Source organism: Gordionus sp. m RMFG-2023, chromosome 1, assembly GCF_954871325.1.
Source record: "Gordionus sp. m RMFG-2023 chromosome 1, tfGorSpeb1-WG-v2, whole genome shotgun sequence".
Lineage (NCBI taxonomy): Eukaryota > Metazoa > Nematomorpha > Gordioida > Chordodea > Parachordodidae > Gordionus > Gordionus sp. m RMFG-2023.
In genome coordinates, this window is record NC_088775.1 from 82034839 (window position 1) to 82106927 (window position 72089).

Consider the following 72089-nt stretch of genomic DNA (forward strand, 5'->3'; position numbering starts at 1 on the left):
GGTTCAACTTTCTGTCACAAATTACGGTATTTCAAAAAAAATTTAGCAACGTATTTGAATAATATATAAACCCTTTTCTATTTAGCCAATGTTTTGCCGAAAGTTGAAACGATTGGGACAACAAGTTCAAATCCCCCAAAGAATGGTTTAAATGCTTAATTTTTTGAGAGTTTTTTTCCTCTTTAAATGAGCTTTTCAAACATTAAGGATCTATTGATCCCCAAAACATTATATATATAATATATATATGTTATTTTTAAAACATTATTGAATTTTTTTTAGTCTGTGGTCTAAATATCAAAAATTGTATTTCGAAACTTTCGTAATTTTAATATTTTTAATATAAAAATAAAAATATGTCCTAAACATTATTGAAAATTTTATAAATTTCAAATTTTAATATTCGATTTGTTTAAAATTTCAAAAGTTCTGAAAGTTATTTTTATTGTTGCCAATTTTTAAACCAGATTTAAGATATGACCTTAATTATCGACAGCTTACTGGTAGTCATTTTCTTTAACAATGCATTTGAAACTATTAATTTTAAAAGATAAGAGAGCAATTTTCACTTTGTAGCTTTTAACCAAACCCTGGTAAAGAGGTAGACCATGGGTTAAATTAAAAGAAGTTTTTTAAATTAAAAAAAATAGTTCTTACTTCAGTTTTGAATATTTTAAGTATCTTTGATTTGACACTGATCAAAGGGTTCTGAGGGTTTTAGATTCTGGTTCTCCGAGGCTTATACATTTTATTTTTATTTATTTGTGTCCAAAACTCTAAACCCAAATTCTAATAATATTCATGAGTGGTTTGTGTTTCTTTGTGTAGTAATAATTTTAAAAAAAACATAAAAATACCTAATTTACTTCCCAGAAAATTGAAATGTAGCGTGTAAGTGATTATAAACCAAATTGATTCTGCATCGCGCTAAATCTTATGATAAAGAAATGTTTATGGCAGATTTATCTTTAATTATATTTTTAAAATACTAGTCCTATAATATTTAGCCACTATGACTTATATTATAGAGAAAATAAGTCATAGACTGACTTCAAAATTTATAGATCCACGGTTAGATATATTAATTAAAGATTCAAATGTCATAATTATACATGATTTAGGTAAGAGAGCATTTAGCCTAAATATTGATTTCTCTCAAAACATTTTTAAATAAATCTGTCACTAAGGGTATTGCTTGGAACCTTTCTAAAAATTATTTACATTTGATTTTCCCTAGTGCATGGCTTTAGGGATACATAAAATAGAAAGGAGGAACTGGGGGGAGAATTTTAGAACCAGAACTAAAACCCTCCTCTCAAAATTTTAACAATCAGCCACTTTGTTTAAAATCTAAACCATTACCAGAACTTATTTTAGTCCAGGTTCCAAATTCTAATATAAATAACTTAGTACGTATTCTGTTTCGTCTTATTCTTTTTTTAAACTTATTTCTGTTTAGACCAGTTTATTTAGATTTTGATGTAGGACACCCTATTCTGTTTAGTTTTTAAATGTACGTTAAATCTAAATAGTCTCTATCATTTATTTTGTTTTCGAGAAAGCTATATAGAGGGCTAAAAATATTTCTGTTTATATTACGAGTCAGAACATTGCCTTAGGGGTGCATCTTAGATTATATATTTTTTTAAAAATACAGAGCTCTTTGAATAGTGAATTTCAAACTTAAAAAAAATAAGAAATAACATCATTGTTCAGAACTCGACTTTATTATTTTTTAAAAAAACCTTTTAATTTGAGCTCAAAATAATATATTATATACCTTATTTTTTTATAAAAAAACTTAAAATAATTAGCATCTAATGTTAAAAGATATTTTAAAAAAGTATATCTTTTAAGTCAAGTTGCTACTTAAAGCTTAATGTCATATAGTATAGATTTATTTTTCACCCTAATATTATCAGTTATCGCACATTTTTATAATATGCATATTAATTACAAAAAAATATAATATAAAAGATGTTGATATAGTGTACATTGGGGAACGAACTACTACATGTCGTTATTACCATAGGGGTATTTGTCAAACAGGATTCACAATAACAAGAGCTCCTTAGAACAAATCATTTTTTATTATAAAAATTAAATTTCAATTTTTTTCTTCTATTTCTTTCCTATTAATAACAATTAAATATATTTGTAAGTTTAATAAACCCTTTATATCCATGAATTTATGTCAACATCATCTTAAATTATGATCAAATAAAAATCGTTGTTATTACCAAAAAACATTTGAATTTGACACCAAATTTTTATATATAATATAAAAACTATAATAATTATTTCAACAAACTTTTAGTCTATAAAAGCTTATAGAACATAATTTAAACATTCTAATATATCAAATTTTAAAATAAGATTAAGTGGTTTGACGTGTCCAAGGTTTTGTCTAGCTCCAGTCTCCTCTACCTTTCACTTGGGCCTATGCCTAATTCCGATTTTATTTTGAATAAGAAATTATGTTAAAAAGCGCTCAAACCGACTATACTTAGACGCACTATTATCACGACTAAAAAGTGATATGATATCATATTACTTTATTATTAATTAATCATTTAAAAATTATATTACTGCATTTATACACTTGAATAAAAAAAAAATTATATGTTTTCTACTAAAAAATGAATATAGATAGTTTACGTTGGAGGAAGTAGTATACCCAGAAACACAACTAAGTGCTTTGGTAACTACAGAAGGTTTTAACATCAAATCATATAAAATATCCTTTTCTTTTTACAAAACATCATCAATGTTTTCCTTACACTAATCTTTTGAGAGCAATTTTTAAATGATTCCTTCTTTTTCTTCTCTTTATAAAATTATAGATATAAGCAAATTAGAAAATAAATTTATAAATCCAAATTATACGAACATGATTTTAAATTGTGATCAAATAAGTCAATTTAATAAAAAATATGCAATTCATCATTTAATGTGAAAAAAATTATTTCGTTTATCACTTAAAATTGAAACCTACAGAAAATTGGTTAATTTCAAAAATATATAAATTATAATAAAAAAATTAAACACCCTAATAATTTTGTTTTTAGTTTTTAGTTTTTAACCATACTTCCGAAGCTGTTACCTTGCTCATATTGCCTTAGATTAATTAGTATTTATATATGCGAAATATTTCCATTTTAAATTGTAATAGTTGGTATTTTAGTTGAACATTTTTTTTGAAGAAAAGTAAAAATATAATTTTTTAATCTATAATATTTCACTTTTTCATATCATTTATATAACATTTTTACAAACTAAAATTAGAATATATATATATAAAGGTTAACTTTAAAATAAAAGTAAAACTAAAATAAAAATACATTTTGAATAATACACGTTAAAAAATACAATTCATATTATTCAACATTTTTAAAATTTAATTTCCAAATCATTTAGAATTTAATTATCTATTTTTAAAACTTTTATCAATTGTAAAATTTGGGCAATCATTAAACTTTATTCATTTCATAAGACAAATTTATTTACAAAATAAAAACAATCAAAAGTATATATATATATAAATATATAAAAAGTTAACTTCTTTCTATCTATATATATATATACTATAAAATTTGAATGACTTTAAATATAAAATACACGATGGTTATTTCAAAATAAAAATACAAAAATAAGTTAAACCAAAAATAAGAATAAGAAAATATAAAAATTAAAAAATATAAATTTGAATCTCTTAATATTCTCCCTCTTCTAAAATGCTGTCTTGAGAGCTTGTTATCCAAGTTGTTTATCGTTGTTGCTATTCTTGTACGTAGGTTTGTCCATATCCTTTTGAGTTTGTATGTTGGGTTATCCAAATCGTTAGCTTGTTATCCTTATCGTAAGTTGTTTTCATCAATCCTTGCTTGTCGTACTCGCTGCTATTAATACCAATTTTCAAAATTGTTATCATCATATCAGTTATGAATAATTAGGAATATTTGCGATACTATAAAATTTAATTAATTTGCGAAAGTATATATTTACATAAAAATTAACTTCAATATTCATAAAAAGATAGCCTTTTAGATACCAGAATTTTTACTGGCCCATCTTGATGAGAGACAATACATATTGGAGAATATAGGATTTAATTAAGAAAGTAAACTCATATAAAAATTCAATAATTATGAAAAGATAAAACATTTCAAATTTTTTCTGAAACCCGTTGATTTTCCAATTACCTTGAAAAAAATAAAAAAAACATATCCGGGTCTTTCACTGCCCTTATCTCTGTCTCCCACTTCCGCACCTCAACCGCCCTGGTTCGATCCCCCTCTCAGCTGAGCATGCCTAACCCCCCTTTCTCCCATACAGAAATTTTATAGGGCAAAGCATTCTACCCATTTTTATAATCACCACTCTCGATTCCCATTTCTTTTCACTTCCATACAACCTTGCCCAAACTCTGTGACCTACCTCAAACCTTTTACTATTTTTCTATTCAATTTTTTGCCCTTCCTTCTCATTTTCTGGCCTCAACGCATTCAACCCAATCCGAGTTCTAAGATCCAAAAGCTTTTCTGATGGCGGCAACTCCGCCCCTTTACGGCTATTATTATTTAAACCACCTACACATATCTCACCTTCTCCAAACTTTGTCTTCCTCAACCAACTCTTTACCACACCCACCATCCTCTCATCCTGTTCATTCGACTCGGATTATAAAGTGGTGATAGCACATGTTTCGCCCCTTCTTTCCACCCAAACTTCCGGAACCCTTTACTACTAAAGGCAGGACCTTCATCGGACACGATTACCTTGGCCACGCCAAATTTCGCCCATAAATTTTTCAATTTTCTCACCGCAATCATTGATGTCAATCCACCGACAATCTCAAACTCCACCCCTTTGGAGTATGCATCTACTACGAGGAAATACTCTTTACTCAAAGTAGTCCACATGTATTCTTTCGTCCCAAACGCTTTCGAGTATTCTTTTTATCCCTCGATGGCATACTGTCACAGGTATTGCACGCTACACATTGCCTAGCCAGCCTCTTAATTTCTTCATTCATTCCCGGACCACACATATTCGTGGTCCCATTGTTTCATCCCTCCCTGATGCCCAGCATGCAACATTATCATCACAGCTTCCCTCAGTCTATTAGTTACCATATTTTCCGCACTACACAATTATCCAATACTGTTAATTCTTTTCTCACACTCTTGTACCATTATTTTCGCCATGGTCTGCGCCCCATTAGGCATTCCTTTACTCGACTCAAGTCTCTATCTTTCATCGTCGCCGCACGAATTTCTTCCTTGCTCACCGGGTCACCTTTTAAAATTCTTGACATCGCCCCCCCCCCCCCCCCCCATAGCCATCCCCATTTCTTCTCCACATCTTTATCCTTAACATCATCACCTGCCCCACATCTCGACATAATGTCCAGCAAATAATTCTCTCGCCCCCTTCGATGTTTCAACATCAAATCAAAACTTCTTATCAATAACAACCACCTCCGTAACCTCGGAGACATCATCAACTCTTCCTTTTTAAACAAATGTATCAAAGGCTTGTGATACGTGTATACCATAAATTGCCGCCCAATCAAATATTCTCTGCATTTGGTCGGCCTAAAAATCACTACCAAGGCCTCTTGTATTACCGAATATCTAATTTCTGCATCCCGAAATACTCTCGAGAAGAACAACACCGGTCTCTATATTCCATCCATCTTATGCAACAATACCCCTTCTACTCCTTTACTCGACGCATCCACCTCCAAGACCACTTCCAACTCATTTTTAAAACATATCAAAATTGGTCCTTGCCCTATTTATCTCTTCAGACATTCAAACCATCTCCACACTCAAATCTTACTTTTTCAACAATTTGTAAAACGGCGCTGCCACTTCAGCAAAATTCTCAACAAACTGATGAGTAATTTACCATCCTTACAAAGGATTATATCTCCGTTTTACACTGCGGCTTCACCATATTTTCAATTCCAGCCATATTCTTATCCAGTGGCCATACTTTCATTCCATTATTCTAATGTTCTAAATACACAATCTCCATTACTCCCATTAAACTTTTCTCTCTTCTCGCTCGCAATCGAAATCAGCCTTCGGTTATGATGCTCTTGTGTGACCTCCATTATCTGCTCTTGTGTGACCTCCATTATCAACATATCATCCATATAATAAAATAAATCCCTAAAACACTGCCATCTTCGTTTAATATTGGCGCAGAAACACTACCCTTTGGCGTGGTTATCGTCACGTCAACAATTTCCGCATCCTTCCTCACCCGCAATTGCAAATATGCATTCGAAAAATTCACTTTCGAAAAATATCTGCCTCTTTTTAAATGCCAAAATTTTCTCGATCCTAGGTAACGGATATTTCACTTCAACCACCCATGGATTCAACGTTATCCAGAAATCTGCACACAACCGCAACCTACCCTTGGCCTTATTCATTGGTGCCAAAGGCGTCGCCCACTCGCTGTATTCAATCGGGCCCACTATGTCCTCCTTTACCGAGCGATCTAACTCCCACTTCACCTCCTGCCTCCAATCAAAAGGCACTCTAGCTCAATATTTCGGTACGCATCCATCCTTCATCGGTATTTTCACTTCATAATCTCTCAAGCAACCCAACTCCTAACTAAAAATTTACCTGTACTACTTTGCCAATCGCTCTACTTCCTTTTGCACTCATTCCAATTCCACCTCCAACCCTTAGTCTCCTCACTTCCTGTCCTTATTTTTGCATCTTCTGGCACTTTAATTCTCCATTTCACCTCGGTGATCCCACTACTTCCTTTATCACAACCTACCTTATCCAGCATTTGACTTTCTCTCATCGCATCTACACGATCTTTTATTGTAATTCACCCACACTCTCCTCAATAAAGAGACTCATCTTCATTCTTCTCTATATTATCCCTTCCTTCCATCTATTCCGCTGTATCTCTCGGCTCTATTTCCTCCCATTAATCCATCACTGTTTTCATGATACCATCTCTACTATCACTCTCTATGAAAAACAAACCCTATCTCGCAAATACCCCCAAAAATCATAAGCCGAACCCACTCTCGTGATCCAATCTCACCCCAGCACTGTTTCTACCCTCCGATCTATTATTCACAAGACAAGTACATATAGCTTACTCGTATACAAATTTCCATTTTTACTCTGCCCATGGCCGTTATTTCCGATCCATCAAACTGCCTCACACAAATCTCTTCTCTGTTTATAACTCTCCTGGGCCATAATTTACGATATTCCTCATATCACATCCCCGATATCGCCGCTCCAGTATTAAACAACATTGATACTACCTTTCCATTTATATTAAACAATACCCTCAGATAGGGATCAAACACAAAACCCTCTTCTCTCTCTCCTTGCAACATCCGTATCTCACTTTTCCATTTCCTTACCTTCATGCTCTTGAATTCAATAAATTTTCTGCTTGTAGTCTCTGGCTGCAATCCAGAGAGATAAGAACAGTGCGGTATACATTAAAAAAAACGGATTCTCTTGCGTCGTCGATCATTGACAAAAAACTCTTATCTCCATGTTTAATATTCATTTGTAAAAATAAAAACTCAAATTTGTGAATAAATGCAAAATATAATAACACGATGTTAGCCATTAAATTTAATATTTTTATTTTGTAATAGATAATGTGTAAAAATATAAATAAGTTAATCATTTTATAATTGATTTTTAACAGAGAGACGCAGAGATCAAAATTTGTCAATCCCGCATTTCAAAGAGATTTTTAAAAAAAGTTATCTTTGCTCGAATTTTTATTTTTTATTATTTTATAACTCGGTCGGAAATTTTAAAAATTTTATTTAGATAACTTTAATCATATTTTACAAATTTTTTTCAGAGGTGCTGGAATATGAAGTGTTAGGCCAATGGTATAATAGATTTATAAAAATTTGTGATATATTATAAGAATGTCAGATATTAATTATAATGATATTCATATATTTGATATTGGTATTTAATAAATAAGTACTAAAAATAATATTTTTCAGTAAAGTCTAATTATATATATATATATATATTTACTACATTTTCGATATATTAAGTAAATTTATAAGGAAAATTAAAAATATGAGCAGTATATAAAGTAAAGATTGGCACCTAGACCACGAGCTTATAGGAAAAATAATTTCGGACCTGACCAGGCTGAACAAATATCATTTATTTTTTGAAGTAAATTTTTTCAGTAAAAAAATAAGCTAGTGAAGCCGATGATTTCTACAAATATAGTATGAAATGCAAATGCATATTTTAAGGTTAATAATAGCATCTATGGTTTAAATTAAACAGATGAGTATTTTATTGTTATTAATTAGGTAATTGGAAATCTGTTAAAAAAGGATAAATCAAATGTAATTTTTTCGTGAAGTATAAAATAATTGATTTGGCTAAAGAACAACTGATTCTAAATTTTTTAATCGAGTATTTATAATTTTCAAGAATGATGTGACAAATCCATATAATTACAAACTGGGAAATTATTCAACATGTAAAAATAATCAAATCTTCAGTTAATATAAAAATGTGTGATAATATTACATCTTCCCTACAATATTCTCAAATTCCTTCTACTTCAATAACTATTGAAGATAAGGAAGAAATTAATAAAATTAAATCTTTACCAATCAATTCATCCTCAAATTTTAGAAAAATGATGGAGAGAATATTTGATTTTAATAGTAATTCTAATTGTAATATCAAATCAGATAAACTAAGTAAAAGGACTATATCTAACAAAGATCTTAATATTCCTAATCGAACCAGAATTTTACGATGTGTTCCCAATTTAAATTTTATAAGTTGCAAAAATGATAAAAATATTTACAATTCAAAAATTACAACAAATCCTGATATTATATGTCCTTTAAAAAATGATAATCATAATAGCACAACCAGCATTCATGAACCATCTAATCAATTGAAACCAGATACAAATATGAAACAGATATCAACTGATACATATATACCTTGGACAATGCCATTTAAATTAAGAAAAAATAACTTAGACACAATACAATGCTCCTCAAATAATCCAAAAAATATAAGTAGGAAACGAAAGAAAAATTTTAGTTACTTTAAACTTGACAATTTACTTAATATTGATGGACACCATTCTGTTAATACAACTGGTTCTTTTAGAAAAATTCACCCTAGAATGAGAAATACTGAAAAATATTCAAACCCTTTAGAACATATGAATGATGATAATCCTAATAACATTAAATTACCTGAATTTATAATTAATGGAAAAGTTATTAAGAATTCAGCTCCAGTACATCATGATCCTACGATGACAATATACCCATTTAATTTATACAAAATGGTATTATTAATTAATAATAATAATTTGAGATCATTTAATGCATTTATTTTAATAAATATAAATTATACTAATTAGATTTCAACATATAAATATTAAAATAATAATTAAATCAAGATTTTTTTAGTAAGTATAGGTATTAATTTATCTGATTTTTATATAACAATATATATAGATAAAAATATAATGTAAAAATAATATTAAGATGATTTGCAGGCCCAGCTCTTCTCAGCCTAGTTACATTGACTTAGTCGTTTTTTTAATATACCTCTGCTAGGCTTAAAAAAAATTTTTTTAAAAAAAATATCTACCACCAAGCTGAGTATTTTAAATCATCATTATTATCTAAAAATAAATAAAAATATATTTAAAAATTGTGTATCATAGAACAATATAATCAATTACTCACTTATCATATTTCCTAATTTTATTTTTTGATCCTAAGGAAATATATCTTGTAAAAAATTAATTAAACAACTAATCATTATTTTAAGTGTATTCAATTAAAAGAAACAAAAATACACTCAATATCCAAAATATAATACACTTTTTTAAGGAAAAAATTTATTTTTGATAAGTATCATTATCTCTTTTTCCCTCTGTCATATTCAGGCAATTGCATATGTTGCCAGGGAGAGAGCACAAAATGACTGATAGTTACTTATATAAAAGACTATATTAAATTAAAAGAGAAAGAATAAGGAAATTACCATCGATCATTTGAAGTGAAAGTGAGTTGATTCAAACTCACTTCATTTACAACAAATGGGGTGATAACATAATTTGAAAAGTTATTATATATGGATTTCATATTGGAAAAACTCTGTAAAATGCTGAATAGGTGTATTTTAATTTTTTAAAAAACAAAGCCATAGAAAAAATTTATACATGGAAATTTTATTGAAAAAAATCCTGGCCTGGCCAAATTTTTTTTTTCAAATCCAAGCTTGACTAAGCAAATAGTACCTCTTCAGGTCTTTGAGTCTGAATGTATATAATCATTAGCGATATATATAAATTTATATATTATTTTATAAAATAAATTAGATGGTGGAGATTTTTTTAATATTTTCATTTGGAAATGTTTATTAAGAAAGTCGAAGAAATTATATTTTATAGCATTTTTTTTTAAAAACTCAATTTAAATATAGATATTACTTTTCCTAGCATCTATCAATATTATTTTCTAGAATATAAAAGCCATATTTCTAGTTTTTCGCCTTTTTGAACAGGAACAGCTCCTTGATATGACTGGACACCAGAAACGTTATTCAGCAGATTTTGGAAAGTCGCAATTTATTGACTGACGATATTGATGTGTTGGACCTTTTGAAGAACTAAAATTAATTTGCAGACTTGTTGAACCAGATAGTGAACCATACACTATATTTATGCTCCAAAAATATTATAAATTTACCCAAATACAATAATATATTTACTTCTACTAATAATACCACTAAACTTTGCAATCATCGAAAGAAATTTTTAGATGTTAAAACTCCATTTTGACCAAGCATGGCATTAAAAATTTGTGCTTTCACTGTTATCTATTGAATCCTAAATTATGTACGCCTCAAATTTATAGGAAATTATCCAAGACTTTACAAAATAAAATCTTGGAAATTCAATAAATCTATATCTTCTTATGATTGTATCAATGACATATATAATACCTAGACTGACAGTTCATTCATTAAAATGCATTTTTAAGCGTTAAAAGCAAATCAGCGGGATCCGCCATTTTGGTAACACATATAGTAATTATTCTCATTTTAAAAACTATTATTAAATTGATAACTTGCTTCCTTATTGTCTCGATGATCCGGTAATTCTTTAATAAAGTTTGCATCAGATATAGGAATAAATTAGGCTCTCGTTTAAAATTTTAATAATGATTAGTGTAACCAAGATGGCGTCTCCAGCTGATTTGCATTGATGTACACTTTTAATGAATGAATTGTCAGTCTAGGTATTATATATGTCATTGGATTGTATATAATAATACAGCACAATATTTACGTTGTTTTTGAATATCAAATTTTAATTTTTTTAAAAAATGCATACATAAATTCGTGACTAATTGCGGCAGAGAGCGTAGACCAGCTGATTATGATCCAAGTATCAAAATACTATTACCAAATTATGGATCGTCGAACCTTTCAAAAAAAATAAGGAATGGGATTGAGATCTTTTTACTATTAATAGAATATTTTTTTTTTACTTAATCATAAGATAATAAAAATATTACTTATTTATTAAAGAACTGAAATTTTATTAATTAGTTAAAACACCCTATATACTCAGCAGTTTTAGTACCCACTGGATTTTAACAAATTTTAATTTCCCCCATTTTTTTAAAATTAATTTCAAGTATTCTTACTTAGCCTTTATAGGTGGTGTCTATTTCAGCATTTTTTTTCCTCGGCATCTAGACCGGTTACCCTCCCAACCTATTTTGGGAGACACAAAATGTTAGTGAATATTTATCAATTTTTTTAAAATTTATTTGATTATAAATTCGTATTTACAAATTTTGAATCGAATAACAAATCGAATGTGAATAATTTTCGATATACATTATTCAAAACTTTTTTGTACAATTTAAAAAAAATAAGTTAAAATATGCTAATTATTTTAATAGTTAACTCATAAAAATTTACTAAAAAACATAGATTGGATGGAATCATATGTCAAAGAAATTTCATTTTTTAATTTTCATATTAAAATTAACATTTTTATTACTATCATTTAAATTACTCGGTTTACACTGTTGAATTATTCGTTTGTATTTTATTTCTTTTTCAAAAAATCATTTATCGTAAAATTAAATTAATTAATTACTATTTTATGATGATAAAATAAAATTCACTCCTTAATTAGTTCTTAATAAGTTTAAGTGATCGACCTTTATAATTTTTATTCGATTTTTTAAATATCGACAGCTGTCGATATATAAAAATCGATCGATATATATAGGTTCGGGCAGGCTTCTAGAGACAAAACCAATCAGTTTTTCAAATCGGAAATTAAATATCATTACGCCTTTTTTTTTGACATCTATAATTAATTACTATTATTTTATTTTTTTTATTCAGAAAGATGACTCGCAACTACCCCGCTTCGACTCTTCTATAGAATGCCCTCTCTGTCTTACACGATTCCCCTCCTCCCTCGATCCTTCTCCACCCTCTTCCGTTAACAACGGTAAGAAGAGTAATAATAGCGATAATAACAATATATATCGCCTGACGTCTTGCGGGCACGGCTTTTGCAGGGATTGCCTTAGGCGATATTTCGAAATCGAAATTAACGACGGACGCGTCAACATAGCTTGCCCGCGTTGTACAGAAAAGGCCAGGCCGCAAGATTTGCGAGACGTTCTGCTCGGTAAAGATATTAAGGCGGCCGTTTCTGGGGAAAGTGTGATTTCCGAAACTATTATTGGTAAGGGGACACGCGAAGGAAAGGAGGGGGTAAGTGATTCTAATCAACTGAATTCCCATGAGACTACACCTATGGCAGATGGGGGCGTGGCAGAAAAATACTCTGATGAAAACGTTGAACAAGGCCTGAGAAAAGTTTGCAGCGAAACGGAGAAGGGCAATTTGGATGTAGTGGGAACCGGTCACGTACTATTGAGGAAATGGGAAAGGTTCACGCTAAGGAGGTTTTTAGTGTCCGAGCCGGACGCTCGTTGGTGCCCGGCCCCAGATTGCGGGTAATTTTAAGTCCAATTTAATCTATCGGTCATTTTTTTCTTCTCTCTAACTTTCCTATCGAATCTAACAAATGCTCATTTTAATAAGATTTATCATTAGGGATTTGCAAATTTCATCAATTATATTTTCTCATAATCTTGAATCGTTATCTATTATTTATAAAAATTATTAATGTTCCTTGAAGGAAAAAAAACTAATTATAAAATTTATTTTAGGTACAATTATAAAAATTAAATATTATTTTCTAAGATTTTTTACACCTTATCTTAAACAATTTATTAACTTTTAATGATATTTATCTCAAATTTGTTTTTTTTGTTATAAAGTTATATAAATTAAAATAAAAAGTGCTGCTACTATTTAATATATATTTTTAACATATTTTATTCGTTTTTTTAATAAAAAAATATCTTTCCAATATTCATAAAAAAAAAGAGAAAGACATTTTCAAGTTTTACTTATAAATGACTAGTAAATATGATAAACTCAAATATAAATCCTTCAAAATTTCTTCTTGATAACCAGTCTCTTCGCTAGAGAACTCCTAAAATAATTCGACATTCGACCAATTAAAATTCTGCCGCATAATTAAGATGGGGGGGGATCTCTTAAGAGAGCCATCAGTTTGGGAGGAAGGTAAAGGAATAATCCCTGATAAATTTTATTTTTTATATTAATTACTTGCGAATTTTTTTTAGTGTTTATTATACATCTCAAACGAGACATTATTTTGCTATAAATATTATTTGCGATATCCGATTTCTATATTTACAAGTTATGTCCAAAATTTGTTTTTTGTGTGACTAATGATAATGACTTTATTTGAAAGTTGCGACTTTTCGCAAATAACCAAATTTTTTTTTGTTCCAACACACCTTTGCTTGCCTTTAAATTTTTTTTATACAGATATTATAAAACGCATCATTTTGTTTGTTTTCTTAATCATTCATTACAAATAATACACGCTAATACCTGACATAATTTTATGGTATAATGATCCTTACATAATTACATAATATATATAAAAACATATGATTAAGCTATTTTCATTAGATGAAAGAGAATTTATTTTCGATAATAATTCCTAAATAAAATGTCTTAAAATTTGTGACTTATATAATATAATGAATGCTATTATCGTTGAAGCTACCTTCAAAATAACTCGCTACTGCTACGTTTACCTTAACAGCCACATTTTCTTCTTCGTTTGACACTCTAAAAGAGCAAATATCGAAAGCCGCGTTACGCGTTTGTAATTATGTATTTAGATTTGTGTATAGAATTTATTTTAAAATTCATAAATGATAAATAAAATATTTATTTAAAATGTTAAACGATCTGTCACAATTATGCCCAAGTGTCCTTTTTGGATGATTAGCATTTGAAATAGTGTCCAGAACCCCTCAACTTTAAAGTACGGAAAAAAAATAGAACTCAACATCTTTATCGTTAAATATGTGTTATTATAGTTTATTTTTATTTTTCATTATATCATCTACGATATTATCATTACATGAAATTTAAGCAAAATTTTTGTGGCAAGCTTATTGGATAGCGTATTTCATAGAACTCTGCTCGATCAAATCCGGCCGAACTCGCTCTTGTCAGGCGGATAGACATTTTCTCGGCTGACTTTTCTGGATTTAGATCTCGATTTTAAAAGTTATTTCGGACAGGATTCGTACTCCCTCAAAATTTTAGACGATTTTGTTTTCCCTATTTATTTTTATTTTTTGCGAGGAATTATTTTCGAGAATAACCACAAAATTTATAATACCTACAGCTCAAAGAAATATGAACCCGAATCTTAGTAAAAAATTTTTATCCTATCTACTCGAAAAATTAATAGATAGCATTACTAGTTTAGCCACTTCAATTGCTACTTTTCAGCAGCTGTATATAAAATATAAATTTAAAAGGAATTAATGGAAATATTTTCTCGATATTTTTATTAAATAATTTCCAACTATACACGTTTATGGCCGTGGGCACATTTTATTTTGCTCCATGGCAGAATTTACTGGACAGCGACCGCGTTATCTTAAATATCAATAGTTTTCTTCTTTTTTTAAAAAAAAGTGTCATATAAAGTTAGCGTGATTCGAAAATACTAGGCATAAATTTCTTATTATTATTTTATAAGATTATAATTGTTTCATGTTCCAGATTCTCTCCATAATTTATAAACTCACAAGTGTGCAGTTATAATATTTATACTAAGTAATAAATTAACCATATTATTTTTTGCATATAATTTCAAATTTTTTTTGTCTATAACTCACGATATCAATTCATCATTAAGGAGATTAGATATGTATATCATTTCTAACGTAAAATATAAATGAGAACGAACGAGTGTCATAAATGTGTTTAATTATGTCTATAATTGCCAAAAAAATATCTTAAATTGCTTTTACGGAAAAAGATAAACTATTTGTAATAATTATGGTAAATTAATTTTATACGAGGTCTAAATAATATTTATAATAAATATAAAAAATATTTAACTATACATACTTTTTATTTTAAAGTTGGCTACTATGTTTATTTCAACATGATTTTTTAAAGTGCTAAATTATTGGGTTCATTCATTAACATTACATTATACCCTCATAATTTGCTAAACATACGAAAGTAACATACGAAAGTTTTTTTTTTTATATTATCGTCAAATTCTTAAAAGTGTAAAGGTAAATTAATTAAGATTTTATAAAGTTTGCCATCATTTTTATTTTTTACAAATATTTATCATTTTATAAACCATTAAAAATAATTTAAAATTATTTTATATATATATTTTTTAGTAAAAATTCCCCTTTTTTTTTAAAAAAAAGAAAGAAATACTATTATATAATTAGGTTATATTCCCTTATGTCTGTGAAAAAAAAACCTTTTTATTTTCATATTATTATTTGTTTATAGATTAATACGAACATTCTCGTTCATTCCCTAGCTTTTAAATGCTGAAACCGATCTTCTATCATAGCCCTGGCTTATTACAAATTTTATCCTATAACTTCATTGGGTAATTGTACTCTATTTTTTCCTATTTTTAGTTGACTGTAAATGGTTAAACATAGTTTTGAAAGCTAGCACTTTCATAACCCAACTCTACTCATAGCTATGAGCACGTAGACAGGACTTAGGATTTACTCGCGCGTATTGTTACCCTCAACCATTTATTCTCCTTCAAAAAAATATAATACAGATCAGCATGTCCCGAAAATCTGAAAGCGGAGATATAATTTTTTTTTAAAAATATATTATCTACTTCCGATTATAATACAAACTATTTTTATTTATTTATTTAGTGTTGGGATTTTCTATTCCCAAGAAAAGTTTTAACAGGTTTTCGAACCAGAAATTCGGGTTCAGAAATTTTAAACTCTATTTAGCGGAAATTTAGGAAATATTAACTTAATTAGAACTGATTTTATGAGAGGGATTTCATAAATACCCCTGGTTTCAATAATTCATTTTTTAAATATTCAATCAAGGATAATGGGAAATATGAAAATTAATTTTTTTCGGTTTATGAGGGCCGCGCACGTCATGTTACAGCTCAGACCATCGAACCGGTCCTGCCAAAACTTTAAGGCTTGTTAACCAAAAATGACATTGGGTTTTGCTTAATTAGATGTGCATAGGATTTTGAGTTCTTCTGACCAATAAGTTTTTTTTGAAAAAAATGATTTAACTTTTTTTTTGTCAAAAGTGCAAAAAGTGAAAACGACGATATTGTAGGAAGGAACATGTGATTAATAGATGTTTGAGAGTATATTTTTTGACTTTTCTTTCTCTCGGCAACTTGAAGCGGATAATAATGCTAATGAAGGCGGGATGCCTTTACAAGTAAAATCCCAGGACATGCTCCTGCCGTTATCCCATGGAATGAGAGTATATCAACAGCTCCTAGGCGGCATTATTAATTGACCAATCTCGCTGTTCAAATAGTTACGGATTAACTCTATAGTCCACTCCATATGATTTAACAAATTTTTTCGTACCTTTTATATATCTATCAATCTTTTATTCAGGCAATAGAGCGGATGCCTTGCTTTAGAATCAAGACAGACACCCCACAAGCCATAGAGGCACCGTTAACACTTTTTTAGTCGATAAAAATACTGACCGGTGTTTTTCTGGGTATTACTTGCCCTTCTGACTATCGCATTATCGAATTTCGTAATTTGTTAAAATTATTTGGGAAATTTGTTAGGATAAACTTCTATTCATCGTGATTAGTCAGAACTATCCATCACGAAAGAATTTAGATTGGTGAGGTGCTAGAAGCGACTGCTCGAGAGAAGATAAATGGCTACAATCCTAATTTTTTCGGGAAACTGGATAACGCGAATGGGTCGGATTATTTTGAAAATGAGATTTGGTTAATAAACGGAAGAGGATACGATAAGGGCACAGGGGGAGTTTAGGAGTTCTTTCGACCGAATCGGAAAATAATATGCAGGCTCAAATGATCCTGAAAAATTTAAGATGAATAATATTCTCTACTACAGATTTTAAGAATTAGGAATAAATAAGGCCCTCCTAACGGAAAATTGTAATTTAGAAATATTCCAAGAATTTTGATAATTTAAATGCCTATCGCGAGGGCAAGTATCTAATATTTAGAATTATCTCATTTTTTTGATGCGATTTTGGTTTTTTATTTTTGTTATTTATTTAACAAAATTTTAAGGTTATCCCAAAGTGAGTTTCTTTTTTTTATATTGATGATGTAAGCATTATTTTAAAGAAGGTTATAAACCCTTTTTTTTCTTCCAATTCTATCATTTTAAATTTTCGAGTTTGCCAAATATAATAATTTAAATAACATCAAGAATTTCATTTCTCAAAAAATAAGGGTATTTTTGAACAAAATTCAATTTGGCCACGTAATTTAAAATGGAAAATGACTTTGGACATACCCGAAATTATGAAAATTGGCAAAAAAAAATAATATAAATTAAACGATTTTATAAGGGAGTTTTTATTTTGGCTTTCAACTCGATCCTTTAGGTGTTTAGCATTTATATGCTAAATTATATTTATACCTAATATGCGGCCATTTTTTATTGTTTTTAAAATACCAAATTTATTTGAAATGAATTTATTCTTGATCCTTATGCTTTCATCTTAAAATTGATGCGCGCGCAGTGAAATCTTAACCCTAAAACCGAATTCATAATATTAACGCCATCTTGATTTAAAATAAGAATTTAGTTGAAAGAGGCTGAATATTTACTTTTTTTTAAAAAAATGCTTTTATCATTTTAATTTTTTTTCTAAAATAATAAATAATGCATGACTCATTATATTTTTATTTATGAATGATAATTCATAAAATCAAATTTTTTGTAATTATTTTGACCCCTAAATTAATTTTTATACTATATGCCAGCAGGCAAAACAAAAATTGAGATTTATCTCTGGTTATAAAATTATCGCCGAAATCCAGTGATGGGCGGAATTTTTTTGTTTAAAATTCCACTTTTAATATCCAGTCATAGGCGAATTTTTTTTGTAAAATCAAGATCTTCTTCCGGTTATAAAAAAATATAAATGATTTAAAATTAAAAAAAATTATTCTCACAAAGGAAAATAAAATTTGATGTCATCTATCTATACTTCATTTATATATCACAAATGACGTAGGTTACGCTATTGAAAATGAAAATTATAGCGCTTCTCGCCTAATTTTGAATCCTTAGAAATTTCAGTATAACTGGAATCCAGATTCCTAGATTGCTTCCTCCATGGCAGGATCAGGAATCTTTTAGATTGTCATTCATAATCAAATTGGCTACAAATATATTCTTTTTGAATGAATTTTATGCCACTGACAGCCACTCTTTTTACAGATGGGCCAGGTGGTAAAAATGGGAATTCTTTTATTTTACACTTTTGTTTGCTAGGGAGAAATCACTAAATCACCAGTCATTCGCGCACATCTATCATTATTTTTTTTCGAATAAGTTGATTTTTTTAAAAAAAAAATTTTTTTGCGGGGAATTCATTTTATTTGTTAAAAAAAAATATTATTATAAAACTTTGCTTATATCTTATATAAATTAGAAGGAGAAGGAAAGAAAAAAAAATCCAAAAAATGGCCTTCAAAAAAAATATCAATTTATTATAAATTTGGTTTTAAAGAATGATATTTTTTTCTAATTCTTTTTATAACTAATACAGAGTGTTTAATTTATTAATTTAATTAGATTAATAGAGACTATTTTCATAATACATGTATATTAAAATATAATAATTTATTTCCCATTTTAATCATAATGATGATTTATTTATATTACATTATCTTCTACCACAATGTTTCACTTTCAACGTTTCTTTAAAATTGAATTGAAAGCTTTATGATCACAAGATTCTAGGCACAAAAGTATCTAAATAATGTATATAGATACTTTAGAAACTCTTCTGGTGGTCTAGGACAGGTATTTTCTTCGGCCTCGAACCAGACATTAATTTAAATATTTTTTAAATATGAATTTATCTTAGGATTGTTGCATAAAAGTTAGCGTAAAAAAATCAAAATTTTATAATTCATTCGATAATTTTTTCCCTTTTCCTTTAAAATTTGCGAGTTTTTTTTTGAACGTTTAATATATTTAAGTTTACTCTTGCCATATTATAAGATATATTAAAGTTTACTCTTGCCATATTATAAGCTAAACCGGCCAATCTGTCCTTATGCCTTATTTATAATTATCCGCGATGATGGTTAAGGCGATACGATTCGCGCCTACTTATAAATATTAGCCTTAAGGCTTCTATACGAAAATCAATAATTATATGCTCAAATTGAAGAAATACATATGTATGGTGAATGTATTTTTTTTAAAAAAAATTATGTAGCCAACATATTTTCCACGTTATCAAAATTATTTGAATTGGTTCTATTTTAAAAGTCGGGTTGGTTTGAGCTTTCGAGAAAACTAACCGACTTTTAAAGTAATATGTTGGATGTCGGACATTAATGGATACAGATATTTTCATCTTGATATCGTTTCACTATTAATATGCATTAAACCCCCATTTTAAGTTTAATTTTTTGAATTATCGGACATATTATAAAATGTTTGAGATTGGTTCGAACTGGTCTGTAAAAATTTATTAGCCCGGCCCGAAAAAATGTTTTCACAAGTTGCCCACCCCGGTAGGGTCATGCAAATCTCTGTTTCATATATCCCTTACAAACCTTAATTTTTAAATAGTAATTAGTTAATCCTATAAAAATGAAACAACCATTTTTAAGATTCAATTACCTAAATACCCTTTAAAATGATCAATGATGGTCTAGTTTTTTAATACTGTTTCAAAATATAAAGTTCAAATTTTTTGCAATTTCCTGTAATTAAATTGGATTTTTAAATAACTAGTTCTGCAAAATCGACAAATTTGCCTCATCATAGTGGTGGGTGAAAACTAAGCATATGCTTCTCTGAGATAATCGTTATTGGCCAATGTTAAGCCATTTTGGAGAGCTCATCAAAACTGTCTGAAATTTTGCGATTTATTAACACTACTACATATAAATTTAACCTGTCCACTATCTATCAACATTTTCTATATTATTCTAGAAGATAATCAATGTATTATAATAATGATTGACTTGATATTGATGGTTATGGTTTTTAGGAAATATATTAATTTTGTATTAAAATCGATGATTGGTTTACTCAGTTTTTGAAAATAAAAACAATATTATATATATAAAATATATCTCTATGGAATAAAATGAAATACCATTGAAATAAAAAGACTTAAAGCTAGTTAATTGAATTCTTAAGTGTATTTTTATTTTTAAAATATCCTTAATATTGCACTGACCTTATTGGAAAATTTGGAAATATTTAGTTTGATTTCTATTTCTAATATTAAAAGAAAATATTAAAAATGTCATAATTCATAAATCGAAGTGTAATTGCTAATAATTAGTAAATTTTCTTATAAATACCAGTATAAAAAAGAAATAAAGTGATTGGTTAAAAAAAATATTTTCCTTTTGCCAGAATAACTTTTATATTATTACAGATGAATGTATATTATTTTTATAAACCAATAAGGAACCCGGAATATCAGCATTTTTTCGTTTCTGTTCCTTACCGGTTCCGGTTATAACGGTGTTTTAGAACTTTCCATCTAACTTAATATATTTTTTAAATCAATATATTTTATTAATGAATTTTTTATTTAACTCATTAATATGAATCAATTATTTACATCGAATAAATAAGATTAAATTAAAATTTTTTTTTCTCTTTAATTCAACAATTATTAATATAATTATATATCCATTGATCGACATATCAAAATAAATGTTTATATAATTAAAAACTAAGTAAAATTTATAAAAAAAGCATTTATCCATTTCCATATTATGATTTTTAATAGATTTTAGGGAACATTCCCCTTCCGTAAAAATTCCGGACGTTTCCGTTCTATAATTTCAAAGTTCCTTACCAGGTCCTTGCGTACAAGTTAAAAGATACTAAGAATAATATACGTTGACTACTGACAGACATTTCGATTGAGATTTAATCTATTTTCTCATTCATAAGTTCTAGTTTATCTCATTAACTAATCAAGGATCGTATCCCCTCCCCCTAGTTTATGTAATGTTATTGTTAAACCTTTAAATATATTTTTTTTTACCTCTTCAAATAACCAAAGCTTTGCCCTGATAGCCACCGGTTGCGCCAGTTGCCCCATGCTGAAATGCGAACGACCCGGATGCAACACCTACTTTTGTTACCATTGCAAAAATGAATGGCATCCTAATTTAACGTGCGACGCCGCTAAAACCTTACGTTATAACTGCAATTTCAATGCTCTCTTTAACGGTGCCTCAACTTCTTCAGCCCTTGCCACGGCTTCTCACCCTGGTGGTATCAATTTGGATTGCCTACCTTTGCATAGCTCTATCGGTTAAAAAATACAAATTATTCATTTTTAATAAAAAAAATTTCCAAAATAGTTTTTAATTTTGCACTATGCTGACAATTTTTTTCGCATTTTTGCTTACGCCATTATGTCGTTTCTTAGATTTAATATTGGAAAAAACTAAAAAACAAATTATATTTTTTATTTTTTTTTAAAAAAAGGAATATTTTTAAATATCATTTTAATTATAAATATATGTATATTTTTAAACAAAAAATAATAAAAAATATGAATAAATTACATTACAATGTTTTCCAATTTAGAAGGGGAATTTTTTTATTTTTTTAGCCAATCAATATACTTAAAATTATTGTTATTTTGCATAAGCTCTCTCTTAAAATAAGGTTATTTCCTACGTCATTTTTTAAAATAGATATTATACATATAAAATGAAGTATATTCGCAAATTGTTCCTCCTCATATAGTATTATATAAAGGCATGACATAATGGTATTTACTACTTGAAGAATAAAATGTGCTGTAAATAAATTAAAAAGAAATACTATTTAGGGCTCAATTAAGAGGTGGCAACGTCAATGTATTAAGATGATTACTAATTTATGACATTGGCTTTGGTATTTCTTTTGGTCCGACTTTATATTCATTCTAGGCAACAAAACATGATGGAATCATCCCAGGGAGAAGTGGATGCTCATAAAAATAGGCAGACGATTATTTAAAGTGATGGCAGGAATAAAAACCTTCATTGGGATCTCCGATGCCTAAAGCCATTATTTTTTCCGAGACTTTTTATTAATTGAAAGGCCTCGTCTTCTAATATTCACAAATGTGTTGATGAAATAATTTTTCTTCTAAAAAAAATTTCTACTTTGTATAAATTATTTAATTTAGAGAGTCCATTTGAGTTTGTAGCTTTTTTTAATTGTTGTAAAGAATTTTATCGCTGTTATAAATGAAATATATTATATATATTATTAATGTTATAAATGTCATATAACAAATCAATCATACAGTTAGAATACTTGATTTCCATACACATATCAAATAAAGAAATTGTATATTGGCGACGTTAAAGAAGATAAACCAATTACTAGTGGTGGATTGAATATATCAAATGAAACGAATAATATTAATCAAGTAATTAATATTATACAAATGAAATTTGAAAATTATGATAATCAAAACAACTTTCAAGATTATATTGAATATATAGATGATGTGTTGGAGGTAAGAGGTATATTAAAATAATGAAACTAAGAAAAAAATATTATTTGCTTATATGGAGATTAGTAATTTGGCAGAGATGAGGTCTTTTGTATATCCAAAAATTTTGAAAGAACTTAATTATGACGAGATAATTGAAGTGGGTAAAAAAGTATTTAAGCATATTTCAACGTTATTCAGATTAAGTTTATTCGGATAGAAAGAGGGGATGGTGAAGCAGTTGCTGAGTTTGCAGACCGACTTAAAAAATTGGCACAAGAGTGTAATGATTCTGACCTGGATGGAAGATTGAGGGATCAGATGGTGGCTGGAATCAAAATGGGTGCATTGGAGAAAGATATTCGCACCAGATTTTCAGATGGAATAAATGACATGGGAGAAAGGGTGAGTTTTCAACAGGTTGTAAATATGGCTTTGGCAATGGAAAGGGCTGAGGATGAAGTGACAAATATGATGATAAAAAAAAGTCAATAAACCTAAGGAGCAGATAGAGAATAATCAAGGAAATTTTTCTAATCAAAAGTACCCATATAATAATAATAATAAAGAAAAAGGAAATTTTAGTTATCACAATAATAATAATAATAACTTTAAGTTCAGAGATAACAGTAAATTTAACAATAATGATATGTGTAAGTACAATGAATGCTCAAAATGTGGAAGAACTCACCCCCCTTTTCAATGTTTTGCATCAAGGGTGAAATGTTATAATTGCCAAAAGGTAGGGCATTATGCTGAATATTGTAAGGGACAGAAGTTACATGCTATGCATCAAGATAACAATGACTCATCAGATTAAATTAATAATATTTCCCAAATTGGTAGAAATAGTGCGTAGATATCTGTTAGGATAAATGGAGTACTTATAGAATTTGACTATGTTACGGGGGCACTGGTATCGGTGATTGGGAAACAATATTGGTATGAAATTGGCCGACCCAAGCTTGGACCAACCACAACCTTGTCAGTATATGGTAACCAACCGCTGGATGTACTTGGTGAGACTATGGTAAGGGTTCGTCTTGAAAAGATAAGCAGATCACTAACGATTGTGGTGACCCATTCAAATGACATACCAATATTTGGACTACCATGGATACTGGCATTTAATATGTTTATCCCACGACAAGTTACTATACGTAGTATCACAAGTAAAGAGGTTATGACAACCGATAAACAAATTGCTGGCATGACGACAGAATTTTACAGTGTTTTTGATGACAAGCCAGGACGGGTGAATGATATGGAAGTTAGCATACATCTGAGTGAGGCAGCAAGGCCGAAATCATGGCCAGCTCGTAGTGTATCTTTTCCATTAAGAAAACCAATATAAATGGAACTCGATAGATTGGTTAAACTGGAACATTGAAGGAGATTGACCCAACAAAAAAACTTTCGACATGGGCTACTCCAACAGTAAACGTACGCAAAACAAATGGAGAAATCAGGATTTGTGCGGATTTTAAGGTGACATTAAACCCATATATTTTATACGATTATCAAATTATACCAACGGTAGATGATCTTTTAACCAAATTAAAAAATGGAAGATTTGAAAGATGCATATTTACAATTACCAATAAAAGAGAGTTCAAAAGAATACTTAACCATATCAACCCATATTGGTTATTTCCAATATCAATGTATGCCTTTCGCTCTTTCTAGTGCGCCGACCATTTTCCAAAGATATATGGATAATTTATTACAAGACTGCCAAATGACCGGAGTATATCTTGACGATATTATCATAACGGGGTAAAATGATGTAGAACATTTAGCTGGGGTTGGTCGGACAGGGAACAAGAGATATTTGATAAAATAAAACAGCTTTTGTCAACAAATAAAACGCTAATTCTATATTCGCCAAACTTGCCAATTATATTAGAATGTGACGCCCCCAACACTGGTTTTGGAGCTGTGTTGTGTCAATCATAAAAAAAGGTATTAGCAGACCTATCGCATTTGCCTCGCGAACATTATTGGAGTCAGAAAAAAATTATGCACCAATAGAAAAAGAGGCACGAGCACTTTTGTTTGGAATGGTAAAATTTCATACTTTCATTTTTAGTCGAAAATTTATATTGCGAACATATCACAAACCTTTGGGAAAAATATTTGGTGATAAACGGGAACTACCAAAAATATCCAATAGTCGATTAACGCGCTGGGCTTGGAAAATGTCCGCATATGATTTTAATATGGAATGTTCCAGGAAAAGAAAATAAAGTAGCTGATACTTTATCTAGACTGCCAGTAGAAGGCATAGAATCAAATAACGATCAAAAAATGCGTTAAAAATCAGATCTATAAATTTGCACGATATAAATATTAGTCAAGTTGAACTCCAAAAGGAAACAAGGAATGATAGCTTGTTTAAAAAAGTAGTTTAAAACATTGAGCGTGGATGGGTGGAGTTTGATGAGAAAAAAGATACAGTTAGTTTGTTTTTATAATCGTAGAGAGGAATTGTCAGTAGATCATGATGTTATTGAATGGAATGGGAAGTTGGTAATTCCAACCGTTTTGAGGAAATCAATATTAACGATTATACACAGAGGGCATCCAGGAATAAATGCTATGAAATCAATTTTTAGAATGTATTGTTGGTGGCCTAATTGCGATAAAGACATTGAACAATATGTTCGTCAATGTATGCCATGTCAAAGTAACCGGTCGAATATTATGGAGGTTCCTTTATATTCGTGGAACATATCTAATATGCCATGGGAACGAATTTATTTGGATTTCGCGGGGCATATTGATTCGTATTCATGGTTAGTTGGAGTTGATGCACATACTAAATGGGTTGAGGTTGAGTTTGAGAGACCACGTCCACGACAATGATCAGGGCTTTAAGGAAATGGTTGGCACGGTTCGGAACACCTAGACAAATTGTATCAGATAATGGACCTCAATTTATTTCTGGAGAATTTCGAAAATTTTGTTTCGAGAAAAATATTAAATTGATACATATAACACCGTAACATCCAAAAACGAACGGTTTAGCGGAAAGAACGATACGAACCCTCAAGAGTCGATATTTTGCAACTAGGAAAGACATCAGGGAGCCTGAGGAAGACTGGACGTTCACCGGCAAAGTTATTATTGTGGCGAAATTTAAAAACGGGATTAAATTGGTTACATCCAAATGTTAGGGATGAAATGGAACGATCGAATATACGACAAAAAGCAGCGGATGAACATAGTCAAATGAGGGAATTTGAGATTGCACAACCGGTATGGGTGCATAATGAAATAAATTCAGGGTGGAGAGAAGGAGTTATAAAATCCAGACCTGGTCGATATTCTTATTCGGTAGAAAGCAAGGATAGAATGGTACGAAAGCATGCGGATCAACTTCGATAAAGGGAGGTAGCTAAAGAAATGGAGAAGTCTGGGCAAGTGAAAGAAAATTAAAAAAATATGGAGTCAGAAAAATGGAGAAAATATGGAGTCAGAGAGAAAGGAAGAAAATATAAAAAATAGAGAAGTTGGATATAGTTGATATTTTAGAAAATGTGGAAGATAACGGAAAACTAGGAGCGGAAATCACAAAGAGCTAGGAAACCTACAAATCGGCTGATTGAGGAGTTGTAAGATCATATGTGTGGGGATATGTTATAAATGAGATATATTATTAATGTTATAAATGTCATATACAAATTAATCATACAGTTTTATAATAATTTTCATGTGATAGAATACTTGATTTACATATACATATTAAATAAAGAAATTGTATAATCGCTAAAAATTGATATTTTGGAACTATAATTTAGGTGATATTGTCTTCAACATCGCCATTTTTAATATAATCAGAACCATTGATTTCAGTTCAACAGTTGCGACATAAAAAAGATAATGAAACGAATCTATATATGAACGCATGCAGAAAATTGAATTTATAGTTTATAATATATAACTTTAATATTATTATTATGATTTAATTTAAATCCAAAAATCAAATTTATTATAATTTTCCTTTCGCGTGATTGATTACAAATTACTAATTGCAAAAAAGTAATTGTATTTTGTATTTTAATTACACAAGTAATCGATTGCTGTCGATTCCTGTTTCATTGTTTTGTAGCGGAGTTGTGAGGCAGAATGCTCCTAAATTGAGTGTGTGATGACTGATGACTTTAATTATTGATGAATTAGCCATAGTGAACACAATTAGATCCAAAGGTGCGATGGAAATTCTCAGTTTTTTACCTGTAAAGACGCAATCCTAAACTTGAGCTAGAGATTGTCTTGACAGTATCCTAGCTATATAAATGACTGAATTGTGGCTGATCTCGAGTTTCTCTTTCGCAAGCAGATAAGGAATAAAATGGGTAACAAGTATTAAACCCGACATATTTTATGATATATTAAATAAAAAATAAGAAATATAGAAGGTCTGATAAACCCATTAATTTTATAATCAAAATAACATCATGTAAGCCTAAAGATTTTGCACATAGCTGGCAGAAATGCTTGGACATCTATTCCATCTCGATGCGCACATAATATTATTTTAGCCAAAATTTTAATCGGGTCATTTTGAAAAATCGACCCAAATCGAGCTTTTTAACAACACTAGTAACAAGCCCCCATATTTTTAAATTTTCTAATAAGAAATAATCTGATCATTACGCTATGTTCAAAATTTACAAAAACAAGTCTGGATAATGCCTATCTGTTTTTTATTTTTCAACAAAGATAAATTTTTAAATTTTTTTTATAGCTATGCTAAATCTTTGATTTTATAAATAACATTAAATGATAAATATAATTTACTTTGTAGTAATCTTTTATGACATGTTTGTCCAGTGATGTTATAAAGGATTATAATATAAATCATTAAAAAATTTTTAAATATTCTCTATATATATTTTATTATTTGTATTTTAATATGCCATTTTTTTGATAATATAATATATATTGATTTTATTCTATAATTCATAGTGTAGACAATAAATTGTATATATTAATTATTTTGTTAATTGAAACATACAGGATCGGATTCGAACATAAAAGTGTGTCCTAGATGCCAGGCCTACATCATGAAAATGGACGATGGTTCCTGCAATCATATGACATGTGCTATTTGCGGCTCCGAATTCTGTTGGCTCTGTATGAAGGAAATATCGGATTTGCATTATCTAAGGTATCTTAATAATTAGCTTTAATCGAAATTCTAGATCGATCAAATTGATCGACTTGATTCTTTCGATGAATACTATTTTAGCAGTGTTGTTAAGGTTTAGTTATTGAGGTCTGCAAAACCCACGAGGGTCGGGAAAAGGAATTATTTTTTTTATTTCGAATCGGGTTCGAGTTTTTGTTGAGTGAAATGTTTATATATTGGCATTTATACCTAAAATGTTTTAGCAATAAAAATTTGGAATTTATATATTTTCTTTATTCATTTTATTTAAATAATTTGTCATTATAAATCAAATAGTATTTCGTTAAGCATAGTATTAAATTACACAATTTATTCCCTTTATTTTTTTTATTATCTCTAAAATTTATTATAATAACAGATAATAATAGAGAGTGAAAGGGGGGGGATAATATATTAAATAATTATTTAGATCTTTTGACTATTTTTTTTAGTGTAGTTAAGTGATCGCTTACTTTTTCTTGAATAAAATTCCTTTTTTTTTGAAACAAAATGGTGGATGGGCGTTCATTTTAAACGTGAATATATCCATTTTTTTATATTCGATTTAAAATAATCTAAAAAAATTTTAAAAGTAAAATATTTCATTTTCTTGATCCTCAACTCAGCTGTTCCATTCGAACTAAGCACGCTTTTCTCTGCGAGTAATATTTTATTTGACTCCAATATGGTTTATATATTATAGAGGTGGTGTACCGTTACCTTTTTTTGGAAGTCGATCTGATTACCGATCCTATATTACTAATCAGATTTGGTTCATTATACTTATTTAAAATATTTTAACCTTTTTAATGTTACCATATTAGTTATACCATCATCTATGACTTAAATGAGGTCTTTACTCTTTAGGTCCATTTATTATAGGCGTTTGGTTATATTACATTTTATAATAATAATTTTGGGTTTTCACTTCTTTTTATTTATAATAATACTTTTTTTCTAAAAATTTGAATTATAATCATTATTTTAATAATTTTTCTTTTAAATTCTTATTTTTATAGTGATATGTTGTTACATTTTTGAGAGAGTGGGTGGTATAGGGGCACAATTTTTATTAGCTTAAAAAATATTTCTGAAAAGGACAAAATTCCGAAGGGGGGGGATTTACCCTTTATCACGATGTCTACGCTTATGGTTACCACATTTTCCATTTTAGAAAGTGAGGATAACACGAATTTGAGGCTATTTGAACGATAAATAGTATTCAATTTTTTTTTATGAAACTTATTTGACAACCACTCGTAAGATGCGTTTAATAGATAGGAATAAGAAACTACTTATATTTTAATCTTGTTAAGATTTAATCATTTATATGAAGATCCGTATATTTCTTTTCTCCGTAATAGATCCTTTATTTAAAACTCGAATGGCCTTGTATAAGGCTTTCACGGAATAAAAGAGAATTAATAATAAGCTAATCACATTTAAAAAAGCTCATTGAAGATCAAGAAATATGGAGGCTTCACATTCTAGAGTTTATTTCTAAAATTTCTTCTTTTTTTTTACGAAGAAATTGTGGGAAATTCAGACGATGCTTGTCTTTAAAATTTAAAACAAAAGAGAAAAAACGTTAAAAAATTTTCAAATAATTTCCCCAGAATAAGAACCTTTATTTATCATATATAATAACGCTGCAATACTATCATTAGCTCCGGTGGATACGCGTTTTTACCACGTGAATTTGACCGCGTTCTTATTTTTCAGGGGAGATAACCTTGTAGTCAGCATACATAGTCGTTACCCACCTTTTAATCAAATCATTTAATATTTTTTAGTCATTGACCTGGGGGGAGGGGGGGGGGTAGATGGTTCTGCTCAGAACTGCTAAACAGCGCTAAGCATTTAAATTGTCTCGATTTTTTTTTTAAATATTATTGGTCTGTCTCCCTATTAAACTTTATGGAAATTTGGAATAATTTTTTTCCGGTACATGTTTTCCCTTTTATACATCATTCTCAGAACACCATTTTGTTTTATATTATTAGATGATAAGTAAAATTATATGTTGCTTTAATAATTAGTTCGCACCAAGATTCGTTGTTGAATTCAAATTATTTTTCATCTTCTAACCAAATAATGGTATAACTTTTATATTTAAAAAAAAAACAGTCCCTCTGGCTGTACCTTCTGGGGTAAAAAACCTTGGAGCCGGAAGAAAAAGATTCTGTGGCAACTGGGAACATTGGTGGGAGCTCCCATGGGTATAGCCCTCATTGCGAGCATAGCCATCCCGGCTATCATTATAGGGGTTCCCATATTCGTTGGGCGAAAGGTATAATAATTGACTTTTTATATTGTTTTACCCGTAAGTTGTATAAAATATTGTGGAAGATCATTTTTTGGGAGGATAAGATATAAGATGAATGTTTTAAAGGGGAGTTAATTATTCTATGTTTTTATAATATATATCAGAGACCTGCAGAGCGACCTTGATTTTTTTCAAATAATTTTTACGGCCTGGCCCTTTTATATTTTAAGGCATTATATTTATTTTTGATTTTTATAGCTAATGACGATTTCATATATTTGGTTTTACAATATACGGCTTGGCCCGACCCGGATTTTTTTTAAAAAAATTTTCACGCCCGGCCCTAATTTAGTACTCACAAATTTATAAAATATATATACCAAAAAAATTCAGATCTATACCAAGTACAAAAAAGTAAAGGCGCTAAATCGAAATTCCTTGATCGTCGTGGCCGTATTGACATCTGTGATACTTTCTCCTATAATGGCCTGCCTGGCAGTCAGTAAGTTCGATTTTTTTTATTTCAAATGAAAAATACCTATCTATTTCTCATTCCTATTCTCCACAATGAATATCATTTATCCACGTGAAACTCAATTTTTAAGTTTTTAATATCACCCATGATTTTCCCATAAACTTGGAATATCTCTAGGGTTGAATATGGTGAATTTTTAATAACGTTTAAATATGTAATACTTTATTAGATCTAAAATACAATTAAAAAATATTTTTTATAAATTTATATCACAATTGACAAATAAATATAAGCAAGAGTCAACAATGACTATTTATTTAAATATATACTGGGCTTTAAAATCACGTGGCCTGTCAGGTTATTTATCAAAATTTTTTTTTACTTTTTAGCTATTTCATGAGCAATGTTATAAATAATTTAATATACCTTATAAGAATATTTTTATTGTTAAACAGATGGTTACAATAAGCAAAAGATAGGTGAAATTTAATTACAAAAAATGTTTAACATAGGTTAGTTATATAAAATATTGAGTTCATCAGATACTGCTTATTTATAGAATGACATTTATGTAAAAATTAAGATTTCATCCTAAAACTACATTCCAAATTTTTTACTACAGATTTAGTATATATATACACACACACACAAATTTTTATATGCCATAATAACCATTTTATTTTTATTTCTTTACTTTACTCATGTAAAATAAGTAAAATACAGGTAAAATTAAGGTAAAAATTATAAGTCAGAAAATTGTCTTGATCGGCAAATATCAGATTTTCGGCGCCAAAAAAGTTTGGCACAACTCTACACATTACTAGAAAGAAAGTCTAACATATAATTACTACTATTTTTCTTTGAAAATTAACAAGGCATAGGTGCTCCTATCCTTTTGGCCTACGTTTATGGGGTCGTTCCTTTCTCTCTTTGCCGTAACGGTTTATGCGGTGCTAACACTCCGTCAACCCCGTCAAATACTTCTCCCACCAACGGGGAAACATCTACCAATCGAATCAAAGCAAACAAAAAGAAAAAAGACAAGAAATGTTTATTTTTAAATTTAAAGAACAAATTTTCTTTTAATTTGAATAAACCTACTAATATTTTGCTCACATTAGTTAATCTATCAAATTAGCGACGAATAAACGGTAAGTGGGTAACTATTGGAGTTATATAAAATATATATTTACGGTTACAAAATATATTGGCCTCGCTAGGGATTCAACAAGAGAAAAAATTAGAATAATCGCTTAATAGCTATTCATTACCCAATAAACTTGGCGAGGTTTTAAATATACTCCACTATATTTATATCGTTTTCCTAATATTATTATTATTACCTATATTATTCTTTTCAGAGTCAATTTTTAGTTTTAAAAAATGATTATTTTTTTTAAAAAAACTTATCGAATTTTATAACAAAAAAATATTATAAAGCTAAGCATTCAAAACACGAAAATACAAGCTCATCAACCAATGATAACTGCGTTGTTCTTATGGATAGTAGCTCAAACGATAATAAGGAAGAAATGAATACCGCCCATCGAACAATAGGAGATGGGGGTGAAGATGACACTTTTAGAGACAATGATATGTATTATACTTTATCTTATAATCTCACATACCATTTTAAATCGTTTAAATTTATTTATAAAAGATTTAATAGAGTAATATATCATTAATTATTTCGAAATTAATTTTATTAAGTACATTTTTTCTTTTTCCCCAAAGACCAACTGTGATAATCATAAAATCCACCCCGATTTCATCTTCTCAACCTCCACTCGCCATCTCTTCTGCTAATATCGCATCCGCTACCTTAATTCCTTCGGAAGAAACGAACCTTTTAAACCGCGAGGAACATTCGACCGTTGCCGATAGAACGAACGACCGTCATAATAATTACGAAGATTACAAAGTGTACGACTCAAACAACGGTGCAAAGTTAAGTCTGAACGAACGGGTCACTGCTTGGATGGATAGACTCATGAATACGTATTCCTCTTATAACAACAATAATACCAACAATAACGGATTAACCAATAGTGGCAATAATAACACATTTTCTATGATAGCCTCTTCTTTCAGCAAACCTAATCGCTTTAACTTTATCACTCGTAGAGACGATTTCTCTTCGACATTCAGAAATGGGCCGGTATCATCTTCCAAGAAAAAGTTTTTAAAAAATTTTTTTTTGAGGATTGGGGGAATTTTAAGAGAAATCAATAAGACTTGGAAAAGAATATTATTACCATAATACTTACAAAAATGTGTTTTTCCCCTAAAGGCTAATCATGTTTCCCGCATCCCAAACCGCCCAACCTCCAAACTCGACCTACATGCTAATCAATCAATCGCGAAATCGGGATTCGTCTAAATCCAACAGTATTCTACGAAAGATTCCTAAATATTTAAGTTATTATATTTTGATTTAAAACTAATACAAATTTACAAAGCTATAAAAAATATTTATTATAACGTTTCGAATAATATATATTTTATTATTATATAGCTCCATTTACCATGGCGAATGATCAAAACGAAGATAAATCCAAATCTTTTAACAATATCTGCCATTCATCTAATCTAGGTCTATAATTTTGCCATTTAAATTTTTTTAAAACTATTAAAGAGAAACTCTTCGTGGGTCAATTTTTTTTCACCTCAAAATAAACAGATTAGCCTGCCTGGTCTACCCTAAAATAAATATAAAATTCGTGCTTTAAACGAGAACAATGATAAAATAGATACACATATTTAAATTTATAATCGCTCTACACTACAATGAGCGCAGATAAAACTTGGCTTAAATTTGTAAACCTTTAGAAAATTATCATATAAGCAGCATTATTTACCTTTTTGTGTGTTATATCGGAGAAGTTTGAAATTATCTATTACAAAATTGTTTTTTCGATTTACTTTGCTGATAAATGGCTGAATTATATATTACGATTTAAAAAAAATATTACTGAAATAGAAATATAACTACTAACTTTAAACATATAGACCCCGGCTTCGAACCCAAGGAGCCCAGCATTATTAGCATCGGAAATTGCTCAGAAAATATTCTTTCCTACGACACCTCAAGTCTGACTACCACTCATTTCGGCAGCACGCATCACCAAGAACCTGCCAACAATTCCATACTTCCCGCTTTCAACAAATTCGATGGAATCTCTTCAAATAAATCCGACACAAAATCGTTGGAGGATTCGGAAACTCGACAAAATTATACTTTCATCCCAATCACGAATGACTTAAATAACGGTGACCCTGGGAATGAAGGAGGAATCGCGGCGTTTCAAGGTGACCAAATCGATCTTGATATGGCCGATTTACTTAGTAGAGAGCCGATGACGCTCGACGCAAAAATCACTCGCCGATGCCCTTCTTTTAAGATTGAACTCATTAAAGCTGACGTGATTAATCTACCTTTGCATCATACCAAATCGCCTATAAATGAGCCGACACACGATGATTGTAGCGTCAAAAACAACGGTATTTTTTTCTTCCTGTTTTGTGCCCCCTCCCTCTCCATGGCGTAAACGGAGAAGGTGTTCAGAAATAGTATTAGGCCCGTGGCACGAATGTTGAATTTTTGACCAACATGAGTTTATATCAATATCTCTCGATTACGGGGCCAAATAATTTAACAATATTATTTTTAAAAAGATTTCTCCCTTTGAAAAATATTTAGAAATACCTTAAAAATATAGGTAACAATTATATTTTAAATTAGATTTTTTCTTAAAGGATCGTTAAACAATTTTACTAAAGGACGGCCAGGCCAAACCGGTCCGTTAACATTTTTGTATGTGGTTTTTTAGCCTGGCCTGTTTCATAAAAATATTTTTCACGAGTTCTGATTTTAAATTCTATTTAAAAATTAAAATATTTATTACACAAATATATAAAAAATACATATAAAGAAGGAAGAAAGAATCTAGCAACTTAATTAAATTTTATATAACTAAAACTATTAAATCCTTTAATTTTAGTTTCACTTTATAACAACGACACGGAGGATGAGTGTAACAGCTTAAGAAGCGGAAAATCTTCTTCGCTCTTGACTGCGTTAACTGACGATGGGTCTTCTTCAACCAGAGCTATGGCTGGATCCATTGCCTTTAATAGGTTTAATATACATATATACATACACACGCTATATTTTGTTTCTTCGGTTTTATCTATTGGAACTTATAATATTAAATAGTCATGAAAGTTTTTTTAAAAAAAATTCATGTTCCTTTATTTCATTTTATGTTTTTTATATAAATATAATAGTCAGGAAATTGTTCTTAAGCTAAGCCTATTTAGCTTATCTATGGAAAGCTTTTTGAGTGTGATAGATGAAAACCAATGCTATGTCGAAAAATAGCTTGCTTGCTTACTGATCTTAACTTTTGATAATCTGGTCTATTATGTGAATATCCAATAAAAAAAAATTGGTTACTTTGCTGAGATTGTTATTGTTACATCTCAAAATGTTATTTTGATTTAATAATAGTTCTTTTTTTTAAATTATTTTATAGATATAATATTTTCTATAAAAAAAACAAATCATTGAATTAAACAACTACAAGGGAAATGGATGAGGCGAGTATGAAAGCTTTAGCTGGCTCTGTCATTAATGCCCCGATTAAGTAAAAAAAATAATTATCTTTTTTTTAAAATTTATTTTATGGAGTAAAATATTAAAATTTTGTTACTCACCAAATTATGTCACAGTTCTTATAAATTAAGAGTTGTTTTCTTTTTCGCAACCTTTTTTTTAAACATACGCGTGCGCATTATAAATTAGGCACGGTTTTTTGTTGAGAGATTTTGTATTTAATAGAATCGTTTCCCAAATTCGAAAAAAATCTACAAAATAATGACACTAAAAAAATAAAAGTTCTGAAATTCTGTCAATTTTTTTTCAATATATTAAGTTATAGGGATTTAACCTTTCTCCAATATGGACGATGCCATTTAAAATGCATTATTTGTAAAATAATAACCGCTACGTAAAATTTAGACCAACTTAGAAGCACTATAAATTTGAATATTCTTTTGTTTGATAGAAATGCAAACATGATAATTAATTACAATATCCCCATTAAAATTTATTTATTTTTTCTTTATATATTTTTCTTAGCGAAAACTCAGATAGTGGTTCTATTCATTCACGGCACCGAATACCGGCTATAATCAAAATTCACAAGAATCACCCCGCATCCATTCTCTATAATGATAAATTAAATTTGAATGCCGGTAGAAAAAAAATAAAAATTTATTTACTAATGCTTGTTTTATCTCGTTAATTACAATGTTTCTAAATTCGATTTAATCACAACCTTTAGCGACGATTTTGTTGTATTTTTTTTTAAAATTAAATACATCTAGATGGTCTAGTAATATACATATTTGATTTGTTAGTTGTCTATCCATTCAAATATACTCATAGACGTAGCCAGGATGGGGGGAGGGGATTCTATCCCTTCGGAAATTTATATGCTCTCTTATTTCATTTTAAACTAATAAAAATTTCCCCCTACACACCCCCCTCTCACCCATAAATTTACATAATATACTAGAAAAATTAGAAAGAAAAATTAGTAAGAGTTAATAACTTTTTAAGATAACGACTATTATTCAAAATTTTTAGAAAAAAAGCATTTTTATAATAGAAAAATCGAAAAATTCAAAATACTTTTATAAAAAATATCTTAGCCAAAGGCCTGTGCAATAAGTGGACCTAAAGATCTCCAATAAAATTTAATGAAAGAAAAAACTCACCTAATCGTGCCCCTCCCCTCACCATTAGCAAATTCTGGCGAATGCTTATAAATCTACGTATTAATAGGGATGTGCTTAGAAAATAAAAATGCTAAGTTTATTATATAACTAAAGTTCTTATAGGACTTTATTTATATTAACGTACAAATAAACACTTGATTTAACGATAAAATATATTTATAAGAATCAGATCTCACTATAGAAGACAAGAATAAAACTCTGACCCCTCAAACGAATTCGCCCATTCCTAACACCAATGGCTTATTCTGCATAAGCAATCCTACCATTTCGAATCCTAAAACCAATAATAAATACCGAAATTTTTTGTCGGGCAATAAGAAGTACAATAAATCCAATAATCAACCCACGTATAAAACTGCTCGTTAGAAAAAAAAATCAATCTTGTAGACTTTTTTAATCATCAGTATTGAAAGAATATTTTTTTTGTGAATCAAGTATATATTATTTAATATAATTTTTATTTATATAAAAAAAGAAGAAAAACTTCATAGGATAAATAAATTATAATATCCTTTGAAATATTTGGAAAATAATACTAATGTTTTATATATAAAAAAAAAATTTTTTTAAAAAAAAAAAATTATTATCTATTTAATTTATATGGTATAAAAAATATCAATAAAGTTCGATATATGATATTCAATGGTTTTTTTAAAAATAATAAAAAGAAACTATTATATGTCTCTCTATTAACATATTATAACATTTATATTACTTTATAAACTAAGTTACCAGGATTATTGTTGTTAAAATGGCTCGATTTGAGCCGCGAGCCGTTTTTTAAAAATGATTAACTCAATATTTTATCCAGAAAAATGTTACTCAAGCCTAACGATTTTGCTTATAGATTGAACAAAGGTATGAACATCTATTAGCGAAATATCAAGACTTAGGCAATATTTTTCTAGTTTAAATATTGTGATAGCCATTTTCAAAAATTGGCTCAAATCGAGCCGCGTATCAACACTAAATAAGATTTACAGTTTGGGTACCTTACAAATGCTGAAATGCATTTCATTGGGGAAATCAGATTTTTAAGTATTTCGAATAAACTTACAACATGTTTTATTTAATTTTAATATTGTTTATTCTTTAAGTCCAGGAATGCCAATTTTTTTAAATGTTGAATATGTCTATATTTTGTCTTATATTAGGCATAAATACAAACTCTTTAAGCCTAATAAGTTGTGTTGTTAAATAGCTCGATTTTTAAAAATCGTTAACCCAATATTTTAGCCAAACAATGCTCAAACGTAGAGATTTTACTTATTAATAGTAGAAAGGTTTGGGGACATATTTTAACGAAATCTTGAGCTTGCAAAATTTTATTAGCGAAAATCAATTTAACGCGAAATCTTGTTGTTTAACAACATTTTAATAAATATAGTACTAGTGTATAATATATTAATTTTTGATTATGAATGACTTGAATATTCAGTATGTTGTATCATGATTGTAAGATTTTATGATTGGAACCTTATGAGAAGTTTTCCATGCCTTAAACTTCCTAATAACTCTTGAGCCTAATAAGTAGAGTACTAGTGTATAATATAATCTCAATTTTTGATTATGAATGACTTTAGGAATATTCTGTAGATATTATTATATCATGTTTGTAAGATTATTGAAACTTTATAAGAACTTTCCCATAGCTCGTTAATGCTGATCCTATAACAATTTGTTAATTATTAAATGGCTTATTGAGATACATGAAAAATTTAATATACTACTTTATTATATCTTTATTTGATATTAGAGGTTAATTAAGATTTATATCATTAAAGGAACTATCTTGGCAAAAATGTAACTTATAAAATCATGACCATCATTTTTGCAAAATATTTCGCAACAACTGCGAATTTAATTTTTAGATTTAACAATGTTGAATGCTTGCTTAACAGGTGATCAATTAATTTATTTAGTTTGGTTTTGAGCCAATAATTAGAAACATACCAAATCAAATTAAACATTTAGAAAATGTATCATCTAAAATATAAAATTGTTAAAAAAAACACGTATAATAGAAAGATCATATTTTCAAACCCAAATCAAATTGACAGGAAATCTTTTTTTTTTACTTTTATATTTTTTAGTATTTCTCTTGTACCAAAGGGCTGTCTGGTAGCTTTAAATCGGGAATATTTTAATTAAATTTGCCATTTTATAACTTTATTTTTAATGGATATGAAAGTTTTAAAGGATAGAGCTTGGCAACCTCGATAACTATCCAAACTGTTAAAATATTTAAATTTTTAGTTTTGAAGATAAAATTAAAGCTGCCATATTTCAAAAATTTCTAAAAAAATTATTATAATTAGCGTTTTAAATTTGCCAGATTTTTAATCAAAGATTTAGCATTGATGAGGTTTGCATCAACCTATTTATTATTAAATGTGCTGTAGTAAATTTATAGTAGTCGGGAGTAAGCTCTCTTCGCCATATAACCATCTATAGGCCTGCCCACATTGTTTCGATTCTTTTTTGGAGCCTTAGGAGCTTACTTTGAGAGGAATTATTTGGATAGAGTATCCATTCTTTTATTTGATTCATCAAAGTCGCCTGCTGTCTTGTGTACTATATATTTTTAAACTAACCCGTTAGCTACCTTTCTCTATTTTTAAGATTTCCTAATTTTACTTAGAAATTAATAACTATAATAACGTTGATTTGACAACAAAGTTATTAGAGAATCTCTTCTTTTACCGAAAAGTTTTCAGTTTCACTTTTCTACGTTTGCTCCGAAAATAGGTTTCTCTTAAAGGTCTCTCAGTATTTATCATTTTTTGATATAATTCATATCATCTAAGGCTCATTTTCATAATATTATCCCGAATATTTGCTTTATTACATGGATATCATTTCGAATCTGATTTATTATTTTAAAGCTAATTGAATTTGAATTATAAAATAATGTTAAAAAAAATGTAAATTTATAAAAACTTGACTTTCATTTAAACTCAAACGCTTCTATTATGAAAGAATGAAAAAGCTCCATAAAATAGTCATATCCATGTGATAATATGCTAAAAATGAATATATTATAAAAAATATATTTTAATAAATGAAATATATGTTAAGAAAAGTCATAATTCATATGATAAAAAAAAATTAATATATATTTCATATTTTCTTACAAGTCAGCCTAATTTAACGACAATTTCTAGGTGCCTCATGGGCAAAATGTTAACTTGGTCTTATGTCCAGTCCGCTCTGACCTCTAAAAATGCAAAAATTGACATTGATAAAATAAAAATTTTCAAGCTATATTTAAAGGCAATATAAAATTTTAAATAGTTACTTTTAAAGGTGGAAATGTAAAATAAGGTTTTCCTTAAAATTATTTTGGAACAGCATGTACATAATCATGATATAAAGTATGACTTACACCTTAGTCAAGTGTTTAAGAATAAACTGCAGGGTGCCAACGTACTCCTATCTCTCCTGTAAAACTTAAAATAAATGAGAGAATAATTCCAAAAAATATATGTGGAACTATATTCAATTATTAAAGTTTTAATTTTTATATATAATAAATTTCCAAGTTACCATCATAAAGGTATATAACATATAATTGTAGAGTATGAAATCATATTTATAAACTTTCATACAATTGTGTATAATATACATAAAAGGATGTAATATTTTCTTATTATTCTCGTGTTCTAAATCACAAATTTTGAAAATAGAAACTGCCATATCGTAAAATATTTTTGTTTTCAAGAATAGTTTCGTTTGAAGTCTTAAAAATGAGAGAGGGAAGACCATGAATGGCATGAGAAATTATATATGTAGGTTGATCCCGGAATTTAGCGCCATATTTGCATATGAGATATCGTCGTCACGGAGAGTAGTATTCTATTATAAAGTGGAAAAATTATTCATAATAAATGGATTAGTAATTCTAATTTTTAACTGTTTGAGAAAGATAAATGGTTTTAGGTATAAATATTATTACGTTTCGCTTTGGAAGCCTATTATAATTAAAAAAAATGAATAATATAATATTATATAGAAAATTATTTTAACTAGTATTATATTTTGTTATAATTCAGTGTTTCGAAATGGTGTCATATGCGACTGGATTTATATTTAAATTGACACAAAATTTATCCATTTTATAATATATTAAATTTATCCATAATTATGTTAATTATTAAACAAAAAATTTTTTTAATTAAAAATATTTAGTTTGAGTTAACTATTGAATTCTGGGTAATTTTATATACTCCTGAAAAAATTTATTAATAAAGATAATTTTTGTTATGTTGATACATTTACCATTTAAAAAATTATAGGATATAACATTTATAATCGTTTCTCATTACATATACAAACAATTATATATTCTTCTTATTAAAAATATTGTCATTATATTAAAAGGATTATTTTTTATTTTTATAAGAATCTATACTTAAAAGAAACAGATGAACAATCGAGATTATGGCGGAAGAAAACTTTTAAAAATATCTACTAGATTTTTCATTAAAATTATATAATCTCAATTGCAAAAATAAATAAAATATTTATTTCAAATAAAAAAATGATTGACTTAATTTGATAATATACTTTAAAAATAAAATAGAAAAAAAAAAATTTTAATTTTGAGCATCTAATGTTTATTTATATTTTAGAGAATTGAGAGTGTAACTATTCTCAGAACCAGCTTTTTACAATCGAAAGCCTTTAAAAATACGATTTAAGAAGAGATTAAGTTATGATAAGGTTGGGATTTTGGTTTTTTTATGAATATTAAAGTAATTTTTATTTTTTGCAAAAAAAAATAACTTCTACAAATTGATACTTTAAGAAAAATTAACCTATAGGCTATATTTTTTTGAATGTAACTATAAAATTCTCAAATTATCCTTTAAATATGTATGATAAATAATACGTTATCTATATATGAATCCCAAATATAACATTATATTGTTTATTAAGCCTAAAATTATTCGATTTGAAATTTACGATTACAAATAACAAATGATTCAATTTTAAAAATTAGAATTGAATATGAATAATAAAAATATTTTTTGAAAGAATATAAAATTTAAATTATTCGTAAAATAGATAGGTGATCGAAAATAAAATCTCTTAGGAAAAAAGCAGCTTATTTTATTAAATGTGTTTTAATATGCATAACAATTGGTAAACTTTTTGTTCAAACTTGAATAAATTCAATTCTATTAAACCAATCAGGCTTTTCGAAATTATCAATATATAAAATAGACATTTTCTTGGAACATTTAATTTTGAATTTTATTAAGATGAACCGGGTAAGTGGGTCCACAACATGTTGATAGGTAGGACCATAAAATAGTCTGAATATAAAACTTTAAAAAAGCTATATTTTATCAATGTTTTTTAACTTTAAAAGTTCTGAGATTATAAAATAAGGTTAAAAATCTCAATTTTTTTTATTGAGAGATTCAAAAGTTATAATTTAATTCTAAAAATTTGCAATTATTATTACTTTTAATATAATTAAAACTATTTCCTCTGTAAAATTAGAAGCTGAAGATTTCATAAAATTTTTATGAACTATATTAGGTTTAAATTACCACTGTTATAATGGCTCAGATATTTATTGGAGTAAAATCGCGTGCCTCGGTCTATATAAGAAGGCAATTAGTAATTTAAAAATATAATTCAACTAATAAAATAAAATTCTTTATTATAATCTAATGTATTTATTAGTAATGACAAAGATATGAAACATATAATAGTATAAAATTATATCCTTAAACTTTCAAGCAACTGCGAATAATATATATAAAAGGATGTGAATATTTTCTGATTTTCCTCGTGTTCTAAGTCACAAATTTTGAAAATAGGAGCAGCCATATCGTAAAATTTTTTGGCTTTAAGAAATAGTTCCATTTTCGGAGCTTTAAAAATGAGAGGGGGGCTGTCAGGAGTATTAGAAACTATATACGTAGGTTGATCCCAAAATTTAGCGCCATATTTAGCATATGCTATATAGTCGTCATCTTCAAGAGTAGTATTCTAGTATAATATTAAAAAATTATTAAGAATGCAATTTATAATTCTAATTTTTACTTGTTTCGAATACAGATGAGTGGTTTCATAAACAAAAGTTTTATTATATTTCGTTTTGGGAACCTTTATAATTTAAAAATTGGATAATATAATATTATAAGAAAAAAAGTTTAATTATTATATATACCTTGTTATCCAGTGTCTTGAAATTTTTGATTTCACTTGTGCAAGGATTTATATTTAAATTGTCACAAAATTTATCCATTTATAATATATTTAATATTTATTGATAATTTCGTTAAATATTTAAAGTTTTATAAATATATTGAATGTGAATACTATAAATTCTAAATAGTTTATATTTATATATTTTTAAAAAATATTTATTATTAAAGATAATATTTATATTAAATTAAATTAAATTAAGTTCTTTTATTATGTTGATAAATCAATTACCATTAAAAAATTAAGGGCATAACTTATTTATAATTGTTTCTCATTATATAAAGTGTGATAAGGAGGGGACATTTAAATTTTCTTATACATTGTTTTGATGTTTAGCAATATACAAGTTACGTAATATATTTTTCTTATTGAAATATTTTCATTAAATATAACATATATTTTTTTACTTATTACATAAAATATTTTCTAAATAAGATGAATAATAATATCAATTGCATAAATAAAAGAGCAAAACTTTTCAAATAAAAAAAAATGATTGACTTAATTCGATAAATATTGTTGTATTAAATAAAAAAATCGAAAAGGAAAATAATTTTTATTTTTGAAATGAGCATTGAGTTTATGTAAATTTTAGAGAATTGAGAGTATAATTATTCTCTGGGTGCTGGCAATTTGAAGGCTTAACAAGAAAACCGTTGAAAATAAAGTATTTAAGAATGGATCGGCGTTTTTTTAAGAACCAAACCAAGTGTTATTAATTTTTCTTAAACCAAATAATTAAAACACGTTACATTTTTGCAAAAACACAATATTACTTTTTTAAAATATGTAACTGTAATTATTTATTGGAATGTAACCAAAAGAAAGTAGTTACTTTTTAATAGATTTTTTAAAATTAATATTATTGTTGTTTAGGTTCGAATCGGGAATTATTCGATTCAAAATTTACGAATAACAAACTTTTCCTATCGATTACGAATAATAAAAATTTAATCAAATTTTGTTCTCTCAACAGTATCATGCATAGGCTCAACCTTTCAAATTTATGGCTCATGTATTACCAATTTTCAAAATTTATTTTATAAAAAATGGGTTCTATATTTTTCTTAAAATTTAAGAGCAACAAATAGCACTTGTCTTATTTAAAATGTTTAACTTTTGATATTAACGTTTACCTTTTTAAGATACCAGTCTTCATGAAAAGATAAAAATTAAAAATTTTCATATAATATAAATAAATTAGTAAATATAATTAACTTATTCGTGGGTGTTAGTTAACTGTAGATGAAGCTCGGTCTATCAGACTTAAAATATGGGTATTTTGGGAGGTTTTCAAACTTTAATATTACAAGTCCTGTAAAAATTAAGCAATTTATACTTATCAAAAGATTCCCTTTTTTCAATTTAAATCATATCTAATGGTAACAGGAAAAATTATAACGGTGTATTTTGTATTTTTATCGAAAACTTAAATTATTAAAAAAGTAAAAAATTAAATAAGGAATTAAAAGTGTTAGTAAACAAAATCTTGCGGGAAAGAGCAACTGATTTCCATAATTATGTTGAAAACACAAATGAAGCACTTACTTTATATTGAAACATTTCAATAAATTTTATTCTATTTAAATTAATCTGATTTCTCAGTTAAGACCATTTTAAAATTGTTAATTTTTAAGAAGATTTATTTTAAATTTTATTTGGACAAATTTTCCTGAACTATAGTCAAATTGATATTCAAATTCAAAGTATAAAAATTATTATATCCATGATTATATCCAAAAGTTCTAGATTAAAATAGTGTTAAAAATTTTCTAGATAATTTTTATTAAGGTTTTTTAAAACTTATTTTTGAACGGAAAAGTTGGAATTGATTGTTACTTATCGGTATATGTTAAAATACGATTTATTCTAAAAAAATAAGAATGCTAAAATAATTAGATATAGTCTTAAGTAACCACTTATACAATAATAATAGCAATATTTTAAATGGAGTAGAAAAATGTGCCCAAGTTTTCCCCTATATGATTGATCAATCCCACAAAAACTCAAAAGAAAATTTAATTAATAAAAATGAAATTCTTTATTTTTATTCAATATATTTAGCTATGATCATAAAAGAATGAAATAATATAAAATTATATCTTTAAACTTTCGAATAATTGCGTATAATATATGTAATAGGATGTAAATATTTCTTGATTTTCTTCATGTTCTAAGTCACAAATTTTAAAAATAGGTGCTACCATATGGTAAAATTTTTTGGCTTTAAGAAAAAGTTCCATTTTGGGAGCTTCAAAAATAAGAGGAGGATTGCCGTGAGTGCCATGGGAAGCGCCATATTTAGCATATGCGATATCGTCATCATCGTCTAGCATTCTAGTATATGATAAAGAAAATTATTAAGCATTAATGTATTAATAATTCAGATTTGTACCTTTTTTGGAGAGAGATTGGTGGCTTAGGAAAAAAAGTTTTATTACATTTCAATTTAGGAGCCTATTAATACAAAAATAATATTCTATAATATAGCAAAATATTTAAATGAGGATACCTTGTTTTTATCTAATGAATCAGAATTTTGGATATCACTTGTACTAGGACTCATATTTAAATTAGCACTGAATTTTTCCATTTTATATTATATTTAATTTATTTTCATAATTTCGCTTATTATTAAAAAAAATTCCTAATGAAAAATATTTAGTGTGAATTAACTAAGAATTCTGGGTATATATTCTTGAAAAATTTATTATTAAAAATAATATTTTTATTAAATTAAGTCAAGTTCTTTTGTTATGTTGATAAATCAATTATACCATTGGACAAAACTTATATATGATTCTTTCTCATTATAAAAAGTGTGATATGGAGAGATATTTGAAATCAATTGTTTTGATGTTCGAAAATACAAACAATTATATATAATAATCTTCTTATTAGAAATATCATTAAACGAAAGCGGTTATATTTTAACTTTAATTACATAATAAAATTTACTTTTATAAAGAATATAAACAATTAAGATTTTGTCTAAAGAAAGCTTTTGAAAATATTTAATGCGTTTTTCATTAAAAAAGTATATAAATTGCAAAAAAAACAATGAGCAAAATATTTAAAAAATGAAAAAATGAATGACAATTTTGATAAATAATGTTGTATTAAAAAAAATATATTGAAATGGGTGTTGAACTTTTAAAGTAAATTTCCAAAATGGGATTATAACCATTCTCAGGGTGTAATAGTATTTAAAAGCGTTAAAAGCAAAAACCCTTAAAAGTAAAGTTTATTTATGAATAGATCTGGGTTATGATAAGCTTGGGGTTTTTTAAGCATTGATTTTAGTTTGCTAAAACATGACATTGGTTTTAATAAAACATGACATTGGTTTTAATAAAATGTAACTGCATCAAGTTACATATATTCAGAGGTGTAAGAAAATTTTTGGGGGTTAGGAGAAGAATTTATTTAATATTGAGTATAGATCAGAGTCATGATAAACTTAGGATCTTTTAAGCACCAAACCATGGCTTATAGATTTTCTCCAGGTGATCTAAAATGAGAAGAAAATACGGAATAAGAACGCGAAAAGTTATATACCTGAGCCAATAATTTATAAACTATAAGATATATAACTTAATAGTTATATGCAGCTGACATAATATTCCTTCCTTTTAAACTTAAACGTTCACTTATATTAAAGATCCACAAAATCTGGGATGGAATTCTAAAGCCTGGCACGCGGTTGGGGCTAATTTATAAGAAATTATAAGGGGCAAGTATGTACCTAAATGCTTGGGCCGGAAAATCAATATTTAAAATATCAAACCACGAGACTAAATTTCTGATTTTTCGTTAAACTTTAATGGGCCAACATGATAATTAAACTTTTTAAACAAATGAATAAAATATATTTAAAAAAGTGCCGTATATTTTAGTAATGGAATACTATGGTATTTTTGTAAAATAAATTTCATAATTTTGGCAAAATATTTTGTGATCATTTTTCATTATATTATTGATTACGTGAAAAATTATTTATATAAATTTAAAAAAAATAAGCTACAATAGAGAAGGCTAACCGTGATAGCGCCTTTTAACTATATAAATATAATTCACAATAATAAAATACCAATGTTTTATAACATTGAAATAATTATTCTTAGTTTGAAAAAAAATCTTCAAAAAATATTTGAATAAGAAAGATTTTAGATCAAATTTTACCTAAAATGAGCAAAATCCTTTCTAATTTTTATGTATAAAAATTCTTTCAAGATAAAATTAAAAGAAATTTTTAAAAAATTTTTGATATTCTACTAAAATTCGGTTTCCTCTGCTTAAGTCTTTAAAAAAATATCTTCAATCTAATATATATATGAAAAATTTTAGGTTTAAATTATAACTGTTATAAAATAATAGCTTAGATTTTAATTGGAATGAAATGACGTGTCTTAATCTCCCACTATATAAAAAATAAGTCAGACAATAATTCAATCTTTATTTTTATTTAATATAACAAACTATGATAAAATATTATATAGTATAAAATCATATTTTTAAGGCTTCTAATAACTGTGTATAATATATATAAAAGGATGTGAATATTTGTTGATTTTCCTCGTGTTCTAAGTCACAAATTTTAAAAATGGGAGCTGCCATATCGTAATATTTTTTAGCTTTCAGAAATAGTTCCATCTTTGGGGCTTCAAAAATGAGAGGGGGATTACCAGGATTGGAATGATAAACTATATAGGTCGGTTGATCCCAAAATTTAGCGCCATATTTAGCATATGCGATATCGTCATCATCGTCTATAGTAGCATTCTAGTTTTTGATAAAAAAAATTATTAAACATTAATGGATTAATAATACATTTTACCTTTTTTGGAGAGAGATTGGTGGCTTCCGGAATAAATGTTTTATTACATTTCAATTTGGGAATCTATCATTATGAAAAAAAAATAAATATATAGGATAATATAAGAAATCAATTAAATGAGTATACCTTGTTTTTGTCTAAACAATCAGAATTTTGGATATCACTTGTACTAGGACTCTTATTTAAATTAGCATCGAATTTATCCATTATATAATATATTTAATATTTTTTCACAAATCGTTTATTATTTAAAAAAAAATTTCTAATGAAAAATATTTTATGTGAATTATAAAAGAATCTAGGTATATTATATATTCCTGAAAAATTTATTATTAAAAATAATATTTTTATTCAATTAAGTCAAGTTCTTTTGTTATGTTGATAAATCATTTAACATTTATTAAATTAAAGGACAAAACATATTTATGATTGTTTCTCATTATAAAAAGTGTGATATGAAGATGTTTAAATTTTTTAAAATCAATTGTTTTGATATTCGACAATAAAAACAATTATATATTAAAATATTATATTAGAAAAATTATCATTATATAATAAATTGGCTATTTTTTTCTTTTATTACATAATAAAATCTACTTTTAGATTAACATTCAAGATTTTGTCCTAAGAAAACTTCTTAAAATATTTACTAAGTTTTTCATTAAAAAAAAATTTAAATTGCAAATATAAAGGGCAAAGTATTTCAAAAATAAGATTGACTTAATTTTGATAAATGTTATATTTCAAATAAAATTCGAAAAATCATTAAAATTTTTGAAATATAACATTTAAAGTAAATTTCGGAGAAATGAGAGTATAACCATTATTAAGTTATAATAGTAACTTAAAGCCTTAAAAGCGAAAACCTTTATTAGCAAAGTTTATTTAAAAATGACTCGAGGTTAAGATAAGTTTGAGCTTTTTTAAGTACCAAACTATGATTTAGGTTTTTTATTTTAAATGTAACTGTAACAAATACATTTATTCATGTGTGTAGCCATGCGTTTCTCAGGATATCTTATGATGTTATAGGCCAATGATAATTATAGAAGCTCTTTCTCCTATCAGGTTTTTGAACACCAGATGTTTTAAAAGTTGTTCCAAAATAATTTAATTCTTTAAAATCCGAGAAATTTAGTGGCCAAAAAGGTAGTTTCTCTTTTTAGAGATCGGTTTTCATAAAATGATGAAAATTAAGATTTTAAATAAATTAGTAGAGATAATAATAAATTATTTGTGGTCTAAAACAGGGATGGGACCTTTGTTTTATCGTAATGGGTTATTTTGAGATGTTTTTCTAGTGAACTTAAGCTTCCTGATCTTGCCAGGAAATAATATTCAAATAGTTTACTACATCGGAGAGTTTATTTTTTTCAGGTTAGCTCATCAGAAGACAATTATTATATATTTTAGTAATGGAACTATTTTTTATAGCGTTAAGCAACAGGAAATGTTACAAGGAAATTTAGTAATGAAAAAAGAAGCTAAATAAGAGATTTAAATGATCGATAAAAAATCTTTTAGAAAAAAGCAACTGATTTTATTAAAGGTGCTTAAAACTTAATAAATAATACGTGGCACATTGGTCCACATTTTGTTTAAACTTCAATTTTATTAAATAATTATGGATATATACATAATTCTTAACCTTTAAAGTGTAGACTAGATATTTTAGCGACAAAATATACAGCTTTAAAAAAAATTTAATTTTGTATTTTATTTGGATAAACATTCCTGAACTCCACAACATGTTTATAGTTAGCAGGTTAGGACCATTAAATAATGGACTAAATTTAAAACTTTCAAATTCATATTATATTCAAGTTTTATAACTTTTAAAAATTCCCAGATTGCCAAATAAGTTTAAAACTTTTCTAAAGATTTTTTTATTGAGAAAGCTATATTTAACTGAAAAATTGAAATTATTGTTGATTTTGGTATTCAAAAACCTAATTTCTTCTGTAAAAATTAAAATGTTGGAATTTTTTAGCCAATAATACTCTATATTAGGTTTAAATGACAACTGTTATAAAATATCTCAGATTTTAATTGGACTATTACTTAGCAGTCTCTCATATGATATCAATCTGACAATTATTTATTATCTTATATAGCAAGCTCTGACGAGGCTAAGTTAAACATACAATAGTATAGAATCATATCTAGAAGTTTTCGAACATTATTGTAAAATAATTTCTGACTTTAAGAATTAGTTCCATTTTCAGACTTTCATAAATGAGAGGGTAATTTCCAGGAATAACAAGAATAATTCTATGTATCCCAAAATTTAGCATATTTAGCATAAGTAGCGAGATTAAAAAAATAAAAGGTTTAATTCTGATTTTTACTTTTTTTTGGTGAGATATTAGTGGCTCCGGATTGTATAACAGTTGTAATTTAAACCTAATATAGCTAATTATTTTTCATATATATAATTGGCTGAAAAAGAGTTAAAAAACTTTAGTAAAACTGAGTTTTAATAACATATCAAAAGTTTAAAAAAAATAAAATTTTCCGTTTAAAATATAACTTAAAAAATGGCAAAGTTTTTTTTAAAAATTTGACTTAAAAAATAATATCTTAATGTTATAAATACTTTGATTATTTTTTAAAATCATAATTGATTTATCAATTTAAGAGAAGAACTTAGCTTAATTGAATAAAAAATATTATCTTTAATAATAAATTTTTCACGAATATATAAATTCAAAATTTTATAGTTAATTAACATTAAATATTCTTCATTAAAAAAAAATAAACAAAATAGGGAATAAATATTTAATATAACTTAAATTTAAATTAGAGTGAAATGTGCCTCACTCTCATTTTATAAGAGAAATCAATTCAAACAATATTTCAAAAAAAATTTAATTGAATCATTTATTTTTATCTAATATATAGATTATAATGATATAAAGGGTAATATTCAATATAGTATAAAATCATATTTTTAAGTCTTCTAATAACTGTGTATAATATATATAAAAGGATGTGAATATTTGTTGATTTTCCTCGTGTTCTAAGTCACAAATTTTGAAAATAGGAGCTGCAATATCGTAATATTTTCTGGCTTTAAGAAAAAGTTCCATTTTGGGAGCTTCAAAAATGATAGGAGGATTCTCGGAAGTGTCATGAGAAACTATATACGTAAGTTTATCCTAAAATTTAGCGCCATATTTAGCATATGCGATATCATCATCATAGCCTGTAGTATCATTCTAGTTTATGACAAAAGAAATTATTTAAATGGATTAATAATTCAGATTTCTACCTTTTTTGGTGAGAGATTGGTGACTTTCGGTATAAAGGTGTTATTACATTTCATTTTGGGAGCCTTCTATTATAAAATAAATATATTGGATAATATAGGAAATTATTTAAATGAATATACCTTCTTTACCTAGTGAAATAGAATTTTGTATATCACTCGTACTAGGACTCATATTTATATTAGCATCGTATTTATCCATATTATAATATTTATTTTTTTTTACAATTTCGTTTATTATTAAAATAAAAAATTTATAATGAAAAATATTTAATGTGAATTAACTAAGAATTCTGGGTATATATTCCTGAAAAATTTATTATTAAAAATAATATTTTTGTTCAATTAAGTCAAGTTCTTTTGTTATCTTAATAAATCAATTATACCATTTATAATTAAAGGAGAATACATATTTATTGTTTATCATTAAAAGTGTGATATGGAGAGATATTTGTATTCAATTGTTTTGATGTTCGACAATACAAAAAATTACATATTATAATCTTCTTATTAAAGAAAATTATCATTATATATTAAATCGACTATTTTTTACTTTTATTACATAATAAAATCTATTATCATTAATAAACCAACAAGATTTTATCCTAAGAAAACTTCTTAAAATATTTAAAAAATAAAAAAATGATTGACTTTGATAAATAATCTTGTATTTAAAATAAATCATTAAAATTTTTATAATGGTGGTTGAACTTCTAAAGTAAATTTTGGAGAAATGAGAGTGTAACCATTCTCGAGGTATAATCGTAATTTAAAGCGCTAGCTAAAAGCCAAAATATTCTTAAAGGTAAAGTTTATTTAAGAATGGATATGGGTTATGACAAGCTTGGGGGTTTTTAAGCACTTGAATCATTTTAAGTTGCAAAACATGACATTAGTTTTAATAAAATGTAACTGTAACAGGTGTCTTAGAAATTTTCTAGAGGATTGGATAAGATTTTTTTTAATGTTTAGGGATCAGGGTTATGATAAGGTTGTGCCTTTTTAAGCACCAAATCATGGGTTATAGCTTTTCCCATAAAGTGATCAAAATAAAAAACGGAATAAGAACATGAATAGTTTTAGATTTAGCGAACAGTTTATAAACTATATATAGCTTAATAGTTAAATTTATATCACATATTATTCCCAGCCTTTTAAACTAAAACCTTCACTTATATTAAAGATCTGAAAAGTCCTTTCTGGCGTCCAAAAGTCTGGACTCGGAAAAATTTATAGAAATAATAACGCGAAGATTTGAACTTAGCAATAAACTACTCGGGCCATAACAATCAATATTTAAAATAAACTACCATACTTCGCAAATTTGGGATTTTTCGTAAAACTTTAATGAGCCAACATGTCAAGAAGGCTTTTTAAACAAATGAATAAAATATAAAAAAAAAATAATGCCGTAAATTTTAGGAATGGAATACTATGGTATTTTTGTAAAATAGATATTATAATTTCATAATCCTTGCAAAAGATTTTGTGATCCCTTTTCATTATATTATTGATTACATGGAAAATAAATTATATAAATTTTAAATAAGCTAAAATAGAGAAAGCTTACCGTGATAGCGCTTTTTAACTTGGAATTAAAACTTTTTTCTAAAATTTATTCATTGAAAGAATTATTACGAGTTTGAAAATAATCTTCAAAAAACTTCTGATAAAAAAGATTTTAGATCAAATTTTACCTAAAATGAGCAAAATCCTTTCTAATTTTTATGTATAAAAATTCTTTCAAGATAAAATTAAAAGAAATTTTTAAAAAATTTTTATTTTAAAGGAAAAATGTGTCTTTACTTATGATATGCTACTCTAATTCGGTTTCCTCTGCTTAAATCTTTAAAAAAATATTTTCAATCTAATATATATGAAAAATTTTAGGTTTAAATTATAACTGTTATAAAATAATAGCTTAGATTTTAATTGGAATGAAATGACGTGCCTTAATCTCCCCCTATATAAGAAGTCAGACAATAATTCATTCTTTATTTTTATTTAATATAATATTACAAACTATGATAAAATATTCAATATAGTATAAAATCATATTTTCAAGGCTTCTAATAACTGTGTAAAATATATATAAAAGGATGTGAATATTTGTTGATTTTCCTCGTGTTCTAAGTCACAAATTTTGAAAATGGGAGCTGCCATATCGTAATACTTTTTAGCTTTCAGAAATAGTTCCATCTTTGGGGCTTCAAAAATGAGAGGGGGATTACCAGGATTGGAATGATAAACTATATAAGTCGGTTGATCCCAAAATTTAGCGCCATATTTAGCATATGCGATATCGTCGTCATCGTCTGTAGTAGCATTCTAGTATGTGATAAAAAAATTATTAAGCATTAATCAATTAATAATACATTTTACCTTTTTTGGAGAGAGATTGGTGGCTTCCGGAATAAATGTTTTATTACATTTCAATTTGGGAATCTATCATTATGAAAAATATAAATATATAGGATAATATAAGAAATCATTTAAATGAGTATGCCTTGTTTTTGTCCAAACAATCAGAATTTTGGATATAACTTGTACTAGGACTCTTATTTAAATTATAATTGAATTTATCCATTTTATAATATATTTAAAATTTTTTCACAAATCGTTTATTATTTAAAAAAAAATCTCTAATGAAAAATATTTAATGTGAATTATAAAATAATCTAGGTATATATATTCCTGAAAAATTTATTATTAAAAATAATATTTTTATCCAATTAAGTCAAGTTCTTTGGTTATGTTGATAATCAATTAACATTTATAAAATTAAAGGATAAAACATATTTATGATTATAAAAAGTGTGATATGGAGATATTTGAATTTTTTAAAATCAATTGTTTTGATGTTCGACAATACAAACAATTATACATATTAAAATATTATAATTAGAAAAATTAATATTATATAATAAATAGGCTATTTTTTACTTTTATTACATAATAATGATTGACTTAATTTTGATAAATAATGTCGTATTTAAAATAAAAATCGAAAAATCATTAAAATTTTTGAAATGGAACACTTAAAGTAAATTTTGGAGAAATGATGGTACAACCATTCTTAAGTTATAATAGAAATAGAGTTAAAAGCGAAAATCCTTAGTAGCAAAGTTTATTTAAGAATGACTCGAGGTTATGATAAGTTTGGGCTTTTTAACTACCAAACCATGGGTTATTGATTTTTTATATTATGGAAAGAGAACGGAATGTGTATTCCGAAACCTTTCATTTAATCCATCTAACAGTTGCATATATTAGATTCTTTTTATTTTTTTTTTAAATAATAAATAATTATAAATCAATATACTATACTAACAAAGTAATACAATTAGCAAACATGAAGTAGATTAGAAATTAAAAAGATGGGAAACATTTTTATCAATTTAAAAAAAATTTTTTAACTGTTTTTTTTCTCTTATTAAATAAAATTTTACATGGAAAACTTTATTTTTAATTATAATAAAAAATCACCCATAGCCAGATAAGTGTTGAACGTTGTTTTTCGAAGCTCAAATTTATACCAACACCACAAAGAACGATATAAATGATAATCCTTTAGAAAATCTATTATTAGATGTAATAATTGATTAAGGATTAAATAAAGATTAATTAAAATGTGTAGATTTAAAAAATATCTTCATATTATTTTTTAGGAACTTTCCGAAGCTGGAACCGAACATTTATTTTTGAACGAAACGGGAACGCAAAAATGCCCGTGATCCGGGTCCTTGATCAATATAAAAGTATCATGAAAACAGAAATGCTAACTAATCATTATTTCCATGGGGGGGGGGGGTTCAACTCCTAATCCCTTGCCCACGCTTAAATATCCAATTTGTTTAACAAAATTCGAGGGTTATGGGGGGGGGGGAAGGAGGGTTAACCTCAAATAAAATATAATATAAATCAGAATCGGCGAATCCTACCTATTTAGTATTTATTGAGAAAAATATTTTCATTTTCAAATAATTTAATTAGATTTGTTTAGTATATCTTCTAAGCAATATAAAAATTCAATAAGATTTATCAAAATATTTGTTTTATTTCAATAAATGCAATTCCTACTTAAGTATACTGCATATTGTTTCATATATTTATTCAAATAAATGTGTTCCAGCGAAATTATTTGAACTTCCAAACATCTTTTTATATATTTAAATTAGAGCTGTAAAGTAACATCAATGAAATTAATTAATGGAGTGCCTTTCATTTTTTAAATTTTCCAAAATCAAGGTTATTAAATTATTTAAGCAAAGGTATATTTCGAATATTGCCATGATAAAGTAATATTATATATATTATAGATGAGTAAAATATTTTTGGGTTATATTCCCTTAGGGTAATACATGTAATTTAATAAATTAACATTTAATACTTAACAAATATATCTAATAGGCAAAGATTTATCTCAAGACAAATGACTAGGTACAGAGATTGATACGAGTGTAATCTTGAAAACTATTGATATGAGACAGAATAATGCGGAGATTCCAAAATTTATTGGTATAAGTTATCAAAGTGCCTATATTTAGATCATATGTTGATTTAGAATATTAATCTAAAATTTATAATGTTAAAATTATTATGACTTATATAATTAATGATATGAAGTGCCAAATTTCAAATAATTGACCATATTTTTCTTGTAAATTTAAATCATATGGATATGGTAGCTAATTTAAAAAAAATTAAAACAGGTCGTGCCAGGGCTCATTAGACGGGCCGAGGAATTTAGAACTTAACGGGCGTTTACGGAATGAGAAGACCTCTTTAATAACTATAATGTGTTATACAATATTAATGTTGTTTTTAACCTATTTAGAAGTTTCTTCTATCTCACTTGTTGTAAACATTCTTCTGTAAAGAAAATGCAATTTTAATTTTTAAACCCCATAATTTAAATAATTTAGATAAGAATAGAAATTTTTTTAAAAGTTTTCAAAGTTTACGAATAATCTTCTAAATAAAAAATCTTCATTTTTGATTTCTGAAGATTTACTTAAAATTAAGATTTTTATGGGAATGCCTAATCTGGATTGATCAAATTTTGCCTAAAATTATAATTCTCTTTTTCAATAAAATCTTTTATAACATTTTGTGATTTTTATGCATAAAAATCACAAATCATTTTAAAAATTATTTTTAATTTTCTAATTGATTGAAAAAGACTAAATTTATGCATAAAATTATAAAAACTGATTACAGATTTTTACAGATAAGATTTATAAGCTTTAGCAATTTTTGATCAAAAATCTAATTTTATAAATTTTGAAAGATATCTTTATTTAAAGAAAACAGGTAAAATAAAATAACTTTAGTTAGATTCCCAAAAAAGATGAAAAGAATTTATTTTTTTAGAAAATATTTTATAGCATTTGAAGTATTCCAAAAAATTATTATTAATTATAATACACCATATATAGATTCAGATATTCTCGTTGAGTAATATTCACATTTTAATTACTATAGATAAATTATAGAAAAACAATCACATGAATGCGGAAGAAAAATGGATAACTCATTTTTGATATGAAAAATATGCAATTTGATATTTTCTATTCCTCATTCAGATGCTTTAACAGTTATTGCCTCTTTTAAAATCATTCATAATATATAAAAATTATTATTTTGCTATATTAATAAACATGAGAAAATAGTACTTCACCAATAAAAAATATTAAATTTAATATTGTCTTAAAAATCTTCGATATAACATAATAACGTTCAGTTGGGATCAGGGTGGAGACCAGATAAATAATGATTTATTAAAATTAGTTAAAATAACAGAAACATCATTTTTTTTTAAAAATTTATTTTATTTTGTATTGCCATAAAAATAATTTATCATCATAATTATAATATATTCGTGATTATGTAGTTCTCTTTGTCTTGCTATCTATTTATTAATCCACAAACAACAATACCTTAAAATAGATAGAATTATATATTATCATCATTTATAAAATAAACTTTTAAAATGTGCTTTTCTGGGTTAAATTTAATTAATATAATAAAAATGATCAATTCTAATCCTAACCCAAATCCAACAAATTTATTGAATAATAATAATATAAACATATATGAGATGGATAAAATTACGTTATAAATACCAAAGAAATATTAACATCATCAAATGAACGTTAATAGATAGAAGTTGCTTGATTGCAAAAATGACAATTCAACAACGTCATCCATTAATCATATGAAATAAGAGTCGATAGAAGAAGAAAAAATAAAATAAACCTTCCCGATCCACTTCATCAGATACTAACGAAAAAGACAAGAGAAGTGTTGATGGTAACGAAGGAAAAATTAGCCATTAAGCCGCATCAACCATCACATCAAATTACTTAATTTACAATATACTAATGTTTTTAAATTATCTAGCCAATAAAAATTGAAGTAATGTTTATGTGTTTATACGATATACATAATTATTTTTCTTGTTATATAAGCATATTTGGATAAATTATATATTATTATTCACTCTACTTATATATATATACTTTAACCAAATAAAATATACTAATGATATTCTTAATTATGAGTAATCCCTACAATATTTTTATTTAAAAATAAAGAATTAAGCCTTATCATCTATTTAGAGATTCCTTTCATTATTTCAAATTATAACTAAAAATTTGCAAATATTAATTTTATAAGATAAAAAACTTCTCAAACATAATTATTTAGTAGGGGAGACCGAGGTTATGGAGAACCCTAAAAGACACACCTTAATAAAATTAAAAGTACATCATTTTTACAAAATATATCTCATTTAGTTCAGCTCTATTAGTTTTATGGTAAGTTTAAATTTCAATACACATCTAATACTTTTTTCAAAATTTTATTTATTCTGAATTTTTTTTTGGGACGAGTGAACCCTATCCGGGAACGAACGAGCCTTTTCTCGGGGGCTATTATAAGCTCTGCTCAGTGGCGTAGCTAGGAATTTTCCTTAGAGGGGGTCCATATATATAAAAACCTCTTAAACGGGCCTTCGGCCGGGTTTATCCTAAAAATCATAACCATATCTTCGATAATTAATAATAAATATATTTTTTAAATGCATAAATAATATGTTATTATAATTTAGTAGATTATTCTCAAAGACTTTATAATAATACTATCCAGAATAACTTCAATAGTAATATAATATCCTTCCACAGACATGAAAACCAGAAAAATATAAATATTAATGGTATTTATTTGATATAAAGTCACTTTTAAGTCTTTTGAACGTATAATCTAAAAAAAAATTTGCTCTGGGAGGGGTCCAAACCCGAAAACCACCCCCATAGCTACGCCACTGGCTCTGCTTAATTTCCACATAAAAGTTATATTTTTTTTTTATTAGAACATATTTAATGATTTAAAGCATAAAAGTAATATATAAAATCATTGATAAACAAAAAAATGGGAAAATTATTCTCAATCTTTGCAAATAAAAAAAGGATTAAAATTGATACATCATCACGATAAAATAGGATTTTATATTTAATATAAAATGATTCTTGGTTGGTAAAAATGTATATTAATCTTTATTTTTGATAAATAGTAAAGGTTTAGAAAGTTAACGTATTTAGAGTAGGGTTTGTGGAGCAATTTCTTCCTAAATTTTTTTAAAACTTTGTTATAGCTTTATAAATTAAAATATTGTGTAATTTTTTAGAACCTCCCAGGCACATTTGCAAGCAAGTGTGTCTGGACATACCACTTATAACGTTAGTAGACTGTTTTACGTATTTTTGAAATAATTTATACTTTTCAATTTAGTTTGTAAATGGCATTGACTTATTAGCCCTAAACTGATAATTCATTCATTCATTTAAAGTGCATCAAATATTGTAACACATTGTCAGCCATTGAAATATATTTAAATGAAATGGGAAAGTCATTATGAAAATATGTAGGACATTTAAACAAAAATGCTTTTGAAATTGACTACAGCTGATTTCATTTGCAGGTCTCTGCATTATACTATATAGTCTCTTAAATTTTAAATATATTAAGATGATAAAACGATCATGTTTTGATTATGGAGATTATATATATTAGATAAAATTATATGACAATGAATAAGCAAATTCCAAAAAAAAAAATATATACAACAATATGTATACGTTAATATATTGACATCAATATAGTTCCTTTTATATGATGGAATTCTTTATTAGTAATTATCGTATATAATGAAATCATAAATTAATGACATCAATATGCTTGTTTTTGTGGCATGTAAATTGTTACATCATAAAAAAATTTATTATTTAAAATGGAAGGGAATAGTAATTACTATTTTAATAATTTGATAATAGATATGAAAAATGTTCATTATGTCCAGAACAATATGATAATTCAAGAAAACTCATCAAATTCCGATTCAGAGGAGGAGGATACTAGTACACCATCCAAAAATCAAATGGATATAGACAAACCATCAAGAAGTTTTTCAGAAGGAGAGGACAATGATGATCCTGACAACAAAATAAATACCTAGTTTTGGACAGTTGTATTTTTAAAATATTTTATAATTTTATTCTGTTATCCTCAATTAATGTTAAATTAATAGCTTTATTTATCTTAATATTTATAGAAATTACTAATAAAATATACTTAATAATATTCTAAATTATGAATTACTAGCTAATAACCAGTCAAGAATGACAGGGTTTGAGGGGTAATTAGTTTGTGCATATGGTACTAAATATACTTTATTAATATATTTTATAAAAATATTAAAATTTAGGAGAAAAAGAGATAAATTTGTTATAAAGAATAAATATTGGATATTATTTCCAAATAACAGATAACAACTATCATAAAAGTAAGGATAAAATTCTCATAGGGGCTCAGCAATGCTGACTAACGGAGCTCTGGAACTCTTAATTGTTATATTTTCATTTTGCCCATCAAGAAAGCCGGTCATCATACTTTTCTCCCTTATTCGATGATAGATGAATCAGAAATTAAGAATATTTTATGAGATGTGAATCACAAATTTACCTCTTTTTCTCATTAATTTTAATATTTTTATAAAATATATTAATAAAGTATATTTAGTACCATATACACAAACTAACTAATTAACCCTCAACCCCCGTCATTCTTGACGATTTATTAGCTAGTAACTCATAATTTAAAATATTATTTATTAAGTATATTTTATTTAGTAATTTCTATAAATATTAAGTTAAATAAAACCATTAATTTAACATTAATTAAGGATAAGAAAATAAAATTATTAAATATTTTAAAAATACAACTGTCAAAAACTAGGTATTTATTTTGTTGTCAGGATCATCATTTTCCTCCCTTTCTGAACAACTTCTTGATGTTGTGTCCATATCCATTTGATTTTTGGATCTTGTACTTGTATCCTCCTCTTCTGAATCGGAATTTGATGAATTTCTTGAATTATCATATTGTTCTGGACATAATAAACATTTTTCATATCTATTATGAAATTATTAAAACAGTAATTTTTATTACTTTCCATTTTAAATAATAAATTTTTTAAAATTTTGATGTAACAATTTACATGTCACAAAACAAGCATATTGACAATAATTTATGATTTCGTTATATACGATGATTACAAATAAAGAATTCCATCATACATAAGGAACTATATTGATGTCAATATATTAAGGTACATTAGTGATCTGCATTGGACCTAATTTTTCAAGCCCGGTCCGGCCCGAATTTTTTTTATAATAATTTACCTGCCCGGCCCTAATTTATTTAAATATAATTTTTATAATTACCCAAAATAAAAGACATAAGTGGCGTCTAGTTTCTATAAATAAAATCAAATATTTTTATTTTATAAAAAATTCAACATAAAATTGATAAATTTAGATATATATATTAAAAAAATTTCAAGATCCAACCAGGCCCGTATTTTTTAAAAAATATTAGGCCCGGCCCAAACCCAATTTTTCTAAAATAATTAGGCCTTCGAGCCTACATTTGCAGATCTCTAACGTAGAGATTTTGTATATATATTTTTTTCTTGGAATTTGCTTATTCATTGTCATATAATTTTTATCTAAATATATATAACTCCATAATCAAAACATTATCGTTTTATCATCTTAATATATATAAAATTAAAGAGACTATATAGTGTAATGCAGAGACCTACAGAGGTACCATTTTCATGGCCCGGCTTCTATTTTTTTTTAGAAATTTTCGGCCCGACCCTGATTTTTTTAAAAATATTTATATATACCCGGCTCGGAATTTTTTTAAATTATATTCGACCTGGTATATATGTCGTTAATTTTAAAAGAATCATAACTATCCGGGATAATCACGGGTTTATATGGATCTCTTTAAGAATTTAATTTTTTAAAGGAGAAAGAACTATACGGTATTATCACGTTTGAACCATGATATAGAAGAATCTTAATCTAAAACGCCTTTTACGCGCTATTTGCTTTATTTTTTTTAAAAATTTATTGTTATTTATTTGTTTCGAAAGTTTGGGGGGGGGGGGGGTATTTATGAAAATAGATTTATAGAGGGTATCAATAGAGAATCTTATCAAAAGATCTATTCAACTGGAGGTCAATCTCTCCCCCTTAATGGGTGACTTTAGGTCTTGGGAGGTCAGGAATATTTTTATCATATCAAATAAAAGCTAATTTAAATATCTTCTGACTGAAAGTATTCACTATTGGTCTTGATGGGTATGACTTGGTCTGGGGGGGGGGGTATATGAAGAGAGCGTATAAGATAATTTTTTTGATAAGGGTACCAAATAAAAGGTTATAATATTTTTTTTATTGTAATAATAATTAAACTCTAAATGGGGTCTAGGTCATGGAGGGCTAGGAAATTTTTTATCAACGATATGACTATAAAATAGAAGCTAATTAAAATATTTTTCTACTAAAATAATAGTATTCATGTTTGGTCTCTTAATGGGTTGGATTAGGTCTGGAGGAGGGTAGGTTTAAAAATAATAATTTGATATGAGTATCAAATATAAGGTAATGGAAATCTCTAAAGACTATAATATAAAATAGCAGTAAATGGTCGGGTCTAAGAATTAGGTGGTCAGAATTTGTATAAAATTTTTATAATATATTAATTGAATATGTTTATAAAATACTTAGGAAGTTCGTTATTTATCAATAAATATATTCTACATATTTATTCCTCATATTATTAAAATTATCTTTCACATAAAAATTATAAATATTGAAATAATTTTTTTATGCGTTTATCCATAATCTCCCTTAGTTAAAATTAAGATTTAGGATATTTATAAATTTTATGTCAAAACACAAAACTCGTTAAGAATGACTCATATTAACAAAATTTCCATCTGGATAGAAAATTTAGTAATAAAAAAGAAAAAAGAAAAAATTTTTTAAATCTTTTTTTGGTTCCAATCCTGAACCCAAAATATTTAAATTTTAGTGTTCTTAATGTAGCGAGTTATTCTATAGCTATTTTTTTGGTATCGATAGCTATAGCATGTTACCCTTTTTATAAAAAGAGCGATAGCGATAGCTCGATACTAAAAAAATAGCAAAAATTATTATGATTAATTATAAAATCATAATCTTTTTATTTTATTTATTTTATTTTATTTTGAAATTTAAATTTACATTTAAAAATATGCATTGTAAATAAATTTTTCAAAAAAATTAAATTTTAAATTTCGTCATGGTGCAGATCATATGGACAAAGTAATATCCCTGTAAAAAAATTATGATGATATGGAATTTCCTCTTCCTAAATTCACAAAATATTTAATCTAGATAAAAATAATTAACACAGAGTATAATTTTGCTGTAAGATGTGGCAGAAAGTTTTATCATTAAACAAGACTAGTAACTTCAGCTTGAGAAAAATTTAAAGGTTATATATCAAACAAATTTAATATCAATGTGTAGCTCAATCTTTAAAATAAAATTAGAGCATCTATAATAGTTTTTGAGCTAGATGAGTTTATGTGAAAGTTAATTTTCTGGACGAGTCTAAACATGGTATGTTTCAATTGGCACAAGATATATATGAATAGTTCATCCATATTGTTTAAATTATTATAAGTAGCTTGGAAAAAGGCTTCAACCGTTAAGTGACCTTCAACTAGCCATAACCATTTTAAAGGCGTGGCAGTTGGGAGATTGAGAAGTGAACTGACAGAATTATGTTTTGTCGACGTTTAAGAGAAGGCCTATGTCTGGTCCATCCTTTAGCAAAATTTCTAGGGCTTTATCTATCTCTTCTAGGCTGCTGCTTTTAATCCCGTCATCTAGAGAGGAAGATCTAACAGGCAGCTGCTTTTAATTTTTTTAAACTAGATTGTCTATTTCTAGACAGAATAATATCGACCCTAGGTAATCACCCTGTTGAATTGCTTCTGAAGAAGCAAGCCTATATTCAACATATTGTAAGATGGAGGGATTCGCATAGCAGCTTATGATGTAGCTGGAGTAGCATGGGAATCTATTGGCGAAAGATTTTAGGAAGACAGATCATTTTATTGTGTTGTACGCATTGTTAAACTCAATTTAAATTAGGTGTTTATTTAGAGGATTATTTTGAAGATAAATGCGGGTTATATGAGCGGCAGACTCACAGCCACCTTTGACACCAACCCCTAGCTGAGTTGAAGTAAGAATTGTGGAGACTTTCTCATTTATTGGAGCCGAAATTAATTTTGATACTAATCTCCTAAAGAGGGTGTCTATGGCAATTGGGCGTAGATCTTTGTTGGTTTTGTTAGAGTGATTAGTTTTGCTCCAATTATAATTGGCTGGGCGAAGATAGGAACGTCACCATGTTAGATCCTGTTACAAATGAGAGTTATACTGTTGAGTTGGGTAGTTTGAGAATTTAGAAGAGGGATGGTTAGGCCTTGAAGTATATCGGTTTCATGCCCTCATAACCATGTGCAGAATCTTTTTGAAAGTTTGAGATTGCTTTTTTCACTTACTCTGGGATTAATTCTATTGGATAAGATGTGGGATTGAGACCATGTAATTCAGTTGTAGATACCTGATGTGGGGGTGCTTCATAGTTAATCGGGTATAGGTTTGAAAATTAATGGGGGCTATATCTTAAAAGGATTTATGGATAACTTCAATGTGGAGGTCATGTTCATTGAAATGTTGGCTAGATCATTTAACCTTCATAATTTGTTGAGTGAGGGACAGTTTGCTTTTGTCAATTAGCACCTGAAAGGCATGGAAGCCAAATAAAAAGATTTTTCTCAGTGCTGTGGGGAGTTAAAATTGATTAGAAGGTTATTAGTTTTAATATAAGATTTAGCCGCGAGTAGCCTGGCTCCCCGGGGGATTCTTGAGATAATATGAGATTTAGGTATATTTGTAAATTAATCGGAGAAGGAGGGTATAGGTAACTCATTGGTAGTACAGAGTGAGTCCTTAATAACAGATAAGTTATTAATTGTGGTGAGAGCTGGGATATGCGAAGGGGATGTTAAATGTAATAGAGAAAATGGAGAGGGGGGATAAGATCTGAGAAAGGTGACTGATATGATAAATGACACCAGTTACCATTTCTACCGTGCTTCCTTAGGGTCCCGTTTTTGTTGATTAAGGTATATAGCCCACAGTTTGGTCATTTTTTTCTAATTGGGATGGTGTAAAAGGGAACATTTATATTTATAGGGGGGGGGCAAGGTGGGGAAGGGAATTAAAATTTTTGTATTATTGTTTTTCTTAGTAGAGAGGGAATAAGATAAATAAATATTTTAAAAAAAATTTTAAAACGAGAGAAAAAAAAGGATTCGAAAAAAAACTTGTTGAAAATTATCGTTAATTATTTAATTTATTTTAATTAAATGGGCGTTATGTTATTTTAAAAAAATAAACACAATTAACACTGACGTGATTGGGCCATTAATAAGTAAGAATGGTGGATAATAATATACTTGAAATGACGCAAATTTTTCGTGGAATAAAGTAACATTATCAGCGAATCAAATAAAAAGAGGCACGAAAATATCCGATATGAGAAGGGAAGTCATTTTTTGAGACTCTTTGAAAAATTGTCTATAATTATTTATTTTAATTAAGAGGACGATGAGCTTGGGAGTAACATCTCTTTGTCATATAACCATCTATAGGCCGTGCCCACATTGTTTCGCCTCTTTTTTATTCTTTTATTTGATTTTCCAAAATCGCCTGCTCTCTTGTGTACACTATATATATAAATTAACCGTTTGCTACCTTTCTCTATTTTTAAGATTAAATTCCTAATTTAACTTAGAAAACTATAATAACCTTGTCTTGACAACAAACGAATCTCTTCGCTTGAACTTATATTTACCGGAAAGTTTTCAGCTTAACTTTTTCTAAGTAATTTTATATACTCCTTAAAAATTTATTTAATAAATATAATATTTTTATTCAATTAAGCTAAGTTCTTTTGTTATGTTGATACATTTACCATTTAAAAAATTATAGGATATAACATTTATAATCGTTTCTCATTATTGTTACTCTAAGAAAAATTCAACTAACTAACTATATTCTTTTGATCGTAACTATACAATAATCTCAAATTCCCTGTCAATATATATACGTATGATAAATAATCTATCTCTCATTCGTTATCTATATTTTTCTCCTTAGCTTTCACCTTTTCTGGCGGTAAGCTCCTTCAATATCCCTCTCCACTTTATGTTATTCACACTATCTCGTTTATCTAATTTATACTTCTTCATATTTGTTCTAACTTTATGGCCCCATTAAAGTTTTGGCATTCCTCTTTTACGTTTACCCATCACTTCCAAACTCTCAACCTTATTTCCTATGTAATTCATAGGTCTTCTCATTGTTTGCCCATACCATCTAAGTCTGTTTACCATTATCTTAGTCTCAATGGGCAAACTTCTTAGTATTCTTGTACCTCGCACCTTATCCTTTCTTGTTACCCCAGCAATCATCCTCAGCATTCTCATCTCCATAGTTTGTAGACTTCTCTAGTCTGATTCTTTGGTTGGTCATTTCCGAACTATATAGAATAGTTGGTTGTACTATGGAACTGTAAATTTTTCCCTTCAATTTGTGTGGGATTCTTTTGTCAAAGAGCACTCCAGATAAAGATCTCCACTTTAACCACCCTTTATTAATTTTACTTTTTATCTCTTTCTCTATTGTGCCGTTTGTTTGTTTAGTAGAGCCCAAATATTTGCAGCTTTCAATTGCTGATATCTGTCATTCATTTATATCAATGCTCTCTGTTTCATCTCCTCCTATCACCATATACTCCGTCTTTTCTCTATTTACTTTTAGTCCGTGCTTTTCTAGGATATTTATCCAGCTCACTAATCTTTCTTTCATTTCATCCTTGGATTCGGCAAGTATCACAATATCATCTGCAAATATCACATTCCACGGGACTGTTTGTGGTATAGAGCGTGCTAATACCTCTATTAGTGTTATAATGAGAAGTTGAGAGCCGACCCTTGATGAACTCCCTCGGCTATTGTGAAGACTGTTGAAGTACCAGTTGTGCTACGGACCATTGTTGTATGGCCCATATACATGTCCTTTATTATTCTTATATATTTTTCGGGAACCCTTTTGTGGCGTAGCGCCTACCAGATAAGCTTTCTTGGGATTCTATCGAAGGTCTTTTCTAGATCGAGAAAGACCATGTGTCTTTTGTTCTTTTCCCTGTATTTTTATCTCATTTGCCTAATTGCGTGGATAGCATCAGTTGTTGATCTTCCAAGCATAAAGCCAAACTGAGTCTCATTTCGATTATGTCTCTTAACTTTTTTTCTATTATTTTTCGTAGAGTTTAAGACAGTGTGACATTATTTTTATGGCCCTGTAATTTTGACAATTGTGTGGATTCCTTTATTTTTGAAGATAGGAACTAGATACCTCTGCCTCCATTTTTGAGGGATCTTTTCATTTCTCAGTATTTTATTGTACAGATTTGTGAGGAGATGTATTCCATCATTTCCTAGTGCTTTAAGGCTTTCTATTAGAATGTCATCTGGACTCCTAGCTTTGTTGTTTTTCATATGCTTGAGGCATGTGATTATTTCTTATTCTGTTATTGGTTGTACAAGGTTTTGACATGGGGAGTGTTACTCTAGATGTAGTATGTGGGGATTAAAGTTGAGAAGCTCCTGAAAATATTCTTTCCATCTATTCATTATTTCTTTTTCCTTTATTATCAATTTCCCATCTTTATTTTTGATTACTTTCGGAGATCCGTTTATATCCATAGAATTCTTTTCTCGCTGTTTGGCTAATCTGTATATTTTATTTTGCCCTTCTTTGGTATGTAGTTCTTCATACATGTCATTGTATGCCAGCTCTGGCCCTAGCCACCGCCTTTGTAGCTATTCTCTTGGATTTTTTGTAATTTGTCTTGTCATCTAGGATTTTGTAAAAAATAGTTTTTTTTGTTATGGGTATCAAATAAAAGCTAATTTGTACCATATTTTATATAGGGCTTTTTTCTCCTTTATAGTGGTTTGTACCTCTTCATTCCACCACCATAGTTCTTTGTATGATATATAGCCTTCCCTTGTCAAGCATAATGTCTATTTGAGTGTCTATTAATATGGATGAAAGGTCTGTCCACATTTTTTCACTGACTTGTGAGGAATCTATTGTTTCAATATTTGCAATGATTGCAAAGGCATCTGTCATTGTTTTTAATTTACCCCATTTGATGCATGGTTCAAGTTTTATCTTATTTTGACTGAATTTATTTGAGATGTGTAAATCCATGACTAGTAGCTTGTGTTGCGCGGAGATATCTTCTCCTGGGATGACTTGCAGTCTATTACATCTTTTAATCTTCTGCTAGAGATTAGCATGTAATCTGTGTTTTTCTTATACCACTTTCATATGTTATTAAATGACTATCTTTTTTCCTATAGTGGGTGTTGGTTAAGGCAAGGTCGAAGGCTTGTAAATTTCAGTACATGCTCTCCTTCATCATTTCTTTCTCCGTATCCAAAATCACCATGATGCCTTTTGTAGCTATCTCTTGCTTTTCCCACATGAGCATTTAAGTCACCACCTATAAGTCATGCTTAGGAATTTTCATTACAGCCTCATCAAGGATAGCTCTAAAGTCATCTTTCTCTTTGTTGTTAATATATAATTTGAATACTTTTTACTTTGTAACTTATGACCTTTTGTAAAAAACATTTCTTTATTTTTGATAACCTGTAATTTGAATAGTTTTACTTTTACCTTTTGTAAAAATCTTTTCTTTTTTTAAGAACCTTTTAAATTATATTAATGTTAACATGTAAATATTAATGTGTATATATAGCTGTAAAAATTGTAAGTTTATCAGTTGTAATTTTTATAAAATTGAAATAATAAAATAAATTAAACTTTTTCTACTTTTTTAATACCTGCCTTCCTTGTGTTTATCATGGTGGCAGCGGATTAAGACGCTACAAATTATACTGAAATATGGTGAAGCTAGACAAAAGAGGATTATGGAAAATGATTTTAATATTATTCTAAAAAAAACGTAAGAGATAATTAAAATATAAAATTGAATAAAAATATAATAAAATTTTAATGTTGAAATATTTAAAATAAGACAATATTGATAAAACAAAATTAATAGATTAATTAGAAGATTATTTAGTAAAAAATTTAAGGATGATGAAATACGATGAGCACGATAAAAGGATGAAGTCGCACGTACGTAGATATCAGTGAACCGAGATACGATAATTATGAAGATTCGAGACATACAAATAATTATGAACCAAGATATAGAAACAATTATAATCCTAGAGTGATAATGATAGGGGGTATAATGGGCCAGGACCGTATAATAATTTTACAAGATTTAACAATAAAAATAATTATAACTACGATAACTATAGATATAATAATAATGATAATTGCAAATATAATGAAAATAATTATAGATATTATAGACATCAGAACGAATCGAGATAGATAAATAATAATCAGAACAATAATCAGTCATACAAGAACAGATTTGACGTAAATAGAATGGATGATGATGACAAGGCAAATGATGCTTACAAAGTTACGAACCTTAACGATATACCGGTAGACATGCAGATCAACACCGGGTCACGATTTTCTATATTGCCTATTAATATTGCTAGAAAGATAGGAATCAAAGTCTTAAATAAATCGGATACGAAACTGACTAGCTATGATGGGAGAAGAATAGAGGTGCTAGGAATCGTTAAAATAAAAGTGAGATATGAAGAAAACTCAAAATTTAGATGCGTATGTAGTCCAAAATGACAATATCGCAATTCTGGGAAGGACATGGATAAAAGTTTTTGGGAACATACTTAATAAAATTGTAAATATAATCGAGGAAAATAGAGAAGTAGATAATAAATATTATGAAGGTACATATTACAATAAAAAGCATGAAAATTATAAATATCATAATAATAAAAACTTGAATAAAATTGAATTGTGTAAATTAAATGTTAAAAAAGAAATAAATTCTTATAAATTAGAAGAAATAATAGTTATTAAAAACAATAATGAAATAATAATTTGAAGATATTAATAAAATAAAAATTTTTATAATTAATAAAAAATTTAAAAAAACTTTGGAGAAGAAAATTAAAACAAAGGTGATTAAATATCGTGATGTTGAAAGAGAGATTAGGAGTACGATATGGAGATCGTATGTTGAAAATGGAAGGAGAAAGAGAAATTTTGTTATAAAGAACAAGTTAAAGAGAAATTATGATATAAAAAAGTGTTTAAATTGAAAAATAAAGGAGTAAAATTTAAAAATAAAAATAATTAAATAAAAAAAATTATAATATAAAATGAAACAATTCCAAATATTCTATTCTATATTCCATGATTCTTATTCTTATGATTAATTCTGATAAATTATTTATTCCATTATCATTTCAATTATTCCAAAATTATTTTATTTGAGATATATTGATCATAATATATATTTACAAACATTGATAAAAATGATAATGAATAACGAGATGAACAAGCTAGTGTGAAGATGATGTTCAAGCGAATGATTAGATGATAAGGATAACAAGCTAAAATTAATGAAAAGATATGACTGAGGCTAAACAACAAAATATCAAATGAAAATACTACAAAGGAGAAAAAAATGAGGGGGAAGAAGTGAACAAGTTCAAGTTCAAGTGCAACAAAAAAAAAATTCAAAGTCAAACAGAAAATTCAAGTTCAAAACAGGAAATATGACCTACGACATAGAAAATGATTGTTATAAATAAATAAAATTTTGTAAAAAATATTTATATAAAATTTTGAAAGAGAAATGGGATGATCAATACAAACAGCAAATCAACAAGCAATGTTCAACTAACGACGTTTCAACAATGATGTACAACCAACGATGTTTCATTATGTTCGATAATCGATTCAACTGGTCAAACAAACAATCTAAAGATGAACAAATGTCTTATGTAGCAATTGAGAAACGAATGACTGGAAGTGAAGATAAGAAACTGAGGAAAGAAGATATAAAAAAAAGGGGGGAAATGTTGTTAATATATAATTTGAATTCTTTTTACTTTGTAACTTATGACCTTTTGTAAAAAACATTTCTTTATTTTTGATAACCTGTAATTTGAATAGTTTTACTTTTCTTTTTTTAAGAACCTTTTAAATTATATTAATGTTAACATGTAAATATTAATGTGTATATATAGCTGTAAAAATTGTAAGTTTATCAGTTGTAATTTTTATAAAATTAAAATAATAAAATAAATTAAACTTTTTCTACTTTTTTAATACCTGCCTTCCTTGTGTTTATCATTCTTCTTCTTTGCAACCCGTTTGAGGAGTATATAGTGAAAGGATGTGTAGTATTGATTGACCAATGCAGAGTTTTATCTTCATTCTATCAGAGTTGCTTTTGACTTCTACTACTTAAGAGGTTAAATCTTGACTAAGGATAATGCTGACACCGTCCCAAGTGCTAACAATTCCATTATAGTACAATTTATATCTCTGAACATTACCGTCTTCTGACCTTTCCAATTTGTCTCTTGTATGCACGCTATATCAACTTTTCTCTTGTTCAACATTGATGTCAACTCTCTCGTCTTACCTTTAAGTGTCCCAATATTCAGGCTTGCTAATCTTGTCTTCTTTCCTTTGACCTTTATTTTACTTTTCGCAGGATGGAGGTCTACACGAGTCGCTTGGGGAAAACGATCTAGCTTCATATTCAAATTTTCATTTGTGTCCTTCATTTTTGTTAACAAGTATCCTTGGCACCCGGCTGTCCAAGCCTGTTGGTGACCGGGGTGTCATCTCTTAGCTCCAAAATTCATCCTACCATATGTCTATACACATCAGTCATCGAAGAGAAACCGGAAAATTTTTACATTCCTTACCTGGATCGAACCTGGGACCTTCTGTTTCCAAGCCAATAGCACATCTCTTATTAAAAATGCTTAACTTTCGATATTAACGTTTACCCTTTTAAGATACCGGTCTCCATGAAAAAATAAAAATTAAGATCTTTCATATTATATAAATAAATTAGAATACAATTAACTTATTCGTGTTAATAGGAGATGAGGTCCAGATCTATCAGACTTAAAATATGGTTATTTTGAGCTGTTATCAGACTTTAATATTACGAGTCGTTTAAAATTTTAACAATTTATACTTATTAAAACATATACTTTTTTCTTCCCTTTTTTCAATTTAGCTCATATTCGAATGTTAAGTTTCAGGAAAAATTACCACGTTGTATTTAGTTTTTCATCGAAAACATAAATTATTCAAAAAAAAAAATTAAATAAGAAATTTAAAGTGATAGTAAATCTTGCAGAAGAGAGAGATTTTTATAATTATGTTCAAAA

General features: G+C 27.4%; 4 protein-coding genes across 5 annotated transcripts; 1 reads left to right on the top strand and 3 right to left on the bottom strand.

Moving 5' to 3' along the window:
• The first annotated feature begins 8519 nt into the window (after positions 1 to 8519).
• Positions 8520 to 37389, top strand: LOC135922752 (uncharacterized). 2 transcript variants are annotated; one of them, XM_065457203.1, is made up of 16 exons: positions 8520 to 9351; positions 12444 to 13066; positions 21756 to 22009; positions 28212 to 28362; positions 30490 to 30652; positions 31022 to 31130; positions 31979 to 32152; positions 32544 to 32700; positions 32838 to 33281; positions 33394 to 33521; positions 33619 to 33696; positions 34113 to 34604; positions 35105 to 35240; positions 35690 to 35749; positions 36244 to 36359; positions 37075 to 37389. In XM_065457203.1, the coding sequence occupies exons 1-16, from the start codon at positions 8551 to 8553 to the stop codon at positions 37269 to 37271; spliced, it is 4083 nt and encodes a 1360-aa protein (XP_065313275.1). In that variant the 5' UTR covers positions 8520 to 8550; the 3' UTR covers positions 37272 to 37389. The 2 variants fall into 2 exon arrangements, with proteins under 2 accessions (XP_065313275.1, XP_065313274.1); XM_065457202.1 differs by having other exon boundaries at positions 8524 to 9351; positions 37069 to 37387.
• Positions 37390 to 42635: 5246 nt separating this feature from the next.
• LOC135930816 (uncharacterized) lies at positions 42636 to 43217 on the bottom strand. Its single transcript, XM_065467605.1, has 3 exons — positions 43090 to 43217; positions 42963 to 43025; positions 42636 to 42908 (listed from the first exon to the last, which is right to left on the bottom strand). The coding sequence occupies exons 1-3, from the start codon at positions 43165 to 43167 to the stop codon at positions 42636 to 42638; spliced, it is 414 nt and encodes a 137-aa protein (XP_065323677.1). The 5' UTR covers positions 43168 to 43217.
• A 1270-nt stretch (positions 43218 to 44487) lies between these two features.
• LOC135930817 (uncharacterized) lies at positions 44488 to 45777 on the bottom strand. The gene is made up of 4 exons (XM_065467606.1): positions 45640 to 45777; positions 45523 to 45584; positions 45238 to 45464; positions 44488 to 44555 (listed from the first exon to the last, which is right to left on the bottom strand). The coding sequence occupies exons 1-4, from the start codon at positions 45718 to 45720 to the stop codon at positions 44488 to 44490; spliced, it is 438 nt and encodes a 145-aa protein (XP_065323678.1). The 5' UTR covers positions 45721 to 45777.
• Positions 45778 to 47633: 1856 nt separating this feature from the next.
• LOC135930818 (uncharacterized) lies at positions 47634 to 48260 on the bottom strand. The gene is made up of 3 exons (XM_065467607.1): positions 48091 to 48260; positions 47965 to 48027; positions 47634 to 47909 (listed from the first exon to the last, which is right to left on the bottom strand). Exons 1-3 carry the CDS (start codon positions 48169 to 48171, stop codon positions 47634 to 47636), a joined length of 420 nt encoding a protein of 139 aa, XP_065323679.1. The 5' UTR covers positions 48172 to 48260.
• Between the last annotated feature and the right edge of the window lie 23829 nt (positions 48261 to 72089).

Bases quoted from the DNA above. Each gene is read 5' to 3' on its own strand.
- LOC135930818 (XM_065467607.1), bottom strand. From the start codon at position 48,171: ATGGATAAATTCGATGCTAATTTAAATAAGAGTCCTAGTACAAGTGAT. The intron at 48,028-48,090 runs GTATACTCATTT...TCATAATGATAG, and splicing joins ATTGTTTAGACAAAAACAAG to ATTCCCAAATTGAAATGTAA. The intron at 47,910-47,964 runs GTAAAATGTATT...ATCAAAAACTAG, and splicing joins CCAATCTCTCTCCAAAAAAG to AATGCTACTATAGACGATGA.
- LOC135930816 (XM_065467605.1), bottom strand. From the start codon at position 43,167: ATGGATAAATTTTGTGACAATTTAAATATAAATCCTTGCACAAGTGAA. The intron at 43,026-43,089 runs GTATATATAATA...TAAATTATAAAG, and splicing joins TCAAGACACTGGATAACAAG to GTTCCCAAAACGAAATATAA. The intron at 42,909-42,962 runs GTAAAAATTAGA...ATATTATACTAG, and splicing joins CTCATCTGTATTCGAAACAA to AATACTACTCTTGAAGATGA.
- LOC135930817 (XM_065467606.1), bottom strand. From the start codon at position 45,720: ATGGAAAAATTCAGTGCTAATTTAAATATGAGTCCTAGTACAAGTGAT. The intron at 45,465-45,522 runs GTACAAATCTGA...ATCATATACTAG, and splicing joins CCAATCTCTCTCCAAAAAAG to AATGCTAGACGATGATGACG. The intron at 44,556-45,237 runs GTTTAAAGATAT...TAATAATTTAAG, and splicing joins TTATACGCAATTATTCGAAA to TTTTCGATAAAAATACAAAA.
- LOC135922752 (XM_065457202.1), top strand. From the start codon at position 8,551: ATGTGTGATAATATTACATCTTCCCTACAATATTCTCAAATTCCTTCT. The intron at 13,067-21,755 runs GTAATTTTAAGT...AAATAACCAAAG, and splicing joins TGCCCGGCCCCAGATTGCGG to CTTTGCCCTGATAGCCACCG. The intron at 32,153-32,543 runs GTTTATTTTTAA...AATATTATAAAG, and splicing joins AAAGAAAAAAGACAAGAAAT to CTAAGCATTCAAAACACGAA.